Raw genomic sequence first — 72,089 nt, 5'->3', positions numbered from 1 at the left:
AAATACTACGCTTCCTATGTTTAGTGCGGACTGCGTTCACAACATAGACTGTATATATAAATGGACGTAGGGTCCGTGACGTCAACCCATAGGGATTCTACAGAGTTGCCCGTGAAGCCCTTAGTAGGTGGAGTCGGCCACTAACGGCTCGACAGTGACGTCAGAGTTCAACTCCCGCCTTCTCCAGCCTGCTCCAAATAGGGCAAAGAGGCGGAGCCGAGGCGGGACCTGCTGCCACCGAGCTGGAAGGTTCCACAGAGCTAGCTGAAGCTACCAAGCTAAGCTAAACATGCTCCCAATCTGCAAACTGCCGTGGCATTTTACGTTTCTAAGGTAAGCGGACATGAAACTATTCAGCATAAACTATAAATAATAATCTAAGTTATTGAGCTTTAGCATAATACTTCAGAATCTAAAACCCCTTAACGTTTGTATGCAATTGTGCTAAATTCAACACTGGAATCAAGCAAATATTAATATGGTTTGCATGACATTAGTTATTTATATTTTGATATCACTTAACTATACGTTTAATACATTTAAGTCAAGCTAAGGTAACATGTGATGGTAGCTAGTTAGTGCTCTTACCTGTGAGGCCTCCTCCAAACAGCATAATAACCAGACTGTATTCATTAAAACTAAGTACCAGTTCTAGATCCTTGTCTTTTGAATTGTTTGTCTAAAGTCAACATGTAAAGACATGTAATAAAGACCAATCTTTATTTGAATGTGCCTCTTAACCTGATATATTAGTTATACAGTATAGTATTGACAATCTAAAAAAACTGAGTCAACTCAACAGTCAACTTTATATTCTTATTGTCTAAAGCATTATTATTTTCATTTTCCCCCTCTCATATTCAGTGTGGACGGATTGAGACAGCATGGTGTCCAGAGAGCTGCAGAGACTTCAGGGAGAAAACCTCCGTGTGATGGACGTCCTGTCTGTTGGTTTGGAGAGGACTGAGGGTCTTTCCTCAGCGAGGAGGACCAGGGCCTGATGGAGGAGCCCATGCTGGGCACAGCTGATACCACCTGCACAGGCCTAGTCTGTCACTTTATTTGACTAAATGTGTTTACTTATACATTTAATAGGTTTACACCTTCTGTCCATATGTGCTTTTATTTAAAACATTTGATTAACTTTTGGTTCACATTTCAATAAATTGTATTTGTATTTGCACTCCTTTTGTCCATTATTCTTACTGAAAATGTTTAGATTACACATTCACATCTGACTGAAGATTGGCCCCATTTATTTTGTGACGTTGCAAACTCTGCGGTACAAGGCACAAGCGATGTGAAGCTCATAAAGTGAGGCAAATATAAATAATCAGCTGATGGAGTGTAGAATGTGGAAATAGCTGCATTCGATATGCTGACTGTTTTTACAATAAAAGTAGTATCTTAGTGTACTGGTCTTAAAATCTCATAGCATCAGCTTTTAATGTTCCTCTTGGATGTTCTTCTTGACTCTCAGAGAAGGAGAAAAATGTCCTGTCTTTCAGGCATGTCCCTTTCCTACAAAATGACAGGAAACATAAAACATATTATTGCAGAACAAGTGTGTTATTTATGAAAGCGGTGTGTGTGTGTGTTTAGGGGCTGTAGATATAATTATTTTGGTAATTGTAATGTTTTTTTTTATTTCAACAGTGAGCTATAAAGACAATCAGATTATGAATGAACAGTATGAAGTTCATCAACATTGAAATATATTTTATTATCAAAATAATATTGAACTGTTACAAAACGTAGTGCAACTGTAGAAGCTTGCTCTGTTGTCTCACTGAAAGAATAACGTTTTTTACAGACAATATTGAGAGAGATAAATAGTAGCAGTTCTCACTATGTGTTAAATATCTTTGCCTTCAATACATTAAATTAGAAAGCTGACAAAATCATAGTGCTTGTTAACATCTAAATGTAACTTTTTGCATGGAAAAAACCCTCAACTTACTGATGTGTAGGTGATCTAGTATTTAGTATTGTTTAATGGAATGTATATCAGTGTATTCAAGTCAATACTTCATTCATTAACCAATATCTTTCTTGATTCTTTGTACAGTGTGAAAAAAGAGTCTTTGTACCTGTGCTGAAGTTCACTGCTGTGAGGAGTCCAGTTCTGTCTCTCTCACTCTCTGGTCCAGCCTGTCTGCATCACCTGGACACCTTAAACAAACGATAATATATATGTAAAGTACCATATGTGCATACAATATAACTGATTCTCTTGAACATGTTGGATTGTGTATTGTCCCGAGTCAGGGTCCTTTTTATTTGACTGTAACTTTGAAGTTGTGTTACCAAGGCTTACTGTTTTATTTGATACCCATTTGGTAATGCAATTAATAAAAACAACAAGGTTTGGGTTCGTTCTTCAGATGACTGTGACGTTAACGTGTAAGCTCAATAATGAACTCCAGCTCAACCAACCATATTGTAATATCTAAGTAATCATCTTGAAATATGACATTAATATTGTAATATACACATCTTATTGTGAGGTTGATTTCACATACACTACTTCGACATTAGCTTGTCTACATACTTGAGCATGGCCAATTTAAATTAACCTTAGCGATGGCATACAGTTCCTACCTACATAATAAAATATCTCTCTACGTTACAAAGGATGACCTTATTTATTAACCTCAAACAGAAGCCGTTTGTTCAACAGTATTATCCCACTTAACGTCTATTCGTTTTAACCTTTATATATATAGTCTATTATTTTAACTTGGAGGCTACGATTAGCATCGTTAGCAACCGATGTAGCTACCACTCGCTACACACTAACCCAAGCCTTAACATTCATTACGTTGCTGATTAAAATCATTAACACATAAATAAAGCACTCGAATTTCACTTACCGCAAAACCGCATTCATGCACCGTCTGTTTCAACCGCAGAGCAAGGTCACAATAGTCCGATATATAAGCATGAAGAACAAACAACCACGGGCCGGGCTTCAAGTTGTGTTTCCTGGATGAACTGACCAGGCAGAGTCCCTGTAGCTAGCTTCACGGAGCAGCTAGCAGAGAGACAAGAAGCTAGTAGCAGCAGTCACTTGACAGAGCCGTCACTCAATGTGACCACGCCCCTAATTATGCAAAAAACGTTAAGACCTAATATAATAAAAGGGTCGTGTTAGAAAAACAATTCACTCACAGATCCATAATCCTGAAGGTGGAATCTAACTATATAGATAATAAAAATGTATGGAGCCAGGGGGTAGAAACATGTTTTTTCTGCTGTAAAATTGGGCATTTTAACATGGGGGTCAATGGAAATTGCTCCTTTCTGCAGCCATCGCCTATCGGCCAATATATGAACTGCAGTGTGTGGCACTTCAGTATTGGCGTCCCGGCTATTCCCCAGAGTTTGCCCCTTGGTTCACACCAGCAATGAACCGCTCCAGAGTTCGCAAGCAAGCGCTCGGAGACCACCTATTTTAGCGGACCAGAGTCCGGTTGTTTAGTTCACTTAAGAGGTCTCGGATTGTGTTCACACCGACCCAAATGAACCGCACCAAGCGGCTAAACGCACCAGGGTTCAACTTCAACCGGACTATAAAAGGGCCTGGTGTGTGTCAGGATGGATCCCTTGTCTTTTTCTTGCAAAACTACATCTACCTCTCGGGTACAAATAAGAACCTGAACCTGTTTAGTTTTTCCCTTAAAAAATAAACAAATAGTAACAGATACCAAATATATGGTTAAAGTACCGGATCGATAAGCAGTATATCGAGTAAAATCTTCACGATACCCACCCCTACACACAAGTATAGGAATAGGAATGAAATAGTGATGTGATTATTTGCAACCTGCAGTTACAAATAGTAGTTAATGTAGACTAATATATTTCATAAAAAATGTAAATTGAAAAAAGGTACTACAAAGCAGGGCCTACTACTTTCAATCAGGCATATTTCACAGTGCACAAGATCATCTGCAAATACAAGCACTTTAGTTCATGTTCAATCCATAATAACACGTAAAAACATAGTTGGGATCTATATACAATTAATCCTACCAATCCAGTTGGGACCCGGGTTAGGCGGGGCTCGAAAATACTTCCAATTACCCAAGGGGGACCTGACTGAAAAGTTTGGGAGCCTCTGGACTATAGTAAGAGCTGGTGCAGGCTTTCATTGAACAGCCCCTATCACTTAGACTGTCTGGGACTTCCTCCTATTTCCTCTCATGTCCTCTCTATCATGCTACTGCCTTCCATCCTGAGCATGGTCCCCCCAGTGTTGTGTCTCTCCTCTAGCAGGGAGCCAGTTAAAGGTAACTTCTGGATCAGGAGTCGTGGCTGTGCCTGTTGCTGTGGTCCTGCCTGAAGGCTACCTTATTCATTTTGTTGGCACCTGGAAGATTATAACATCCTTCCGGATCCAACTTTTGAATGTCTATTCACATCATAATTTTTATCAGTTGGATTGTCTATGCAAATGTTTTAAAAGCCCCGAGCCTGTTTTTCAGGTCTCAGGCTCGAAAATGACATTCGCCAGAACAAATGACCATATCTTCCCTTCTAAAAGGGTTAAATTAATAATCTTTGTTCTCAAAGCAAGTTTACATCTGTGAGTTGGATGTAGAAGTGTCAGAATCAATATAGATGTTTTTATTTAAAGTAAATTCAGATTGAACATAGCAAAAAAGTAAATTATTGTGTCCGTTCCAAAAAAAAAAAAATTACTTATATTGAAAACCACCCTTGAATGATGGGATGGTAGACTAAAGCTTTAGGAATCCAAACTACAACATATAATAAGTACCCCTGTATCAAGATTGATGCAAAACAAGTGAAATTTGACATTTTTAGAGAGATTTAGCAACAACAAAACACTTCTGGGGTCATTTGGGTGGATTTTCCATATCTCTGGCCCCCCTTGGTCGATTTGATGATTGACATCTCTTCTAACCGTCAGAGCCAATGGAATCGAGGGGAGCTCCCACATACACACACACATTACCAAATAGAGTGACGCATAGCCAAAACCGGAAGCTGCGATAACTCGGCTACCATTAGCAGCTAACTTTTACTCTCCGATTTTTTACATAAAAATTGAATTATTTGAATATAAATAATTTTTTCAAAGCGGCAGACACATTATCAACCTATGGATTAACTGATTCAGCCGCGTTTTTTTCTCGTTTTAATGCCATTGAACACGTCTTTTGATCAGATTGACAGCTACGGTGAGACGATCTCCCGTAAAAGCTCCGTAAAGGTTACGTGTTGTGGTGTCTGTGTTTGCTTTCCCCTGTCAAGAGTTCGGATCGCTCAGTGATGATATATATACCTAAATAATCTGTGGAACCTCAGCTTTAATTGGATATATTGTATGTGCAGCTACGATAAGTAATAATGGTATCTTTTATCTTGAGTTATTTGCCAAAGTGCGTTAGCATTTTTCGCTCAGGGGTCATTTAGATGCTTCTTATGAGACTTGTGTTTTGTTTTGTTAAAAATGGTTTGTATCGTCAGTTAGCTGAGATTCTTCCCGTTTATTCTGGTATAACACATTATTAGGTTCTTAAATATTAAGATCCCCTGAGACACGTTTTCGTTTAAAAAAAAAAAAAAAAGACCCTGCCGAAAGGGTCTTTGGGGCTTAAACAGGTTAAAACGTTACACTCAACATCTATTGCATTTCTGTCCGTCCTGGGAGAGGGACCCCCTCTGCTCTCCCCGAGGTCTCTAACATTTTTCCCCGTTAATTGTGGGCTTTCTTCAGAAGTTTTTCCTTGTACAGTGCAGGGGTGTCTTAGGACATGTCTTAGGACACTTTAATTCCCCTTGAGACAAATGTGTGATATTGGGCTATGTAAATCAAATGTGTTAGATGGATTAAAATCTAAGAAGGGTGTATACTATACACCCTTTGACTGGCTCCCTGCTAGAGGAGAGACAACACTGCAGGGACCATGCTCAGGATGGAAGGCAGTAGCGTGATAGAGAGGACATGAGAGGAAATAGGAGGAAGTCCCCAGACAGTCTAAGTCATAGGGGCTGGTTCAATGAAATAAAGGCATAGGTTTACATTTAGCCTGTGTCCTGCTCTTCTGATGACAATAACATGCATTTCCTGCTCTGCTCTGTTTTTTTCCTGACGTAAGCGCACATAAGTTTGCGTGTGTTACGGAACCTGTTTGTGTGTTCCCAGAGAACATGATGTGCTTACGAAGATGACCAGGGTGTTGAGCAGGTCTTCCTGTCGTGAGGGGGGGCATTAATCAGGTTGTTAAAGTTGGGGCTCCGGTGTATAGGAAAAGCAAAGGACGCAGGAGATGGGAGGGTCCGCTCGCTATAACAGGCAGGAAGAGATGTCAGAAAGGCTTGATAAACATCATGAATTGTAAATGGGTCCCTTTCATACGAGAAATATTTAACTAATAGAACTGAATGAGACAATCATAATCTTTATTGGGTATGTGCCTAACCACTGTGAATGTTTTTTGGGGAAAAAACATGATCATCCTCATATTAAATGTTGATGGGAATATTATTCTTTCATTCATTTGAACCACCAGATTATTAAATGTAAACTCTTGGAAGTTGTTCCAAGAGTTATGTCGTGAGCTGATTATCGAGCCTTCATTGTAACAGTACACTGTGTATTTGCGTGGGGAGTGTTTGCAGTAGAAAATTCCACTGTAGCGCCCGGGACATTAATGGGAAACCCTACATGTTTGAGCACCCTCTATGAAACGTCAAGCTACCCCACAGGCCCCCCCAAAAGAAATCTCTGGCGCCGCCACTGAGCCTGCAACCCCGTTCTGAAGAAATGTGCAGTGCCAAACAGGCTCATTGCAGCCACTCATGCTGTGATAAGAAGACACACTTTTCTGCCAAATATCAGCATTTTCTTTCTTTTCATTTTTTTGCACAGATTGCAAAGAATTATAACTTATTGTTCTAGCAAAGGGATTGCACAATTGTATTATGTATTTATTTTTTTGAGCACACAGACTTATGGAGCATTGTTTTATTATCACTGTTCTAGCAAAGTGATTTAAAAAAAAAAAAAAATGTTTAAAGGAATGCTCACGTTCATATTGATGTATTTTAATAAATTAAATAATAATAAGTTAACTTGGCCCATTACATGACTATTTGTGTTGGGGGGCCCGACTTTTTTTTTTCTCCAAAGGGGCCTGACAGAAAAAGTTTGAGAACCACTGCTGTAAGCAGTGAGCGCAGACTTCATGTCTGTCGGTGCGACATTAACAGTTACACGCTGAAAAGCGCTTTGTGTGAGAGCTCCAGAGGACATACCTACAGATGGAGCGCTCCATTTCAGACGCCTACCCGTGCGAGTCCGTGATCGGCACGGGGTGGGCCCCTGCTGAAAAGGAAAACCCCCCCGCAGGACTTGAAACGCCCCCCCTTGATAAATACATTTAATTATAATGAAACCAGCTGCAATGGATCATGGATCCACCAGGGGGAGCCGTGATTAAAAAGCTGCCACACTGGAACTCATGTGAAATAAACAGCTGATCTACAGGTATCTGATATAGCGGATATTTGTTAAGATCCATATGTCACGGATAGGATCATATTCTGTGCTAAATAAGAGACATGTAATCATTTACTAAACATCCCCATGTTTTTATTTAACAAAATAATGTTTAATTCACGTTGGCGTAAGTACAAAACCATCGCTATGTTTTTAGATCAGGAAATGCATCTAGGCTCAAACAAACGATTTTCAATCATCATCCTCACGATCATTTAATGTAGGCTATCATATGTTCGCGAGTTGAAATGAATGCACTAAATTTAATCCACGTGAGTTTTCAACAACAAAAATAATCGCTTGTTTTTATATCACATCCCGACCGGAGGAAAATGTAGCACGGGTCTCACTACTGATCATCCTAATCCCACGGGCAAACAATAATATGTACAGTGTTAATAGTTTACTGTATTATTAGTGTTCTAATATTACTGGGGATTTCGGAATGGTACTGGATTTTGATTTATGTATCGGCTTCATATCGCAATATATTCCCGAAGTCTGAAATGCAAAAATGTCCCACATTAGGGCAATTCACCCTACATTTAATCATTCATACAAAATCATATTTCGTTTCTTTTTAACGAAATAAATGTGTTTTAATCCACATAATTTACTGTGTTAATTGTTTACTGTAGTATTGTGCACATTACTTTTCGCTGCTTGTTGCACCTGGTTTAGAAGCCTAAACTGCATTTCGTTGTCTCAGTACCTGCAATATGTGCAATAACAATAAAGTTGAATCTAATCTTGAGCAGGAACAAATGTATTTAGGCTACTTAGTACATATCTGACATAAAACGATTTAAACACATTTGTGCATTCTTTAAACGAGTCAAGCCGAGTCCGGAGGTGGCGGGTACACGCTCCTGGGCCTACAGTATAGCCCAACCATGTACACCTTCCTTTTTTCCCGTCCAAAGTTTGAATTGGATAAAGGTAATGGTTATCGATGGTGCTTTTATAGCCTATTGTATAATAACTGTGTGACTTATATTGCTTTTCAAATGCATATGGCCACCCATTACACTGCTCTTCCCGTCAGAATATGAATAGAACTTAGTTAGATCACTTTACATTTCTGCAAATTAATTTTTAATCACACACGTCTCCCCGTCCCGAAAATGATAAATAAAATAAAAAGAGGAAACCATTTTCAAGTTCAGTTTTCAACGTTTTATTTAAAATGACTGACATAACACACACCATACTGTAGGCCTATTCTGCTGCGGAAACGAGGACGAGCTATTTGGGGATCTGTTTTTCGGGGGGTCCTGATTAGGACACATCCTGGGGATTGTGTTTACACACATTGACCAGACCGTTCACCAGCCCCCACTCCCCATGTTGCCTATGCTGTCCTGTGTTGCGAACTCTTTGTTTAAACACGAATTGGCCATCGGAATGTGTGGAGGAATTCTCCCAAGGGTCACATTCCACAGCTCTCCCCCCCCCCCCCACTCCTGTGATCTCCCATCCCCCAGTCTGTAGGTTTGTGTTTGCATATTTCTATCCCGTAATTCATACTGGTCCTCTCACGCACATACATTCTCCTTACAGTATACATACATAGTCTATATGAGTCCGTGTATCTACGGACCATTTGTTTTTCTTTATCAAAAAAGTAACTGAAGAGCGTGTGAGAGGCGTTTTTTGCCCTTTTGCTTGTTACCTTACTAAATGGTCTAATGGTCAGTGGAGCGAGGGGGGAGGGCCCGCGAAACTCGCGGAAGTGATTTCAAACAAAAAGCACTCGTTGCTTGGAACAAAGAAACGACCAAGACACACATTGAGTCCAGAAAATGAATGGTTATTAAGGGCTGTTAAATATAATAAGCCTGTGTCTAAAATTGACAACAGGCTTATTATATTTACAGCCCTTAAGATACACTTTGTGTTTAACAGCTGACCACTACCATGACATACTTTGTTTTAGTAGATTTCGCATGAGAGCAAAATGTATAAATATGAGCATTACATTATATGAATATGAGAACAACATGCATGAATGTGTGAGTGACAATATATGAATGTGTGCATTGAAATATGATAATATGAGAACAACATGCCATGAATGTGTGAGTGACAATATATGAATGTGTGCATTGAAATATGATAATATGAGAACAACATTGCATGAATGTGTGAGTGACATATATGAATGTGTGCATTGAAATATGATAATATGAGAGCAAAATGTATGAATGTGTGAGTAGTGTGTGAGAGTGAAAATGTATGTAATGATAAAAGTAGAGAGGAATATTATTTGTGTGAGAGTGAAGATGATATGTATTGGTAAAAGGAGCATATATGGGTGTGAGAGGGCAAAATGTATGTATGTAAAGGAAGTAATATATTGTGTGTAGAGTGAAAATGTGTGTATGTAAAAGGAGAATGATATGTGTGTGAGAGTGCAGATGTATGTTATGTAAAAGGAGAATATATGAGTGTAGAGTGATGAAACTATGTTGTATGTAAACGGAGAATATATGTGTGTAGATTGAAGATTGTATGTATGTAAAGGAGAATATATGTGTGTAAGAGTTGAAAATATGCTGCATTTTGAATGTCCGATAGTCCACCCATTTCCACCGGAACTATCAAACATTTAATAAAAGTGAAAAACAATGAACCAAGACTTAACCGTATTCATCATAATTAATTATATTTATTTCGTTTGGCTGTAGGATTTTTTTGACTTTGTTTAGAGCAGTGATCTTCTACTATATGAACATTTTGGACCCAAAATCACACAAAAACGTAAAAACAGATTTTGAAAATGATATATTTTTCATATGTAACACAACGAAAACCATTTAAAGCTGGAAATATATTACATGGGATGTCACTATGATAATGTGAAAGTTTGATTGAGGGTAGCATGGGATTTCATTCTGCAAAAGTGTTATTATAAATATAATACAAAAATATATATATACACATTATGTACAAAAATCAGTTTTTTCTGTCTTTATCTGTGCCACGCTTCAAAGCGGTTTTCTGTCAATACGACACAGAGGGCAACATCACAGGTTCCTCCTCCTCCATGTCAAAACACAAGCTTTAAAGCTTGACTCACGTTCAGAGTTCTCTTCATCATAGTTGAATCTTCAAAACTCTAAATCTATCTAACTATATCTAAATTCTCAATGTTTGTCTGTCACTTTTACTTCAATCCAGTCTCCCGCCGTCTCTCTTCGTCTCCCGCCGCCTGTCTTCGTATATCTTCGTCTCTCTCAATTCCCGCCGTCTCTCTCGGTTCCCGCCGTCCCCTCTTCGTCTCTTTTCGTCTCGTTTCGTATCACTCCGTTTACCTGATTACCTCACCCCCTCCCTGGTAAATACATCCTGTTGAGCAGAATCTACAGTTTCCAGTATTTTCCGTTTCGTAAAATTATCAACTACGGCGAAGATATTAAAATATGTGCTTCCATTATTCATACTTCTGAAATATATCTGTATTAACTTTATATCATCGTATGTCCATGTTTACTGGGTCTTTTTGCATGAAACAAAGACTGGGGTTATAGTTTCAAGCCAGTACTTTCGACAGAAACACACGGCAATGTTGTCCGGACTGTTGTTTTTATGCGGCACCGGCTTGAACAGGTCATGTGATCTAATCACGCCGGCGTGACGGTCGACTCCAAAGGTTTAATATTAAATACATATAAGTATTTTTACAACTTGTATTTAGAAATACTCTGTTGTAGGGGTGTAACGGTTCACAGAAGTCACGGTTCGGTTCGTACCTCGGTTTGGAGGTCAGGGTTCGGTACGGTTCGGTTACAACAAGAAAAAGCAAAAAAAGTCCCAAATGCATAATTCCAGGTTTGCTGTTATTTATGTTTGAACAGTAGTGCAAGTTTCAGTTTAAAATAAAGAACTCTGACATTTTGAATAATTAACTGTATTAAACAGTTAAAAACAACCACTACCCAGTACACTCAGATGGCCATATTATCTATAATGGCTGATGTCAAACAAAAGGTTTCATCAAGCTGTAAAGCTAAAAAGAATTGTCTTGAAAATATGACATCATAAATAATAAGAAAGTGTTTCAAAAGCGCAAAGTCGTTGAAAACAAAGCTTCCGTTATTTATTTTGGTCTCACGGCTTTCACGTCTCTTGGCTTCTTAAAAACAGCGGGGATCAGCTGTTGAACTGCTGCTGTCTTTTGCCGGGCTCCGTTGATTGGCAAATCTGGGTGATCCCTTCTGATATGATTTAGCATGTTTGGCGTGTGTTCTATTAGCATACCGCACCACTGTAGAACAACGGCGACACACCGTCCTCGTCCGATCCACCACTCGCACACTTAATCGTTATTGTAGTCCACAGGGAACCCGAAATGTTCCCACACAGCTGATTTAAAAGAAGCAGGTGGGTTCTAGCTCCCGTGTGTTATCTGAAATCGCCATACTAACTTTTCTTCTTCTTGTATTTTGTTCGTTTTGTTGTTGTGTTTCTTCTTGTTCTTCATTTGTTGTTTAAGGGCGGCTGGCAAACAGCTTTTAGGCGCAATACCGCTCCCTGGATTATATATACTGTAGTGCAGGGGTGCCCAACCAGTCGATCGCGATCGACCGGTCGATCGCGGGGAGATTCCCAGTCGATCGCGAGATGTGTCTAAAAATAGAACAACAATATTCTGTTTATCGTTAATGTCCTATAACATAATCTTCCTGTACCAGAATAATGCACTTGAACGCATCAAAGCTTTGTGATTGGCCGGCGTGACCCCATGTGTCGGGGCGTGGCTGGTGAGCAGTGGGCAGTGCACTAGTTCGCTAACGTTGTCCGTGTCAACAGGAGTGACAGTCCGCACACACACAAGACCGCAATTATGGCAGAAGCAAAACATATATAATTTTCACTCCGAGTGGGAGGATGATTATTTTTGTATCTATTCCAATTCAAAGTCCATCTGTCTCATCTGCAATGCGAGCGTGGCTTTATCGAAGAAGGGTCATTTAGGAGTGGCATTTCAAAACAGTGCACAAACGCTACGAGACGGAATTCCCTCCTAATTCTGCCCTACGCTCCAAAAGGGGAGGGGCCTGAAAGCACAGCTAAATGCACAGCAGTCCATTTTCACCAGGCCCAACAACAAGAGCAAGGCTGCTACCATAGCATCTTATCGTGTCAGTCACGTTCTTGCGAAACACATGAAGTCTTTCAAAGACGGCGAAGTTGTGAAAGAAGCATTCCTGGAGGCTGCGACGCGCTTTTTGGGGGACAGTAAAAATAACAGAAGCATTTCAACAGGTTTTTTGATATGATAAAACTCAAGTTAGATACCGTTATTAATCAGCTGTAAGTTTGAGTTTGTTTGAACTTATTCATTATAATTATTGTACAAAATGGTATAAGAATGCAAACTTAAATTGATTATAGTCTATTATCAATTGCAGTGGGAATGACTAGTGTTGCTTGCATCCTATTTTAAAGGCATTTATTTTTATACTCTACTAAAATGCAACAAAAAAGGATTGATTCTATTAATGTTGTCTTTTGTATTGCACTGTTGCAGCAGATTCCTGTGTTGCTTCAGATCTGAGTTGTCTTATTAGTAAGCCTAATTTATACTTTTGTAGCAACACTATTTTTATATAATGGCAAAGAAAGGGTTCAGAGTCTTTTCTTTTTTCCTGTGTCATATGTGGCAGCACTGTTCAATGTTTCTTGAATACATACCCACTTATAACAACACTGTTGTGTAACTTCAGTTAAATACTTGTATGTGTGTAGATTAGAAAGAGGTAAGATAAAGGATCTGCAGTGTTTTATGAAGTATTCATCATACAAAGGTCAGTTTTATACAAGTAGAAGTGTGTATTTACTAGGCTGTCAGTAATGGCTACGCCTCTCTATTTGGACTGGTAGATCTCGGCAGACTAGCAACTTTAAAAGTAGCTCTCGGTTCAAAAAAGGTTGGGCACCCCTGGTGTAGTGGATACTGCCCTGAATGACAGACTTTTTTCCCACTCGTAAAAAAAAGGCGTATTCGTCGTGTGACTGCGTGTGCCGAACCGTGACGTCCGAACCGTGACGGTACGGGACGAATACGGATACCGTTACACCCCTACTCTGTTGTAATTATTGATGCATAAATGTGTTCATCCATTCAATGTGGCATCTGCTATAATGGGGTTAATGTATGATATTACTTAATAATACAATACATTATAATATATGATAATTACATTTTAGTTTTATTCATTTCTTATTTCATAGTTTCTCATTATTATTATTTTTATCATTGCAAACAGACTAAGTTCAACAACACCCAGTTGTCTTTGTGTATTTTGTGAATGAAGCGCCATCTTATGGTTAAATCCTGTAATGAACAAATGGGGAAATTGGGCAACGCCCTCTAGCAATTTGGCAACACCCCCCAGCCACTGGCATCCGCTGGGCTTTTGACTGGGACACACCCATCTGAGTCTGATCTGGAGTGCTTCATCTGTACACACATGTTGCAACATGCCTCTGATTCTCATATCCAAACTCACGTGCTGCTGTGGATCACTATCTGCATAGACTACCTCCACATGAAAACATGTTTTCACTTATGATATAAACGGACATTTTGTACATTTAAGTTATGAAATGCAATGCATGAAATCCTTAACCACCAAACATAATTGTATCATTAAATGGATAGATAAGATTGTAGGTATATTTCACCTACTTCTTAAGGGTTGGATCAACTTGTAGATTCAGAGTTTTAAGTGTAAAAGAATGTAAGCAGCAGTAAACAGGATTCAGTTAAGTCATTCTAAAGTTACTGCATAATTCTTTTTAAATAACTGTAGTAGGCCTTTGTACCTCAACAAGACAGCTACAGCTTTCAATTCTCCTACTGGAACGTTTCAGTCACAAAGTCTCTTTGGGTGGGGAAGTTTCTAGTTTATAATTCATCATATGAAGTGCATGTAGTTTGTATAGTTTAGTCTTATTTTCCTGTTCTGATAAGGCAGTTGGTGACTTTATAATGCCCCACTAAGCGCACTGTTATTTAATTACCTAACTCTTAGCTGGTTGGGGCGATGGAAGGCTTCTTTAAGATAAACCATGAGGAGATTTAAACACAAAAACAAACATTTTGAACAACAGAATGCTAGCTTCCCTTAGCAAGTGGCACATGTAAAGCACTTTGCGGCGTTCTGAAGACTGGATAAAGCACTATATAAGTACAGTCCATTTACCATTACATCATAACACTGGCTTTAAAGATATGAGTTAGGAGCTCTAACAGCCACCTTGCGTAGGCAAATAGTAAAAGAATCAGACAAAAAAAGACATGGCTCAAACGCTCCTAAAACCTTGAAAAGTAATTAGCATACACAGGTCAATATTTTACAGGGTATTTGATCACAGGCCTGTGAGCCTCGACCTGAGTTTAGGTGAAGGCTGTCAGGAGATAAAGCCAAGAGAATGATGGAGGCAGAGCAGCACTAACATGGCATACATCATCAGCCCACAGTCAGTGGGAATGAATAATGAAATATATGTATTATGTGAATCTCCTGCTGGCACTGTCCTTGTTCCTCTCCACTGTTAGAGCTCAGCATATGAAAACACACTGATAACAAGATGCAGCGGGATCACACTGCTGCACTGGACACCAGAGGTGGGGACTCGAGTCACATGACTTGACTCGAGTCAGACTCAAGTCGCATATTTTTTGACTTGAGACTTGCTTGACTAACATTGATAACAGACTTGACTTTGACTTGGTATTCATGACTTGAGACAGATGACTTGAAAGGACTTGACTGTTTAAAATTAAATATTTGCATTTGTTTTTGTAGTGAGATATTACATTTAGTTTTTTCAAAAAACGTGATTATAGCGCCATGCGCGCAAACATGGCAACCCACTAGAAGGCAGGAGTCTCAGTTAACATGGCAGCGGCTAGCTTTACTCCACAAATAGTGAATTTTGGATTCAAGGATTATGTTGTCGATGACGGTAATAAGAAGAGAACAGCGGTATGCAGGGTCTGCAGCATAAAGATCAGTGACACGACCACCACAACATCCAACTTCATTCGTCACTACAACAAACCCACAGAGAAAGGTGCGTGCATGTGTTGTGTTAGCTAGAAAGCTAACGTTAAGTTAAAGCTACGTTAGACTTGGTTTCAAATCGATTAAGCAAAGAGAAGACAAAACGGTAAATGAACACTAGAACCGCCAAGGGATTCATTTTGACTAACCCTGATACTGACGGGCTGTCAGGAGGGGGGGGGGAGAGAGAGAGGAAAAGAGATGCCTCGTTTATTTCCCCTGAGTTGTTATCAGAAGTTACTGTAAACTGTTGAATAATGTAGTTCATCTACTTTTAGTAGTTTGTTTAAATGTTTTAATGATGTTGTTTTTGTTTGTAGAAGTGCATCATTCCTTGATTTATTGTAAAATGAATCTGAACTTTTTGATCTGTTATGATGATAAACTGAAGCCATTTCTAAATGAACCCAATTAAGTGAGTTTTAAATCTACTTAGTTTATAAGGAAATGATGAAGAGGAACACATTAAATGATTTGAAAATGATATCTATGAAGGTGCTGACGCTGTTGGCGGTTCTAGTGTTAACAGACATTTAAATTAAATATGTGTACTGGCAAATGCCATATATGATTTTCTTACCTGGAATTCTGCCTTTTTGAACAGACTTTTTGAGTCCTAGCTTATTGTCTGCAGTTCTAGGGTTAATATTGATCTAATATGATTGTCATCGGTCTAAATTAGATTTCAATGATGAACTGGGTATGTAATGAAGATCATAGTGTGGGTTACATCCATTTTCATAACCACTGTCTTTGAACTGATTTAAATGCGGAAACTGGGCTTATTCATCAGAATTTTGTTTGACTTGACTTGACTTGCTTGACTCTCACCACAGTGACTTGGGACTTGCTTGATACTTGTAGGTCAAGACTTGAGACTTGCTCATGACTTGCACATGTAGGACTTACTCCCACCTCTGCTGGACACCATCTGTATGCTTTATTAACACTTATTTTACTTGTTAAGTGTGGGTGTGCCGTTTCACATTACTGTCAGCATGTTATTAATAAGCTTCAGTTGTTATGGTAGTTGTCAGATTTTGTACAGACATAAACACAGTTGTTTGCTCTCTGTCAATATCTTTATGGTAACAAAGTGATGACCGCTCAGAATCATCAGTTGACTGCAGCTCGGGGTTTTGGTTTAGCACACTCACTGAAGCGTGCTAAATGCTTCTTCTTTAGCAACACATACTCAATAAGGATCTGTGAAGAGAACATCTTTAAGAGATGATGTGAAATGTCTTCATCTAAAGTCATGTATTGTCTACAGTTGGTAAATGTGTGTAAATCTTTGATGTTGCGTTATTCTCAATTCTTAAGGCAGATACCAGTCAGGCTACACTTATGCAGAAATTGAGTAAAGGCGTATGTGGGCCGGGAGCCCACCTATACTGTGCACTTAGAAAGGGGTTGGACGAAGAGCTCCCCCAATCACCAAGCAGCCTGACACAACACCCCATTCCCTCTCCTCACACGCTCACCACAATTCTCATTTAACATTTTCATACGGATCTGTTTTATCGGCTGCAGATAGAAACCATTCCATACATGCATGTGTTTCTCTGTGTTAGGCACACCCATAAATTACTCAAAAAAGTTACTCAACCCAACATTTGTTTTTTTGAGAACATATGCCATGCATAAGGTTTCACTTCCTGTGCTGTGTTACCACAAAACACAAGAAGGACATGAGTTTGGATTCCTGAGCAGAAAAAAGTGCTTTTGGATTTAGGTCATATAATAAAGCATGTTTAATGTTGCCTTGTTTTATTTATTCTATACATTCTTTAAAAACCTGAGTTGGTATTTTGAACATAGTAATTGTATTGGTTCTCGTTGTAAGTCAATAAATAAAAACTTGGGAGGCAAGCGCACACAAATTGGCGAATTTAACTGTTTTTAACCCCCCCCCCAACTCCATCCCCCACCCCCCACCCCCCCACCCCCGGCCTCCAATGGAGCAGCCCAGTATAAACGTCTTCCAGCTGCTGTATCGTAATGCTTCTATATGGTCCAGCCAGATGTGTATCTGCAGTGCCATGAGGCCCTCTTAGGGTTATGACGGGCCTCTTGTGATTGGACAGCAACAGCTGTAAGCTCATATTTTAACAGGATAGCCTGTTGTAATGTAAGGCCACATTAAGTCTACAGAATGTCAAGGGGCTGGAGTTTGAGCTTAGAATAGTAGCAAGAATATCCTCAGGTGCTTCCAGGCTCAAGAGTCAGGCTTCAGCTACAGGCATCTACTCGGGCTGAAATAATGGCAGTCACTCATCCCAAATCTTATCAGACTTGAAAGACGTGGATGTTACTGAAACCATAGACCTGTGTCAATAACTGTTATCCCCCCACTCTAAAACTGTCACTTACTGTACACTTGAATTATTGTTCAAAGAATCACTAAACCAATGTCAATTCTTCAAAGCTTCTTTAAAATATTTCTCTTCAGTCACATTCAAGTCCAGACTATACATTTCCAGCCAACATTCTGTTTTGGTAAGTCATGCAAACTTCAGGGCAGACCAAAGTGATTGTGGAATTGTCTTCTGGACCTGCAGCCCCCCAGGAGGGACATTAGTAATGAGTCCCAGTATGGCCTGGCAGCCATTGATCACACACATAGAGAAGTGCAAGCTGGACTTAAAGTGGACCTATCATACTATATTGGAAAAATATATTGTAGGGCCATACCTATACAAAAACATGTCTGTGAAGTTTTTTGCTTAAAATCCCAAACAGATCACCCATTTTAGCCATGCCTCATACTGCTCATACCCCTCTTTTGCAGCCCTGTTAGAGAAACGCAGATTTTGGGTCCTTAGCTTTGAAAAAAAAAAAAAGAGGAGGCGGAGCTAATGCCTGATCAGAATTATACCGGAGATAAAGTTAAATTCTGCTGTGATAAAACGCCATCCTGTTCTAAACCACAGCAAGGATTATTTCTGAAACAGTATGGAGCTCAAATGCTTTTTCTCTTGCAGGTTTATCACAAGGTGAGTTCTTTTTTTATTTCCTGCTTTTTAAACACATGTGCTCTCCAGTACAGGTTAGCTCTGAGTGTTAGCGAGGCTTGCTAATGTAAAGAAAGAAATCCAAAACACGTCAGGCATTGTTTCTGATAGCAACTTTCTGTGGGTCCGCTTCCGATTTGACGTCAGATCGGCAGCAAATCTGTATCCGCTCGTTGTACACCTGTTTTTAAAAGATTTGGGTACGGAGGAAAAAAGGTTTTATTTTCTGACGCTGCGTGAGTTCCCTGACGCACCGGGGACACATATTTATGTATAAAAGACATCACAAAGTGCATTTTGCATGATAGGTCCCCTTTAACTCTTTAAAGAAGATTGTGTATATATTTGAGTGTTGCTTAATCTGGGCTACTATCAATCAATCAATCAATGTTTATTTATATAGCCCAATATCACAAATGTTACATTTGTCTCAGTGGACTTTACAGTTTGTACAAAATATCAGTATGACAATACGACACCCTCTGTCCTTAGACCCTCACATCGTACAAGGAAAAACTTCCGGAGAAAACCCACAGTTTAAAGGGAAAAATGGGAGAAACCTCAGGGAGAGCAACAGAGGAGGGATCCCTCTCCCAGGACGGACAGACGTGCAATAGATGCCGTGTGTAAATTGAAAAGATAATACATTTGCAACATAGGTAGTCCAAATGTTTGGAAATGCATGTGTGTATAATAGGAAGATGAATCCACGAGGATATCCATCCAGGACCTATGATCCAGGACCACAGCCACGACTCAAGATCCAGGGCTCGCGATCCAGGACAGAGGAGCGCAGGATCATCCATGACTCCGGATCCCGGCGTATATAGACACCAAAAAGAAAGACATTTGGGGAAGCTGGGTTAATCGGAACATGAGAGTACACAGGTATAGACAGAGAGAAGGAAGAAGTAAGATGTCCCCCGACAAACTAAGCCTATATCAGCAAAACTAGGGGCTGAATCTAATCAGCCCTAACTATAAGCTTTATCAAAAAGGAAGGTCTTAAGCGCACTCTTAAAAACGGATAGGGTGTCTTCCGCCCGAACACAAACTGGAAGCTGATTCCACAAATGTGGAGCTTGATAAGAAAAGGCTCTGGCTCCCATTGTACTTTTAGAGACTCTAGGAACAACCAACAACCCTGCATTCTTGGAACGCAATGCCCTAGTAGGACAGTAGGGTATAATGAGTTATTTAAGGTAAGATGGCGCCTGCCCATTAAGGGCTTTGTAGGCGAGAAGAAGAATTTTAAATTCTATCCTGTGTTCTATAGGGAGCCAGTGTAAGGCAGCCAGAACAGGAGTAATGACCATTTCTAAATATATACAAAGCTTACAATATTGCTATATTGTAAGCTTTGTATATATTTTGTCTTTTTGTTTGTCGTTTGCTTTGTATGTTTTTATTTATTACATTTTTGTGTCAATTGTGAGAACGTGTACACTTATCTAATTTACTGTTTTTTTTATTTCATGCTGGGGTCGGGGTGAGGGGTACATTTGATCTGCTTTTTGGCAGTCTGGTTTAAATGTGCACTGTTGCATCTACAGTATGTATTTGACTACTCAATGACATTCTGCATGATTTTTCTTTGTAATGAAAATTTACAAAAAAAAAGTGTTAAAAAAAAAAGTAATGAGTCCCAGCTTTGTGCCCAACATGTTCAGCCTAACGTGGGCCACAGCTTGTAACCCCAATAACCCTGCCGCCCACTCTGCTTTGTTTTTTGTAAGAAGGGGGGTTTACATTTTTCGTTTTATGAGACGAGCAGTTGGAAACAAGGTTGCCGGCCAGTCGGGGAACCCAAGGTTCTCCAATTCCTCTGCTCTTATTCCCTTGTGTGAGACGACAGTTAGTTCCTTTTCATCATTTACATGTGTTCAGATTAGGGCTGCACGATATATCGTGTCGTGACGATAATCGCGTTATGCGCATGCGCGATATTCACATCGTGCGTCAATTTAACAAAATGTTTTAGGACGTGCGATATTAAGTATGCAAATTCACTCTAACACGTCATGTTACAATTATTTTGCTGCTTGCTACAAAAAGAAAAGGTACTTGAGTGAGTGACATGCAGGCTCTGCATGCACAGCAAACCACCAATCACAATCATTCTTGATCAGATCACAGCAGGATAACCGAGCTAGCTCAGCTCGTTGCTCTGATCACTTAAGATCCAGAAGTCCGTAACTAAAATCTTTCATCCGGTCAAATATCGTTAAAAGAATACCAACTGTATAGCATTAAAGTTCAAGAAGGGATGGTTTGCGGACAAAAAAAACGGTCTTTTCTTCGATTCCTGTATGTTTTCATATCGCAATATCGCAGAGGAAAAGAATATCGCAATGTCAGTTTTTTCCAATATCGTGCAGCCCTAGTTCAGATTGTGCCCCGTTGCCCTGAAGTCAGAGCAAAACCGTAGCTTTGGGATTATATATTAAATGTGTCATCTGATTAAGAAAAGGAAGAAGATACATCTCTAGAGGCTAACCGAAGCTGTGCTCCTCTAGCTGCTCTCTTTGTCTCCTATGTTACTCTAATTGTCTGACAGCACTCAAATCATTATGTCTGTCTGACAGATGGTGAGGCAGTTCAAATGTGACAATACAATAGATCAAATATAAATGTTTTGCTAAATTAAGTTGTCAGGTACAATATAAAAAAAAGGATTCTGCCATGGCAACATGTTTAGAATGTCAGATTATAAATAATTAAATAAATAATACAATAAAAAAATAACTATTTAAAAAAGTGCCTATGGTGTAACCTAAAAATGCATTCGTTAGAAGTTTCACTTCCTGGTTAGGGCAAGGTTTTCCTCATGGTAATCTACTGAATCCTCTGTTGTCTGTCTCTTTGCTCAAAACTGCAATCAGTGAGACATAGGTTGCTAGGCAAAGCTTTGGCATTAAGGGATAATAAGCTAAACAAATCTTTTACCAGTATGTACAATGCAAGACATCATTTAAAAAGGCAGTCTCATTATTGTTATAGGAAGGTGATGGCAGAATGTTTGGTGTAAAAGTGGTGGCAAAGGGACATCTGCTCCTTTTTCCGGGCTGTTGGCAGTGAGACTGCTGTGTCTCCTCAAATGTGTTAGTTATGTTCATGTATTATGTCTGTCATTTTCATGTTTTTTCATTTAGGTTCTTCATCTCTAGTCAGTCTCTGTGTTTATTGTCATGTCTCGTTTTCAGGCCCTGTTTCTTCCTCCCCTTGTTTGTTTTTCCCGCCTTCATCAGTGTCTGCCCCGCCCCTGATTGTTTCCACCTGTTCCCACTCACCTCTTGTTTAAATAGTCCTGTCTCTCCCCTGTCCTGTGTCAGTTCCTCTTGTTTGTTTCTCCGATTGGTCGTGCCAAGCCTCAGCTCAGAAAGGGTCGCTTTGACTCATGTCAGGTTTTGTTTCTTTTGTAGGCTTAAGTTTTTCTTAAGTTCTCTTTTTGTTATGCCTAGTTTTTTCCTCCTTGTGAGCGCCTTTTGTTATTTCCAGTACCTACTCTGTTAAGTATGGGATTAGTTTTGTATCATAAAGATAAAGCAACACTTTCTCAGAATAAAGCAAAACTATGAGTTTAAAAGAAAAAAAAACTGAGTCAAGCATCTGAATAATCAAAAGATTTGAGTGGAATCTCTAACATTTTCATGTAGAATAAAGACAAGAGTGATTATACAAATTACATTTATTGAAATTTGAACCAGAAGATGAAGTCTCAAAGAATGTTTTAAATAAAAGGACATAAAACAAAAAGGTGGATAATAATAAAATCTATTAAATGTATATGTAAAGACATTTGGTCAAATGAAATGACACTGAGCCAGTGATAACAGCAACGCCAGCATGGATGAAGATGGTGCAGGTCTTTCTTCATGCTCCCCCCCTAAAGGTAGCAAAAGCTAACTTTCATAGCACAGCTTTACTTCTCACTCAACACAATAAAGAAACAGACCGTATAGTACAGCACAAACAACACAAATGATCAATACTTGCATATATTTCCACTTGTAGTATTATAATAATTGAAATGCTGGTTCTTCTGCGGGTGTTCTATCCACGCTCAGCTACCGCACCGCAGCTGCCTGCACTGTACAATCGCTGGAGGACTGGGCTGTCACTCAAAAACTGAGTAGCAGAGGTGGGAGTAAGTCCTACATGTGCAAGTCATGAGCAAGTCTCAAGTCTTGACCTACAAGTATCAAGCAAGTCCCAAGTCACTGTGGTGAGAGTCAAGCAAGTCAAGTCAAGTCAAACAAAATTCTGATGAATAAGCCCAGTTTCCGCATTTAAATCAGTTAAAAGACAGTGGTTATGAAAATGGATGTAACCCACACTATGATCTTCATTACATACCCAGTTCATCATTGAAATCTAATTTAGACCGATGACAATCATATTAGATTCATATTAACCCTAGAACTGCAGACAATAAGCTAGGACTCAAAAAGTCTGTTCAAAAAGGCAGAATTCCAGGTAAGAAAATCATATATGGCATTTGCCAGTACACATATTTAATTTAAATGTCTGTTAACACTAGAACCGCCAACAGCGTCAGCACCTACATAGATATCATTTTCAAATCATTTAATGTGTTCCTCTTCATCATTTCCTTATAAACTAAGTAGATTTAAAACTCACTTAATTGAGTTCATTTAGAAATGGCTTCAGTTTATCATCATAACAGATCAAAAAGTTCAGATTCATTTTACAATAAATCAAGGAATGATGCACTTCTACAAACAAAAACAACATCATTAAAACATTTAAACAAACTACTAAAAGTAGATGAACTACATTATTCAACAGTTTACAGTAACTTCTGATAACAACTCAGGGGAAATAAACGAGGCATCTCTTTTCCTCTGTCTCTCTCCCCCCCTCCTGGCAGCCCGTCAGTATCAGGGTTAGTCAAAATGAATCCCTTGGCGGTTTTAGTGTTCATTTACCGTTTTGTCTTCTCTTTGCTTAATCGATTGGAAACCAAGTCTAACGTAGCTTTGACTTAACGTTAGCTTTCTAGCTAACACAACACATGCACGCACCTTTCTCTGTGGGTTTGTTGTAGTGACGAATGAAGTTGGATGTTGTGGTGGTCGTGTCACTGATCTTTATGCTGCAGACCCTGCATACCGCTGTTCTCTTCTTATTACCGTCATCGACAAAATAATCCTTGAATCCAAACTTCACTATTTGTGGAGTAACGCTAGCCGCTGCCATGTTAACAGAGACTCCTGGGTTGCGTTCCGATAATCCAAAAATCAGCTCCTAACGTCTATCCCTATCGTCTATTCCTTGACCTCTGAGTGAAACGTCACGGGGTTAAGGGATAGTGGATAGGAGAATTCAAAAGGACTTAGGAGAAGAGACCGCGGTACTTTAGAGAATCCGACTGCACTTACACTATCCGACGTGTTTATGATGCGCCAGCGGACGTCATGAATGTGCGTCTGCTGCTGTGGGGAAACTATGGAAACTACAGTTTTCTATACAGCGGACTACAACATGGATGTTCAATAAGAACGAGGGACTACTGTAAACTCATCTAGAGACTCTGCACCGTGCTCTGATGCTGTTGCTTTATGCTTTATGAACGTGGACAACAGAGAAACATATTCTTCATGACCAAAGTTGGAATTGAAATAAAAAAGGAAAGTGAAACTTATGCTTGTCACCCTCTCCCTCCGGTCCACATTAATACAAATGATCCCAATACGTATGATTGTATGAAAAGATCTTAAAATCAATACAAATGTATTTATTATAAACGTTAGTCCTTAACATCTATCACTGTGTATATCACCATTCAAACATCTTTTAAAAGTTGAACAACCCCACACAGCTCAGTGAAATGTTGACTTTATTTGATCATTTCAGTAAAAACTAACGTTCATATTTCTCTCTTTGATTATAATACTGATGAACGTTCAAAACAAAGCACTTTGGCAACTTACCACATACGTTTTAAAATGCTTAATAAGCACAGTAACTTTCATGATATCATTTCTCGGTCATAATCGGTTGTTTCCCTGAACGGCCGACTGTTGAGTGACGGCAAATGCTGCGGCTGCAATGCATTGTGGGGCAGCATTTTCTCCTCTCCTTTCAGTTAGGGAGGTCCAGTGGTTCCTAAGCTAAAGGAGGTTATAAAGGAAGTTTGAAACCTCCTTTCCTATCATCTAGAGAATTGGAACGACACTTATCATGGCTGCCACTGAGGGACTTCCGGGTCATTTCACTCCATTAGGAAGGTTCCTAAGCTAAATGGACTATTGGAACGCAACCCTGCCTTCTAGTGGGTTGCCAGGTTTGCGCGCATGGCGCTATAATCACGTTTTTCGAAAAAACTAAACGTAATATCGCACTACAAAAACAAACGCAAATATTTAATTTTAAACAGTCAAGTCCTTTCAAGTCATCTGTCTCAAGCTTAAGTCAAGTCTCAAGTCATGAATACCAAGTCAAAGTCAAATCTTTTATCAATGTTAGTCAAGCAAGTCTCAAGTAAAAAAATATGCGACTCGAGTCTGACTCGAGTCAAGTCATGTGACTCGAGTCCCCACCTCTGCTGAGTAGCCAATGGGGACGCACCCCTGAAAGTCCCGCCCACCTGGGATGTTTGTGTCAGAATCTCAAACAAAAAATGAGGGAGCGCAAAAGAGAAGAGCTGCAGCGAGAGCAAAAGTCTGATCTTTGAGAAAGAAGAAACAAGAACTGCAAACAAAAACCTATGTTAAAATGAAGAAAAAAGACTTATAGTTTACATGATTACACAAATGATTTGTTTGCAACTTATAGTTTTATTTTTGAAATTTATTTTATTTTGCTTGACTCGGTTTTTTTCTCTTTTAAACTCATAGTTTTGCTTTATTCTGAGAAAGTGTTGCTTTATCTTTATGATACAAAACTAATCCCATAGTTAAAAAGGATTACCTGATCTGTGAAATAAAAATTACATTTTTTTTAAATTCAAGACTTTGTCTCTGGGTCGTGCATTTGGTTTCATCAGTTTGTGTGGAGATCCTGACAGAGAGCAGTTGATTTATTGACACGCTTCCATCCCTGGTTTGTGTTTGTTCTCGGGTAACAGCCAGAGTTTAAAGTGGTCTCTGATATTAAATGGAGCCTGACTTTATTCTCCCTGTTGGAGCTAGACGTTGGCCTGAGCATCTTTGCTCAACAGGTTGGTGGAATATGCTGCAGGGACAAGCTGTTTGTTTGACCAGGCCTGGAAAATGGTCACAACACTGCAATACGATCCAAGTATGCCTGTCCTGTCCATGAGTTCTTTCCATTCACTTTGGTTAATAGCTAACTTTTCCACCAGCTGCTTCAATGCGCCCCTCTTTTATTGACTCACTGAAGGGAAGTCATCAGGGAACCATGAGGGCTGTTCTGTTCTTCACATACTCATTTGATGTTTTTAGCCAGTGGTTCTAGACTAGTTGGTTAAAATAAATGAATATTTGGCTTGATTTGACAAATGAAACAGTTGATAGTGCTTTTTGGGATAAGAGTCAAACAGCAGGATTTCAGCTGACAGGACTTTTGCTCGCTCCTGGACACCTAAACGAAATGTAACTCCAACTCTCAGAGCGGTCATCTTTATTGCATTTTGTCAGACTTTCTTTGCTTTTATTTTCATGGCTGTCAGTTCAGTCATTGTGGGGTGAGCAGGTTCAGAGCAGAGGTGATTCCAACAAGGAGTCTTTAACAAAGCAGACAGACGACTTAGGGCTTCTCTGCTCGTCTGTCAGAGTCCAGGCCCGGGGCCAGCGCTGGATGTCATTGGGACAGAGAGAATCCTGATATTACATTTTTCAATCTGGAATTCCTTTTCGTCTGAAGCGTAAATGCCTTTAAATCGAGAGAGCCAGCAGATGAAACCACAACAGCAATTTCCTGTTATCCTTGAGGGATTCTTTGCCCTTCTTGTTCACTGACATTTATTACAATATGTAGCTTTACGCTTAAAGCTACATATTTGCTGTTATCCCCACAAAGATGAGGCCAGGCACAGTGGACCCCATTGAATTTGGGGCATTTTTCTGACTGCATTGTCTGGAATAGACAATGCAGTCAGCAGGAAAACTGTGTTTTCTGACACCTTTGTAACAGAACCAGCATTAAATGTTTCAGTAATGTGAGCTCTTCTGTTGGATCGGACCACACGGGCCAGCCTTCACTCCCCACGCCCATCAATGAGCCTTGGTCACCCATGACCCTGTCGCTGGTTCACCGGTTTTCCTTCCTTGGACCACTTTTGGTCGGTACTGACCACTGCAGACCGGGAACCCCCCACAAGAGCTGCAGTTTTGGAGATGATCTGACCCAGTTGACTAGCCATCAAAATGTGGCTCTTGTCAAAGTCCCCTCATCCTCACGCTTGCCCATTTTTCCTGCTTCCAAAACATCAGCTTTGAGGACAAAGTGTTCACTCGCAGCCTAACATATCCCACCCACTGACAGGTGCCATTCTAACAAGGAAATCCCTGTTCTTCTCTTCACCTGTCCGTGGTCATAACGTTATGGCTCATCGGTGTATATCCACCATAAAGAAATGAGACCAGTGGGTATCCAACCACTGAAACGTTATCATCTGTGCATTGTATAAAACTCAGATCAATAAACCTGAGAAGAGAGGATTGGGAAAGCTCCAAATAAACCTGAAATTAACAGTTTTTTACTGGCATTGGTTTTCATATAATACATTAGTTTACATCTACAAACCTACAAACACATTCTGTATAAAATGCCAAATATTCAATTGATTACTGGGAAATGATGTATAGACTTTCAAGTACCCAGATGATGTACGAGCTGGTGACCCACTCACCTTTCCACTAGCAGGCTGACATGTGTATGTCGTATGTATCGACAACTCCTGGTTTGCACTGGAAGTTGGACATTCATGATCTCTTTATGATAATCTCTTACAACTTTGATGATCCATGAATAATGAAATTCCCATCAGCCCCGTTTGTACTTCCTAATGCTAGCAAAAGTGAACACATTGAAATGCTGAAAATGTTCATCAGCATGTTCATATTGCCATGAACATATGAAATGTGTGCCGACACTAAAACAAAGGTATCCAGCTGTAAACAGGGAGAGCTGCTTGCAGTCGGATTGATCCTGTAACGGTAGCAGGGGGTGTTCTCTCGGATCTTCTGCACTGGAAGCTATAATACTCTTCCAGCATGGGGGTTAGGAGGATTCAGGGAGAATAAAGACGGAACACTGTAACTTGATCCAGTGGTCTCCTGTTACTCACCTAAAAACTGATTACAATACACTCTAACTGCTGTGTATTTCCCACAGGTTTCCCCTGACCTTGCTGCAGCATTGAGAATACACATCTTCTGTGTCACATGCACTGAGTTTCAACCTGAGTTGTGATACTATCTAGGATAGGATGTGTGATTTGATTGGAGACTTATGAGTGATCCCACAGTCTGACTGGTCAACAGGCACAAGGGCGTGCAGACATGTGGTGTTCCAAGCATGTCAGCACACACGTGCCGGCCTGTTTGTGTAAGGGACTGAAAAGAACTTGTGATAAGACTTTAGAGGGAAACAGAGTGTGTAGATAACTGAAGGCACAACTGACCTTCAGTTATCTACACACTCTGTTTCCCTCTGCTTTGCTTTGATAGATTTCACAATGATCAAGCCATGCAGTCTATTACTATCTCAGAATCCCTATCTGGATTGCTGTAAATGTGTCCTGAGTATCTGAACATACATCAGAGGTGTGCTGCAGTATTTAACCTTCGCCTCACAGAAGACTGCTGAGTAAGCGTGAAGCACTCAGAGCAGCTCTGCTCTCTTTTTCAGAGGCAATAAAAACAATCTCTTTTGTTCGCTCGAAGAGTCAAGACTCAAAGATTCAAGGCTTGATCACATGCACTTTTACCCAATGTGGTTCCTTAAGGTTTCTAAGACATGTGGATGCAATCCAAACTGATAACCCCTCACTGTGTGTGTCTCCTGCAGCGTGGGTGGGCTCCCTCTCCATGGGGATGATCTTCTTCTGCTCTCCCATCGTCAGCGTCTTCACTGACATCCTCGGCTGCAGAGTAACGGCAGTGGGGGGGGCAGCTGTTGGGCTGGTTGGCCTGCTGGCCAGCTCATTTGTCACGTAAGGAAGAAATTAAGATTTTCAAATGTGTGTCCTCACTTCATAAAATATACATGACCCTCACTCCTTCAAGTTTAATGGGAAGTGAGTAACTTGGGTTGTCAGATTGATGTCATCCTTCTTAGTTCCTATACTGTATATTGACTGATTCTTAAACTTTGGTCCCGTTTTGAGACACTCGTATGTGACATATAATCACCTTTTATTAGCTGCTTATTGCTTCTCCTGTGTGTGTGTGTGTGTGTGTGTGTGTGTGTGTGTGTGTGTGTGTGTGTGTGTGTGTGTGTGTGTGTGTGTGTGTGTGTGTGTGTGTGTGTGTGTGGGTGTGTGTGTGTGTGTGTGTGGTGTGTGTGTGTGTGTGTGTGTGTGTGTGTGTGTGTGTGTGTGTGTGTGTGTGTGTGTGTGTGTGTGTGTGTGTGTGTGTGTGTGTGTGTGTGTGTGTGTGTGTGTGTGTGTGTGTGTGTGTGCGCGCGCTGCTGAGCGTGTCTTCATACTTGTATCAAGTCTCAGTGGGTAAGAGGCTCTGCACCTCACACTTAGTTGTTCATCATTTCCTGGAATCCCTTATGTCTACACGTGGGGGGACACACTCACACTCACATACAGAAATGTGTGATCCCAACAAGGCTGCAAGTGTTCAACCCTTACTTTATCACTCGTAGGTGCAATAAACAAGTAATAAAGCGGTTGAATTACTGCTTATCAATTTGCTGTCAAAAGCGTTCACAACCCCCTCACAGTTCTGCAGCGGGTAAGGTGCAACATTTCTTAGTCATGTGATTTCACTGCTAAGATTTATTTACCCCTAACAGGACTTTCTAACCACTTGAACCCACCACCCTGTATTTATTTGGACCTTCTCCACCAGACCCAAATCACTTATATTGTGCTGTTCGATGTCCTTTGCCATTGTTGAAAAGCCAAGTGGACAAAAGTCACACTCGTGAAATCAATGGGCTTCCTGCTGGCAGAGTTACAGATTCATGTCTTCAGGAAGTCTTCCTCAGATCAAAATCCCCTTTTACTACATCAAAAGACAATTCAGTTATAGAGGGCTAAAAACACATTTACAAAGCTCTAATCTGCAGAATGGTTGATGGCATACAAGATGTTATTGTCAGCATTACATAAACATTGCTGTGCTCATTTGGAACATTTTTTTTCACACTTGTTTCTGTATAGAGTAAAGAGCAGGGGGCCTAATGTTAATATTAATGGGACACCTATATCAACCACCTGGGGACTGGCACTAAATAGCTTCAGAAAGAAGCAGTAGCCTCAGTTTTGTCGGCCTACAATTTATACAGCCTTTGAATGTGCACATAATGAAATAGCAAGGACAAACCATAATAAAACAATTACTGCTGGAGCTTCCCTGGAGCACACACACTGGAGTCTTTGACCTTTACAACATGTATCATTGTTTGTTACAGCTATGACAACTTATTAAAATCAAAATGGCTAAGACAGTGATGTAACTTGTGTGTGTGTCTTCGTCCCCCCACAGGTCCCTGGGCCCCCTGTATTTCACCTATGGCATTGTGTTCGCCTGTGGCTGCTCTTTCGCCTACCAGCCCAGCCTGGTCATCCTGGGCCACTACTTCAAGAAGCGGCTGGGTCTGGTGAACGGCATCGTGACGGCGGGCAGCAGCCTCTTCACCATCACGCTGCCCTTCGTGCTGTCGGGTCTGCTGGAGCGGGTGGGCCTGCAGAACACCATGAGGGTCCTCTGCATCCTGATGTTTGTGCTGATGCTGGCTGGCTTCACCTACAGGCCCCTGCTGCCCGTCAAACCCGGCAACACCCGCACCGGCAGCCGCTTCCCCCCCATGAGCAAGATGTTCAACATTCATATCTGGAAGTCTTTGGGATATCGCATTTGGGCCTTCGGTATCCCAGCAGCCCTCTACGGCTACTTTGTGCCTTATGTTCACCTGGTGAGTTTGTTCTGCTCTCCTCTCTCTGTGCTGCACACACACTGTGTCTTTCTGTGTTGTTGCTGGGTATCATTGCCACACTCTCTGGGCTAAAGGTCACTGATGATGAAAAACAGCACATCAATGCCAATAGAGGAATACCATGGTGTGATTTCTCAGTATCCTTATCCCGTCTTTTGGATGTGTTTATTGGCACAAGGAAGGAATTAGGGTTACCAAACGAGGGAGCTCCAACAACACAGATGTCAAAAAACCACACTAGCAACCTGAGATTTATGAAAGTGAAAGATGAGAGGAGGAGAAGTCTAAGCCCCAGCCTGCAGGCATTCAACCATGGTACGGAGTGTTACCGTGAGACGTGTACCTCAGAATTCAGGAAAAGTCTCTGTCCATTAGGAATAACTTTGTAAGAAAAAGACACTTTGAAATCTTTTATGCAAGAAACAAAGCATGATACCTCTGTTCTTATTTCATGAGCTGATAGTCAGATAAGAAACTTCATTTACATAACATTTTAAGCTAAAGAATACCTCACAATTATGTATGTGATCCTTGATAATGCCATCTCCAAGTCTGGAATCAAAATCCAGAGTTTCATTTACTAAATACAGAAATACTGTTTGTCGGTCGTGTAAAAGCTAGCTATTCTCATTGCTTGTTACCACAAGAGGCGGGGATTTTTTTAATTTGGGTTGAATAACCCATAACAGTTTTCATTTTGAAGTGACCTAATGTCCTCACAGTGTGCAGACGGTCAGCCTGCAGGCCTCTCATGAGTCTCAGTGTTTCTACGTCACAGCAGCAGCAGGTACTGATCTGTGTTCTTCTGATCAAATAACCAAATATGACAGGAAGGCTCAACCTGCAGCCAGGACCCAGCTCTGTAAACAGGTGTCACTTTCCCTAAACCTCCCTTCATTTGGCCCATTGGATGGGAACATATGATATTGGAGAGACATGTTGGGAGGGCTGGGCAGCCGAGCTGGGGGGCTCAGGAGGTGACTGTTTAACTGGACATGATGACTCTGTTATGGTCCCAATGACGTGTTTTCCTGACACTTCTCATGTGTCTGCTACTCAGACTGGGACACCACAGGGCCTCAGCTGCAGCCTCAACACCACCCATGGTTTTATAGCTCCAGCACCCGACACACAGCCCCACCCCTGCAGGCCTGGCCTCTGTCTTGTGACACTGCATGGGAAGGAGAAGAAGGAAATAACATGTGGTGTCAAACAGCATATTGTTCAGCTTTTCAGGAAGTCTGTCCTTTGTTTGGGTGCAATGCTCACGCCTTCTCTGCATTAGAAATGCTGAGTGCAGCCTTTTCGAGACTTCCCCCCCACACAGGTCTTTACAAACCAAGCAGCGCGTATGGGAAGAATGCAAAAGTGTAGTCAAATCTAGGTTGTTCGCACACACAAACACACACACCTGCCCATTATTTTCCGAGTATTGTTGATTTAAGATGTTGCCTTCAGGTACGGCCTTGTTCAGACTGAAGGGCCTTGCCACACCTCTCACATGTTGAAGAACGGCACATGAGCTCGTCATTCCGCCCTTCTTTCAGTGAGTTTGTATCAGTAATCAGAACGGTATTGTTTTAGAAAGCTGCCTCTTCTTTCGAGAGGTTTTGTTTCAGTGTTTAGTGAGGAGCCCCGGCAAGCTGGAGTCGGTGGAGGGTTCAGTGACCATTAAACAGCTAAGCAGAGAGAACAGCACAGTGGGGCTCTGAAAGATAAATTAATCAACCCCAAAACACAGACTATTAAAGCAGCCTATGTGTGTTTCACAGCAACTACATGTTTTCTTTCCTGCTGACAGTTCACAGTAGGAGAATCCCATGTGTATATAATATCACTGTTTACACCTGTGTTGGACTGCGCGGAGAGAGAACTCTTGTCAAATTCTATCATGTAAAAAAGACCCAAACCAACATTGAATAGGTCCTACCAACAAGTACTGTCACTGTAGTTCAGGCGTGTACTTTAGGTCAATGGTTTTATGGGAAATGTATGCAGTGGTTGAGTGTTGCAGAAATGCCCAGCTTAGTACTGAGAAAACCAGTTTGTGGACAGCATGCCTGTGTCTTTCTGTGTGAGAGAGTTCATTTATTCTTTTATTTTGTATGTTTAAGCTCTTCTTTGCCACACGACTAGCTGAGTTGCATCATATGTGAGTGTATTCCTAAAAGCTTGATAAAAGACACACCCTCAAAAAACTAACAGTTAATAAATCCTATTACACAGTAAGTGCCACAGGTGTTGTCATGTTTCAGTGCACAACAATGGGAGGTGATAGTGAGAGTAGTGTATGTAGACACACTGATTGCTGCATGGCTTGATCTAAAGCTGTCACGATCTCTCTCAAGTCCTCTCTCGAGTCCCTACTCAAGTCCCTACTGAAGTGCCGTTGGAGGTTCCGCTGGGGGTCCTGCCAACTCCATGTCCTGTCCCGTTGGGGGTCCCGCCGACTACTCTCCTGCCGGGGGTCCTGCCAACCCTATGTCCTGTCCCGTTGGGGGTCCCGCCGACTACTCTCCTACCGGGGGTCCTGCCAACCCTATGTCCTGTGCCGTTGGAGGTCCCGCCGACTACTCTCCTGCCGGGGGTCCTGCCAACCCTGTGTCATGTCCCGTTGGGGGTCCCGCCAACGACTCTTCTGCCGGGGGTCCTGCCAACCCTATGTCCTGTGCCGTTGGAGGTCCCCCTTGATCTGATGATCATTGCACAGCGCACTGCGCCACACCGTCCATCTTCACGCCTCGAGGTCATCGAGGCGCTTTTACAAGTACACATTGGTATTATACATGTACTGTGGACAATACCCACAGGAGCAAATCCGGGTGAAGTGTCTTGCCCAAGGACACAACGGCCTGACGCAGTGGCGGGTTTCGAACTGGAGTTCCCCAGCACTCCCCCTTGATCTGATGATCGGATGCACAGACCACTGCGCCACCCGTCCCAATGTCTTCCTGTCTCTGCCTCAAACATCCAGAAGTGTTTACACAGCCACTACGACTGAGAGATAACCTGCTCCGGCACTGTGAGGAACTGATCACCGGCGTGTGAGTGTGTGTTTGTTTGTGTTGCTGGGCAATGACATCTGTTATCTTAACTGTAGCTGGCAGATGCAGTTATATTGCCTTTCCATTGCTCGTCTGCATAAAGCTGATCAGTAGGAATGTGTGTGAGCAATAGTAAGCCATTTCTCCCAGTATGAATGTTTCATTTTAAGTCGAATTTAACCGGTGAATAGATTTTATTTTAAAACATAGCGTTACAATTTCCATAACTGGAGTGAGATCATGATACTGGAATATCATTTTAAGTAATTCATGATTTTCTGGTTAAGAAAAGTGATCAAAAACCAATGCCTCCAGCATTGCTTCTTGGAGCAGGACCTTTCTGAACAGAGCATGCTGTTGTGGCATATTGACAAAATGATAAATCATAGAGTGGTCTCTGCAGATGGATGTGGGGGAGGGGGGGTGTCCTGTTGCTGCTTGTGGACCTAGAAGTAGCTCCACAAAGCGGGCCCTTCTTTTCTCACTGGCTCTCAAACTCAGGGCCTCTCAGACTGGGACTCTGGAGACACATACAGCAAGTAACATGTGAAAAGCATCTGGGCTGCCTTCCTAACAGTCTGCAGTGGAATCTAACAGCGGCTGCACACAGAGGAGATAAGGTGGCATGTGTTGGATAACAGTTCTGATAACAGTTCGGACAACACACTGCTGCCGGACAGCAGTGTGTTGTCCGAGTTAGCCCTCACACTTCCAAACACTCAAGAGCTCACAGACATAAACAGCCTGTCTTCTGATAAATGCATGCACAACAGTGAGCATCCCATGCAAGAGAATGGTCTTCAGCATGCACTGTAATGTCAAATGTGGGCCTGTGTACAATCTGAGAAACACCGCTTCCTTCACAAAACAGCATAATTTTAACTAAGAGAGATTCAGTTGGATTTCAGATTCTCCTAAAAAACTAAATCATGTTGAACGCCCTCAAACCACACAAACCACCATTTTTTTAAATATGATATGAATGAATCAGTGCAGAAAAACGAGGTTCAAATTCAAGATTTTAAGGTTTCTTGTCATTACATATAGACAACTACGGTGTAGGTATGTAATGAATGAAAAACTCAGATTGCAGGTTCCTCAACACTGCAATTTACAAGATAAAAACCAGGCCGTGATGCAGCCAGTCAGGATCCTCTCTATGGTGCACCTGTAGAAGGTCAGGATCCTCTCTATTGTGCACCTTTAGAAGGTCAGGATCCTCTCTATTGTGCACCTGTAGAAGGTCAGGATCCTCTCTATTGTGCACCTGTAGAAGGTCAGGATCCTCTCTATGTTGCACCTGTAGAAGGTCAGGATCCTCTCTATGGAGCACCTGTAGAAGGTCAGGATGCTCTCTATGTTGCACCTGTAGAAGGTCAGGATGCTCTCTATGGCGCACCTGTAGAAGGTCAGGATGCTCTCTATGGTGCACCTGTAGAAGGTCAGGATCCTCTCTATGGTACACCTGTAGAAGGTCAGGATCCTCTCTATGGTGCACCTGTAGAAGGTCAGGATCCTCTCTATGGTGCACCTGTAGAAGGTCAGGATACTCTCTATGGAGCACCTGTAGAAGGTCAGGATGCTCTCTATGGAGCACCTATAGAAGGTCAGGATCCTCTCTATGGTGCACCTGTAGAAGGTCAGGATCCTCTCTATGGAGCACCTGTAGAAGGTCAGGATCCTCTCTATGGAGCACCTGTAGAAGGTCAGGATGCTCTCTATGGTGCACCTGTAGAAGGTCAGGATCCTCTCTATGGTGCACCTGAAGAAGGTCAAGATGCTCTCTATGGTGCACCTGTAGAAGGTCAGGATCCTCTCTATGGTGCACCTGTAGAAGGTCAGGATCCTCTCTATGGTGCACCTGTAGAAGGTCAGGATCCTCTCTATGGTGCACCTGTAGAAGGTCAGGATCCTCTCTATGGAGCACCTGTAGAAGGTCAGGATCCTCTCTATGGTGCACCTGTAGAAGGTCAGGATCCTCTCTATGGAGCACCTGTAGAAGGTCAGGATGCTCTCTATGCTCACTTTAACGGCGTGAGAGGACACTGGCGCTGACTGTTCGCCGCTTCTCTGTCCGAAAATCTCGTCTTTCTTTGTGTTAATCTAAGAGTTTCTGACCACTTTCTACTGCTATAGTTTTCTAACTATTCTGTGGCTTTTGTGTTCTGATCTGGACATATTTGTTACACCCGATTGCCATTTTTGACGGACGCTTTGGTTTTCTACCCTGCTACACCTGCCATTGTAGCCCACCTGCTAACGCTGCTCCATCCATCAAATAAGCAGCTTCGTCCTGCCCCTCCCCGTGGGCCCTGACTCTGGTTCTTTAAACCTCCCGCTCCTGCCGGTCCCCCCATCTGCTGTAAAGGACAGCCTGCAACTGACCTCTCATCCTGTCTGACCGCTGCCAACAGCTCCACTTTCAGCGCCGCTGGTCTACAACCATAGCCAGCGCTGTGCTAACACTAGCATCCTACCGCGGCACTACGATGTTACGATACTCTGTCTCCCAACTTTTTAATCTCAATAACTTTTCTGTGCTTCCTCTAAACTTGTCTGTCATCAATTGCCTCGGGCTTCTACGCAGACCGAGGTATGTATTACTCCATATTATACACCCACCACTGGTCCGTTACAATCCCGGCTGTACCGAAAACCTGGAGTGGATTCCACTGCCCTCTTCTCAGAGCTGGTCCAAATTCCTGGAGTGTATCCCACTGCCCTCTGCTCAGAGCTGGCCCAAATACCTGGAGTGGATTCCACCATCCTCTGCTCAGAGCTGGCCCAAATACCTGGAGTGGATTCTACTGCCCTCTGCTCAGAGCTGGCCCAAATACCTGGAGTGGATTCCACCGCCCTCTGCTCAGAGCTGGCCCAAATACCTGGAGTGGATTCTACTGCCCTCTGCTCAGAGCTGGCCCAAATACCTGGAGTGGATTCTACTGCCCTCTGCTCAGAGCTGGTCCAAATTCCTGGAGTGGATCCCACTGCCCTCTGCTCAGAGCTGGCCCAAATACCTGTAGTGGATTACACTGCCCTCTGCTCAGAGCTGGCCCAAATACCTGGAGTGGATTACACTGCCCTCTGCTCAGAGCTGGCCCAAATACCTGGAGTGGATTCCACCGCCCTCAACCACCAACAACTGATAATAACACACTTCCTTCCACCTCCTCTCCGCTCCTCCCCCCCATCTCACATTCCTCACCGCACTGTCAACCTGGACAACCTCTTACCTCTTCAGCCTGTGACCACACCACTTCCCTCCCACTCAACTAACATTGCCCTCCTTAACATCCGATCACTCAACAAGAAAGCCCTCATCCTCCATGAACTAATCTTGGAAAAATCCCTTGATTTCCTTCTGCTTACCGAAACCTGGCGACAGCCCGATGACTTCTTCTCCCTCAACCAAACATCCCCCCCTGGCTTTAAATACATCACTAAACCCCGCCCCTCCCGCCGTGGTGGCGGCCTTGCTGTAATCCACAATCAGAACATCCAGATCACAGAACTAACCCTCCCCTCAGTATCATCCTTTGAATTCATTGCCTTCAAAGCCCCTCCCTCACTGACAGTCATCCTCATCTACCGGCCTCCTAAACCTCATCCCTCCTTCCTCTCCGATTTCACTGAATTCCTCACACTTGCCTCATCCCTCTCTCAACGTCTGTTACTACTTGGTGACCTCAACATTCACATTGACTCACCCACCTGCAAGCTGGCATCCGAATTCACAACCCTACTGGACAATTTCTCTATCACCCAACATGTCACCTTCCCCACCCATTACACAGGACACATTCTTGATCTCGTCTGCTCTACCAACCTCCCAGTGATTGACCTCCACCCTTGCCCATTTACCCTCTCCGACCACAAACTCATACAATTCACCATTGCCCCCCCCCTCCCGAAACCCCTGCCCACCCAGAAACATCACCTTCAGTAATCTACACTCCATTGACCATAACCATCTCTCCGAACTGCTATCGTCTAATCTCCCCCTGGACGCAACCCTCAGCTCACCTGATGATCTGCTCAACCACCTCAACTCCACCCTACTCACCTCCCTCAACACTTTAGCCCCCCTCAAAAATAAAACTGTTACTTTCAAGACCTCCTCACCCTGGTTCACACCCGCACTGCGTAAAATGAAGCAGCAAGGCCGCCAACTTGAACGTCTTTCAAAGAAATCATCCCTCACAGTCCATTACATAAGCTACAAACTCCATCTCAATGCATACAAAGATGCTCGTATTGCCGCTAAATCTGCCTACCTCTCCAACATCTTCATTGACCCCTCCCGTAACCCCAGGACCCTCTTCTCCACAGTTAACAAGCTCTTCAAAGCCCGTGCTGATAACCTCCCTACTTCTACTTCCGCTACTTGCAACTCATTCCTCCAGTTTTTCGCAGACAAAATGAACGCCATTAACCACTCCTTCTCAGCTCCATCTGATATACAAGCATCTCCCCCAACCTCCACCGCTACCATTTCTCCGCCCATCTCCCTTGACCTCCTGACTCCTCCTCCCCAGCGCCGCCTCTCCCAGTTCAACCTGGTTACCCCACTTGAAATAATCCATCTGATCGGTTCCTCAAATCCCACAACCTGCTCCCTTGACCCTCTACCCACTCCTCTCCTGAAGTCCTACCTCCCCGTCCTCTGCCCCTATCTTGCTAACCTTTTCAACTCCTCGCTGTCCCATGGAACCGTCCCCTCTGCTTTCAAAACTGCTGCCGTTACTCCAATCCTCAAAAAACCTGGTCTTGATCCCTCCTCCCTCACTAATTACCGCCCCATCTCCAACCTACCATTCCTCTCAAAAACTCTTGAACGCATTGTAGCCAAACAAATTCACTGCCATCTCCAAACCAACCAGCTTTATGAACCCCTTCAGTCAGGATTTCGTCCTCACCACAGTACAGAAATTGCACTCGTCAAAGTCCTCAATGACCTCCTCACCTCTGCTGACACTGGTTCCCTCAATATTCTCATCCTCCTCGACCTGAGTGCAGCCTTCGATACCGTGAGCCACAACATCCTGCTCACCCGACTCAGGGACATTGGTATTGAAGGTATTGCACTCAGATGGCTCCAGTCCTACCTCACTGAACGATCCCACTTCATCTCCCTCCCAAACCACTCCTCTGCCATAGCTTCAGTCACCCAAGGCGTTTCTCAAGGATCAGTACTTGGCCCCCTCCTCTTCATCATTTACATCCTCCCCCTCGGTCAGATACTCCGCCACTTCAACCTCGACTTCCACTGCTATGCTGATGACACTCAGATCTACCTCAGCACCAAATCCCTCCATAACCCACCTCTTACCCACATTGATTCCTGTCTGACAGCTATTAAAACTTGGATGCAACATAACCTCCTCAAACTGAACAGCAACAAAACAGAACTCCTCCTAATCGGCTCCAAATCCACCCTCAGCAAGGTCACTAACATAACTCTCACCATTGATGGCACCATTGTTTCCCCCTCCAATCAGGCACGCAACCTTGGCGTAATCTTTGACCCCACCCTCTCCCTCGAACCTCACATCCGCCAAACAGTCAAAACCTAATTTTTCCACCTCCGCAATATTGCAAAAATCCTACCCTCTCTCACCCGCCCCGCAGCCGAACGACTAATCCATGCCTTCATTTCCTCCCGCCTTGACTACTGCAACTCACTTCTTTACGGGATCAGCACTACATCCCTCAACAGACTCCAACGGGTTCAAAATGCAGCTGCACGTCTCCTCACGCATACCAAATCATGGCATCACATCACCCCAGTCCTCAAAGACCTCCACTGGCTTTCTGTCTCCCATCGCATCAACTACAAAATTCTGGTCCTCACCTACAAAGCACTCCACCATCTGGCCCCCCCTTATCTCACAAACCTTCTCACTCCTTATCAACCCCCACGGTCCCTCAGATCCACCGCAGCCGGATTCCTATCCATTCCCACATCCACACTCTGCAGCTTTGGGGACAGAGCCTTCTCAGTGGCAGCTCCTAGGCTCTGGAATTCCCTCCGTGACTCTGAGTCCCTCAGTCTTTCAGTCCCGCCTCAAAACACATCTTTTCAACTCTGTCTACCCATAAGCCCCCCCCCCTCTCAATCAACTTCCTCTTGACTGCCTTTTTATTTTTTACATACTTGTTTGCCTGTCCTTGTTTGTCTACCCTCCCTCATACTGTAAAGCGTCTTTGAGTTGTGAAAAGCGCTATATAAATAAAATGCATCATCATCTATGGAGCACCTGTAGAAGGTCAGGATCCTCTCTATGGTGCACCTGAAGAAGGTCAGGATGCTCTCTATGGTGCACCTGTAGAAGGTCAGGATGCTCTCTATGGTGCACCTGTAGAAGGTCAGGATCCTCTCTATGGTGCACCTGTAGAAGGTCAGGATGCTCTCTATGGTGCACCTGTAGAAGGTCAGGATGCTCTCTATGGTGCACCTGTAGAAGGTCAGGATCCTCTCTATGGTGCACCTGTAGAAGGTCAGGATGCTCTCTATGGTGCACCTGTAGAAGGTCAGGATGCTCTCTATGGTGCACCTGTAGAAGGTCAGGATCCTCTCTATGGTGCACCTGTAGAAGGTCAGGATGCTCTCTATGGTGCACCTGTAGAAGGTCAGGATCCTCTCTATGGTGCACTTGTAGAAGGTCAGGATCCTCTCTATGGAGCACCTGTAGAAGGTCAGGATCCTCTCTATGGTGCACCTGTAGAAGGTCAGGATGCTCTCTATGGTGCACCTGAAGAAGGTCAGGATCCTCTCTATGGAGCACCTGTAGAAGGTCAGGATGCTCTCTATGGCGCACCTGTAGAAGGTCAGGATCCTCTCTATGGTGCACCTGTAGAAGGTCAGGATCCTCTCTATGGAACACCTGTAGAGTATCCTGGAGTCCATGTTGAACCTCTTCAGCTTGCGGAGGAAGAAGAGCCGATGTCGAGTTGTTCTGGTGAACGTTCTTCTTCATGGACATGCTCATGCTGCTGCCACTCCAAAAGGCTCATCTTACCGTTGTTTTCACCTCTAATGCTTTACTATCCAGAGATATTTAACATCATTAGACATATACAAACATATGAAGCTGAATGTTCGTTTTCAGCCCTGTGGTGTTTCTTTGTGCACTTCTGACATTGTTTTAAGTGTCACATTGGATTAGAGCCATTCCACAGCTGTGCTCATCCTTGTCCTAACTGTCCCCAGATGAAGCATGTGGAGGAGCGTTTTGGAAAGGAGGCCAGTAAAGAAGTTCTGCTTATGTGCATCGGCATCACATCCGGTGTGGGCCGTCTCATCTTCGGCAGGGCGGCAGACTACGTTAACGGAGTCAACAAAGTGTACCTACAGGTGAGGGAAACACACCGAGCTGAGCTGGTCACCTCTGTACTCACCAACTGATAAGGCTATTTGAAGATTACATATTACATTACACTATCAACTAAAACTAAACTTGTGAACGTCATGTGATACTAAAACTCACTGAAATCCAAACTAACTTGAAATGAAACTGCAACCTTTCAAGGACACTTAATAAATGTCAATGTTCTACATAAAGAGAAATAAACCATTGAATAATGGAATAAGAATCTGTCCTTCCAGGTGGCCTCGTTCTTTGTCATCGGCCTCATGTCGATGATGATTCCTCTGTGCAACATCTTCGGGGGGCTGATCGCCGTGTGCCTGCTGATGGGACTGTTTGACGGCTGCTTCATCTGCATCATGGCCCCCATCGCCTTTGAGCTGGTCGGAGACAAAGATGTCTCCCAGGCCATCGGCTTCCTGCTGGGCCTGATGTCCGTGCCCATGACTGTGGGGCCCCCCATCGCAGGTAACAGGAATACTCTAAAACTGTGTTAATGCTCTATAAGCCCCTGCATATGATATACAGTAAATACTCACAGCACACTGACTATCCACTATGTGTAATTCAAGTGTGGGGGTTTAGTGCATTTATGGCGCATTTCCACTACAGCGCGGAGCTCGCTTTAAGCGTGCCGAGCCGTGCGGGGCCCGTTTTTGGTTGCGTTTCCACTTGGCCTAGTACCGGCTAGCGGGTACTATTTCACAGTTTTCTGGCCCCATAAAATCAAGGTTCTTTCCGGGCCAACAACCAGGCTGAGTCGGGCTGAGTATGCTAAACTAGAGAGAGAATCGCTGGCAAGGGAGCTACAACTACAACACGATGAACATATTTGACCGTGATTTAATTGTAATACACGTTTCAAAATGATGCCGAAGTAACAACGGTTAGTAAAAACCATGAATTAATGCTTTGACAAGTCTGCAGACAGACGGCAGGCGAAACACCTTTTAAAATGCGTGTTGTCGGGTTCTGGTGACATCGTCGCCCTGAATGGCAGCCTAAGATAGCAGCTCCTCCAAAGTAATAGTTAATTAACCCCGTAAAGTCGTCAAATAAAACAAACTCTGAGAATAAGCGACTTGACAGTGGGGCAATAATGGGAAGAAGTGATGGAACCAATAAAAAAGCCGATGGACAACCTGGAAATGAAGAAAAAACGGATAACGGCTCACCTACGCAGGTACAAGATGGCGAAGCTAGCGCTAGCCCATTGGGCTTAGCCAAAGTTTTGGAGGAGATACAGGACTTTCGAAAGGACATGAAACAACAACTAAGCGATATTAAGGCTGAGCTTACCAACGTTAATACAAAAATAGCCAAGGCAGAGACACAAATTGAAAAGATGGAAGACCGTGTTCAAAACGTGGAGCAGGTGCTAGCTAAGATGATGAAAATGCTGACTCAGCAAGAAAGCAAACTACTCGACCAAGAAGGGAGATCTAGATGGGAGAATATAAGGATATATAATGTCCCCGAAGGTGAGGAGGGGAACGTCTATGGTGGACTTTGTGGAAAAATTACTACGGGACACCCTTGCCCCCCCCCCCCCCCCCACCGCTACAGAGCTCCACATCGAGAGGGCGCACGGGTCGCTCGTTCCAAAGCCCCCCGGGGGACCAGGAGACAAACCACGGTCAATCATAATCAGATTTAACCGCAACAAAGTGAAAGAAGAGATTTTGCGGAGGGCCTGGGGAAAGAAACAGGTGTTTTTAAACGGAAGAATTATATACTTTGATCAAGACTATTCCCCTGCAGTCCTGCAGAAACTAAAGGAATACTCCGAAGCGAAACGGGTGTTAAAGCAGAACAAGATCCGCTTCCAGACTCCGTTCCCCGCCAAGCTGCGAGTATACTATGAGGATGGGACGCGGCTGTACCAGACGGTGAACGAGGCTACAACGGACATGAATAAAAGAGGTCTGCCTGTCAGAGTGACCAAGTCCAAGGAGAGCCTGGCTGAGGAACTGGCCCGCTATGCCTGGAAGGTGGTCGGAGGATCTGAACCACAGGGGGCAGAGGATGCGCGAGAGCAGGGCATCAGAGAGAAACTACGGATCTTCAGGAGGGAGCCCTCGCCCCCCTCAGAGGAGATGTGACGTCTGGATAACGTCGGTGAGCGGATCTAGATTTAAAATGAAGAGGTACTTTATATTTTGTTTGCTATTTTCATCACCTTCCCCCCTCCAAATGGGAATACACACGGGAGTAATACACGGTGTAATGGATGGAGACTGTTATCTTCATGGAGACTGCAACGGGGGCCCTCAACCCACAGGCGAGAGAGGCTTTCCCCCATGGCTAGATGTTCTCTCTAGCACAGGCAAGGGTCATCCACGGGAGACCCCTACCTTGGAATCACACCTTTGTTATGTTACATGTTTTGTTGTTCTTTATTGTTCAGGGAGTAGATCTGTTATTCTTTTCTTCGTTAGATTTGAAACACAGAAAGTAAGAGTCAAATGGCTAACGACAAAGTAAAGTAAAATTCATCTCCTTTAATGTGAATGGGCTGTTGAATCCGATTAAACGCAGTAACATTTTAACTAAAATGAAAAAAGAACAACCCCATATAGTGTACCTACAAGAAACCCATCTAAACGATAAAGAACATGAAAAACTTAAAAGAATGGGTTTTACTAATGTACAAATCAGGACACAGAAGAGGAGTTGCTATTCTCATATCAAGCAAGCTGAACTTTGAGAAAGTCTTTGAAATGAAAGATAAGGAGGGCAGGTTTGTTTTAATAAGAGGTAACATGGATGGAAATCCAATTACTCTGTTGAATGTTTACGCACCTCCTGAAAGTGATTTGAATTTCTTCCAGAAAATTGTTGATGTCATTATAATGGAAACTGCGGGGGGGACTTAAATGTGCACTTACAACCTGAATTAAACTGTTCTAGGAAGAAAACTAATGGTACAAAATCTCTACATAAGAAAGTTAACAAACTGTTTGAAGATGTTGGTCTGATTGATATATGGCGGGACCTATTTCCTAACAGAAGAGACTATACTCATTATTCCGCCCCTCACTCTTCATACACGAGAATAGATTATTTCATAACATTTGGTAAAGGTAAAGATAAAATAAACACGTGTGGAATTGGATCAATAGATTTAAGTGACCATGCACCCATATATCTGACAGTTGATCTGGACCTAAGACCAAAGAGTAATCTATGGAAACTAAATTCAAGTTTACTCAATGATCCCTATGTTAAAGAACAAATTAAGAAGGAGATCGGCCTTTACTTGGAGTTCAATGATAATGGAGAGGTTTCTCCTCCCATTTTGTGGGATGCTTTAAAGGCTGTTCTTAGAGGGGAAATTATAACACTGTCCTCATACAAGAAAAAAAGAGGAATAAAGAACAAGAGGATCTACAAAATAAATTGAAGGAACTAGAAAGAAAACACAAAATTAGACAGACTCAGGATGCATTGGATGAGATTACGAAAATAAGGAACGAAATTAACAATTTGGCTACACAAGAAATTGAGAAAAAACGAATGTTTCTTAAACAGATGAGAGCGGGACTAAATCTATGAAAGTACTGGCATGGAAATTGAAAAAAAAGATAGCAGAGAATACAATCCACAAAATCAGGGATCCAATAACCAAAATAATAAAACCAAATTAAGTGATATCCAGGATGCTTTTGAAACATTCTACAAAAAATTGTACTCTGGAGTTCCAGGGTGCAGCCTTACTCAAATTGACACTTTCTTAAGCTCTATAGATCTGCCGACCCTAAATGAAGAACAAAATAAAATGATGACTGTCGACATAACTGAGGTTTAGGTGAATTAAAAATTGCAATAAGTAAACTCAAAACTAAGCAAGTCACCAGGATCAGATGGCTATACGGCAGAATGGTATAAGGAATGTAAGGGCGAGTTAACACCGATTATACTCTCAACACTCAATTGGGTCTTAAAAAAGGCTCAAACACCACCCAGCTGGAACAAAGCGATAATATCTGCAATACCAAAAGAAGGAAAGGATCAAATGGAGTGTGGATCATTCAGACCAATATCTGTTCTTAATGTGGATTACTTTTTACTTCCATCATGGCCAGACGTTTAGAACAATTCCTGCCTAAATTGATCCACAATGACCAGACAGGTTTTATTCGATAACGTCAAACACAAGACAACATACGAAGGACACTACATGTCATGGACTACATTCAAAGAAGTAAAATTGAGGCAATGGTGATAAGCGTGGATGCTGAAAAGGCTTTTGACTCGGTAAATTGGGATTTTCTCTATCGAGTTCTACATAGATTTGGTATACATGACACAATTATTAAAACTGTACAGGCATTATACAACAAGCCAACTGCTAGAATTAAAGTTAATGGATATTTGTCAAATAGCATTACCCTCGAAAGAGGCTCGAGACAAGGTTGTGCATGGTCACCGCTACTCTTCGCACTATACTTGGAACCATTGACTCAATACGACAAAATGAAGAGATTAGGGGAATTACTAATCACGGGCGGCAACACAAGCTGGCTTGCTACGCGGACGACATTTTGTTTTTTTTGGCTCAACCAACAAACTCTCTCCCTAAATTGATGCAATCACTTGAACAATATGGTCGACTGTCAGGATACAAGGTCAATATTGCTAAGACACAATTGCTTACAACAGACCACCAGGTGAAATTAGAAATAGATACCCTTTGGCATGGCACACAGAGCATTTCAAATATGTAGGCGTTATAATACCAAAGGATCTTTCAGAACTATCAGAATACAATTACTCACCTTTAAACAAAAATATTAAGGAGGACATAGCTAGATGGAACCTAATCCCTTTCTTTAGTCTCAGCTCAATAATTGAGTCCATGAAAATGAACATACTGCCAAGACTACTTTATTTGTTCCAGACCTTACCAATAGAGATTAACCAAAAACAATTTAACGAGTGGGACAGAATAATATCAAGGTATATATGGCAGGCTAAAAGACATAGAATTTGTTTTAAAACTTTACAATTATCAAAAGAAAAGGGGGGGTGGGCCCTACCTTCCCTTAAAGAGTATTACCGGGCAGCACAGCTGAGGCCTATGGTATGCTGGTGCAATCCATCGTATGATGCTAATGTAAAACCATGGAAGAGAAAATATTATCCATTCCCATACAAGCATTCATAGCTGACAGCGACCTACAGGGCTACATAAATAACATTGAAAATCCATGGGTAAAACTGACTCTTAAAGTATGGAAAACAGTCATAACTGAGTATAAATTAGAGGAACATATTACAATTCTGAAATGGTGTGCATATGACACCGACTTTACTCCTAATAAGGAATAACTGCTCTTTGCAACATTAAAGAGGGAACGCTGTTTAGTTTTGAAATGCTTAAAGAGAAATTCCTATTAGAAAAACAAGACTTCTATCGATATTTACAGATGCGGCATTATGTTAACAAAAAGGTTAAAACTATAACAGAGTCAAGTACAGGTGTGATAGAACTATGTAAAAAAGCATACGATTCAAAAACAGATAGCAAAGTCATTTCATGTATGTATAAAGGGCTGTTGAATCTTAAAATACACTCAACCATATATGTGAAATCCAAGTGGGAGAAGGAAGGAGGGGTTATCATATCTGAGGAGGAATGGACAACAATATGGAAATATCAGTGGAAATGTACCAGTTCACATAACTGGAGGCAGTTTGGTTGGAAAAGCCTGATAAGATATGTTATAACACCCTCTCAGAAGTCTCACTATGGTGGGAACTCAGACTGTTGGAGAAAATGTGGAAATTAAAATGCAAATCATTATCACGTTTTCTGGGACTGCCCTGTTATTGACGTCTTTTGGAGAGAGATACATAAAGCCTTACAAGATATGTCATGTGCCCATGGAGAGTAAAATGTCATGTGCCCACGGAGAGTAAGACTTTGTTCTTTGGACTCATACCTCAAGAATGGACTAAAAAAGACAAATATTTATTAAATCTGTTGCTAGTGCCTCTTACAAGGAAGTGGTTATCACCTGATAGCCCAACTTTAAACACATGGATGGATATTACAATGGACATTTACAAAATGGAGAGGATAACATCATCTGTCAATCACAAACTGGAACTATTTGTGTCACGATGGAGAAAGTGGACTGATTTCGTAAAACCTCATAGGCCAGATTTAATTTTTAAAAACGTATGATTTTACTGTGAAGACCTGATCACTCCCTATTGTTTATACTTTTTACTGTCTTTATTTTATCTTTGTGTAAAAAAAAGAAAAAGGCATTTCGGACAGACAAACTGAAAATGTACAATTATTATGTCTTGAAAAAACACTGTGTAATTGTTTGCTGCCAAATGTCAATAAAAAATATATTTAAAAAAGAAAAAGAAAATGCGTGTTGTCTAAATGGAGATCGGCTAAGCTAACGCAGTATATGCTCCGACCGTCCACACTCACAACAACGGCCTACAGACATAAATAAACCAGCGACTGTATTCGCCATGACACAGGCAGTCTGTGGTTTGTACTTGTTTAACTTTTGTCTAGTTTCTAAACAGATATGAAGAGCTGTGAGCTCTGAGTGCTAAGAGCTAACGGCTGTGTTGTTTTTCTGGGGTTCTCATTGAAGATGACGTCACGGCATCAATCAATTATTTAAAAATGCGTGTCATGAGGATTGCCTCCCTTTAAACATGAAGAGGAACCACAGGCATGATGACATCATTAACATGCTCTGCAGTAATGAAGTTCACCGTGTCACTGTGTTTCATTCAGTCTGAAGTCTTCTCATTAGTCTCTCTCACATGTATGAAGATAACACTGACAGACTGGGCTTCTCATTAAGACGATGTTTGAAATAATGGTCAGCTTCCTGTACTTCCTACAGGTTGCCTTAGTGCATATACATTTCTGCATAGGAGGTCATCAGAGAGCCTGCTGTCAGCTCCCTCAGGTTCACTCGCATGTGTTCAATGGTTCTCCTAATTAGCATGATTTAACTCCAGGATGCTGAATATAAATTAAACGGAGGCACACGTATCCCTGCAGACAACCCATGTACAGGCTTCACTCAGTGAAGAGGCAGTGTGTTGCTGCAGCTCTTTCTATGGTGTTTAAGTAGTCATAACTTAAGAACATCTCTGTCTCTGCTTTAGGGTTCCTGAGGGACAGACTGGGCAGCTACGACGTGGCCTTCTACCTGGCAGGTATCCCCCCCATCGTTGGAGGGGCCATGCTGTGTCTGATACCCTGGGTGGAGGCCAGGCGCAAGAGGAGGGAGAAGGAGGAGGCCCTGAACAAAGAGCAGGACGTCACTCAGAGGATGATGGAGCCTGAGAAGGCGGAGCCTGAGAAGGTGGAGCAAGAGGCACGACGAAAAACTGGCGAGTCTGTCCTCTAAGTGTCCCACTGGCAGACTGACAGAGACACAGGAACAGCTGGATCAGCACCAAAACATGCCAAAGTGTTGAACCATATCAGAAAGAATCCAAGGTGATTTCCAGTTCCACATGAATGTGATCCTGAAGAACTATGCATTAGATCGTTTGACTGAGCTAGTCTAACAACAGAACATTTGAGAAAACTGCTCATTTCATATTTTCATAAGGGAAAGAAGGCATGCTGTGCTTATTACGAATGTAATGTCAAAGTTTAAAGCCACTGTATCTACCAAAAACAGATGTGGCAGTCTTAAGGGAAAGGCAGACTCAGGCCATTCTTTACAATCAGTTTTCAACACTACCACTTACACTTAGAAGAAAAAACACTTGATTTGTCCTGAAGCCGCCATCTTTATTGTCTCCTGTTAACTACGTCTTAGAGCCAACATTTAACACTGGGGGTGATGTGGTTATAGAATTCAAAGATGACAGGCAGAGTGTGTGGGGTGGAGGCTGACTGGATCCAGGAGCTCTGTGTGGCCCCACTCAGACCCTCAGGGGCCCCAGACCCTCAAGGTTCAGCGTTCACCATGTCACAGTTAGCTTGTTGTAATTCATTCCACATTAGTTTGGTAATTGTGTACGCCATAAACTGAAATGATAGGGGCCTTAAAGAATCTTATGATGTCCCCCAGTGTGTGTGACTTCATCATTTCAGTTTATATCAAGCTTATATGGTGTTTATTCCTATATCAAATTGTGATATATGGAATAAGCATAACCTAATGATTAACTATTACAAACCCAATATACAGAAAGTGGGGAGCCCACAGAGGTTTTAGGGGGCCTGACTGTGCCAGAGAAAGCTCAACAGAAACACGTCCACAACAGTACCACTCTGTTATATGTTATTATATAAAGCCAGAAGGTTAGCTTAGCTTAGCAACCAGCCTGGGAACAGCTGGAGGAACATCTCTAAGGCTCAGTGTGTCTGATCTCAAAATGAATGTAAAGATGTTAGTGCTGGTGTTCCTGAGGTTCATGTGCCGGACTATTACTCGGCGAGGAGCTAAGGTAAGCTCATTTCCCCATACGTTAAACCATTCCTTTAACAATAAAGACTCTTGTCCAGCGCACACACCCAAGCGTTCAGATATGAACGTGAATATTGACTCATTGGAAACATATTGGCATTTTCTTTGTGTAGACTGTATGGGTGTTTCTCAATCTCGAGTAAAGCTGCTCCAGAGCCACTATTTCAAGCATACTACGTCATCGAGTGCCGCCGAAGTACTGTTCCAATGTCCAGCATACTTGGAATTCTACCGAGCCCGGCGTACTTCGTTTGGAGAAATTTCGAGGCTGCACATGTGTAGACTCCGGTCTTAAAATCCCCACAATGCTTTGCGCACGGACCAATTTCCCCAAATCTGTGGCGGAAAATGTAAGGTTGGGCCTCTCATATGACGCACACCTGCACACTTGCTCGCCTGATCCACTCTTCGTTTGTCCGCTCACCCTATGTCTATTCATTGGCTGTAGTATTGACATTAAGCAGTATTTCTTTGTTAACCACCAGTGTTGAGGTTTGTTTTGAATGTTTTTTCTCTGTAATTTAGTAACATTTTAGTTTACACTCTCATCGTGTGACATGGATTCACAATGTCGTGCCTTTGTTGTAAAGTCTCATATGTTTCATGGTATACAGTCCCCTCCAAAACGATAGGAACAGCAAGGCCAATAGCTTTATTGGGGAGAAACCTCTCAAACAACTGAAAGAGTGAAAGCCTGGAAAAGCATCACAAAAGAAGAATGCAAACGTTTGGTGATGTCAGTTGGTCGCAGGCTTGATGCAGTTATTGCAAGCAAAGGATGTGCAACTAAATACTAAGTATTATTCACTTTTCACACTATTTGAAGTCTCTGTCCCTATACTTTTTCTCACTTGGAAAATGGGTGTGTTTAAACAAAAGGTGCTTCCTTCTCAGTTGTTTAACAGATCTAGATGTAAATAACTGGAGTTAAAAGCTGAAGTACTGACCTTTTGGCTCATCTTCATCTTCTGATGTCAAACCTAATGGTTTTCAGTGTACAGCAAAAATAAAGCAATTGGCCTCGCTGTTCCAGTAGCTTTGGAGGGGACTGTATAAATAACATGAAGTTTGCTCTGTAGATGACGTTGTCAAGGTCATAACAAGTCATCACCTGCTCGCGTCCTCTTTAAGGACCAAAAAGACACACCACCTCACACATTTACAGTATGGTATCATTTGAAGCATAAGTGGAAGTGAGGACATGAGTGTGACTAATCATTGACTGTGACCATCAGTCAGTGAAGGCAGTTAATCATTATCTCTGTGCCCGGTTCTAGCCGTTAATAGAAAGGGATTTGTTTTATGTTTTCACATTGTATTTATTTTTTGGTTTTTGTGGAGAATGTCATGCTGTAATTGACGGGCATTTGCCTAAAGCCTTGATTTATTCTAGTGAAGACCAAAATGTAGTGGAATGAAAGAGTGTTAATGCTGTTGGCGTAGTGTCTGTGTTGACTGGCAGATGATTGTGGAGAACTTTGTGAGTCCATGGTGTTTCCTCTACCTCAGATGTTGTAAATGTGTAGAGCTCTGTTCCTCCACACAGCAGCGTGACTCGACTAACCCAAATGAGGTTACAAGTCTTAGATACCTCTCTCCAAAGCTTGGCTCTTTAATGAGCTGGTTGCTGTTCAGAACCAAAATTGCCTTTTTTGATATGAGGAACTTCGACAGCGTTTACATATTTTCTCCCCCCTAAATATATATTTTTATTACAATTAAATCACATCTGTTGCCTTCATTCGAATGTATCTTTTTTTAATGACATTAAAATGGCATGACTGTTTATAGCAGACTTTAGGTTCTTTTTAGACTGCTTTTCGCTTCTTTTTTCTCCACAATGTTTATAGCATTTCATTCTGAACTTGCTGTTATTATTTAAACTCAAAATTAATTAAACCACAGGTTTTATTCTGAATATCTCTTCTGCATATGTGTATGAAATTGATATTTTTTTCATCCTATTTCTGCATAATTTTTGCCTAATATTTGTTCATTTATTGCTACATGTTTGTTTCATGCATATCTCGAAATGTTTTCTACAAAAGTATTACTTTCTTATCTTTCCTGCAGGACGTGTGGTGAACTACAGTATATCAAATGTAATATTATGTAAACAATCGCATTTCAGAATTTTCAAGACAGTAAAAAAGAACGTTTACAATTTCTGAGACTTTCTTATAATTTATCTCCATGTCTTTGTCTGGTATTGCTGTTGTTAGGTAAGGCCCATTTCGGCTCAAATGAACATGATTCAAGGTTCATAAACCTCGTCATTTTTACAGTTACACAACAAAACACAAGTTGTATGTATTGTATCATTGTAAGACTTTTATCAATTTTTTCAAATTAATTCTTCATATATGATTCATGAGCGGGAATATTTAGATTCATGGTATTCCATGAATACCATGAACCTTGATGGCCAATGGTGTGACAGTTTCTCATCTCGCCCGTTTTTGTGCGTACGTAGCGGTCAAAGTGTCCTTGGAGGACCGCACATTTTCCCAGGAAATGCCGGCAGAACAGCTAAACAAACATTTGACATGCTGTCAGATGTTGGTTCTTGTTGGGGAGGTGGAGACAGGTGAATCAGATTGTTTGGTGGATGCAGTTTGAACATTACAAAGAGTTGTAGCATGTGGAGCACTCTGTAAACGCTCCTGCCTCGGAAGGTTGGATCGTCACCAAAATAAATATATAAATAAGTTGTCTGAAATTTTTTACAACACACAGGATAACTCAGAAGTAACTTCCCTTTTAACCTGTTAAGCCCCAAGGTCCCCGCCGGTGTTTTTTTTTTTTCATGACACTGTGTCTCAGGCAGGGCCGCCTTAATGCACGGGCTAACCTGGGCTGAAGCCCAGGGGCCTATGGAGATCGGGGGCCTATCATGAGCCAATAAAAAAGAAAATTAAAATTAAAATAAAAAGTTTTTTATTTCAGATGTTTTAAAAAAAAATTAAATACACAAAGTCTTGGCTTTCAGAATATGAAACTTTTATTTCCAAAATCACACGATAAATACATTTTTGAAGCTTGTAAAGGGAAGAAGACAGTTCTCCCTCGCCACTCTGCTGTTCTGCTGTTCCCCTCCCTCCGCTGAAATTATGAATGTAATCGTATAGTAATCATAGATAACACGGCAGGGTCCGTTACAGTTTGTTTTCATCTGGTTTCAAATAAACAAAGTCTTGGCTTTCAGAATATTAAACTTGTTTCGGCAAATTCAGATGATAAATACAACTTTGAAGCTTGTAACGGCATAATTACAAGCGGAGAACGGAGTAACTTGACGTCACGACAGGCATAACAACAACCGGTGTTTCTCGTGAGTGTTTTCCCCGGGAAACAAACACAATACACACAAACGCAAAAATACACAAACACACACACGTATACACACACACACACACTCACACACACACACACTCGTGAGCTTTCCCCAGACCTCCAAACGAAAATATATTCCCTCCGTATTATTTCGATCATTTGCTCCGCTAATCAATCAGATCGCTGGATTCCAGAGATTTTTCTCAAGAAAAGTCAGTGGGCACCACTTAACAGCCAATCAGAATGAGAATATGTTTCACATGTGACTTATTCAAATTGCGAGTGATTGAGTGACAGATGAAGGTTGTTTAGGAGAAAAAGTTTGAGAAGAAAAAGTTTGAGAGTGGTGCTCGGAAAAGGAAATTGTTGAGGGAAAAGGAGTTTCGAGACAAGCAGCTATTACAAAAAATGCCGAAGCTTACAGGTTATTTTAAACCTGTAGGCCAGGATGAGGAGGTGCCGCAGGGCCTCGGAGCCAAGTAGGCCGTCTGGTTCTGATAGCAATGGAGTAGCAGGAGAGGAAAAACAGACGGGAGGGTTGTTGGAGGAGATGGAGAAGACGACGAGGACTTGCTACGTGGAGGGGAGCCAACGGCAACCGGACAAATACATGAGGGAGGCCCGATACGTCACTCATCTGGAGGAGAGGACCAGGCGTGCGTAGAGCAGAGTGGAGAAGTGCGATCACAGAGCCTGCCGAGGCTATAAATGACTTTGATTTGTTGTTTAAATAGGGGGCCCCAGGGCCTGATGGCAGGTTAAGGCGGGCTTGGTCTCAGGGCATCTTAATATTTAAAAACCTATTAATGTGTTATACCAGATTAACGAGAAGAATCTCAGCTAACTGACGATACGAACCATTTTTACCGAAACAAAACACAAGTCTCACAAGAAGCGTTAGCATTAGCCCTTAGCTAAAACGGGCAGATGCTACTTCCGGTGCTAACTAGCAAAAACGATCTTTAAAACTTAATATTTTCTGCACAAACTACATATCATCTGAAAGCTGATACTCCACAGATTATTTTGTTATAAGTATCATCACTGCACGACAAGAACGAACTGAGCTAGCAGCCAGAACAGAGAAGAAAAAAAACAACAGTTTTCAAAACCATAACAATAATTATGTTTTACCGTTGCTGTTTTGTGATCAAAGCTTGTGTTCAAGGGAATAAAAACGCTGCTTAAGGTTAATCCAATGTCTCTTAGTCACTTTAGAATTGTTCCTGATAATCTATCATTACATTCATGGCAGCAGAGTAGGTATACAGTTTCGCAGTCCCGAGCTAATGCTGTCTCACGCAGTGGCGACTGGTCATTAGGGGCAGGCACAGCCCCACCTAGTATCAGCAGAAAGTATTAAAAATAATGATTACAAAAAAATGCAAAAAAATAAATTAAAAAATATATGAAATATATTTTAAGATCATGTTTAATCATCTGATTCGTCTGTACATTGCTGTTTTAGTCTGTGTTCTTCTAATTAGTGTCTACAGTGTGTGCCTATTGAGCTGTTTAGAGCCCGATCCTGCCCCTCCCTCTCTCACTGTAAGTGAACGGTGACTGTAAAAACTACACTGCGCATGCTCAGAGTATTTTCCTATTTAATGTGTGTGGCAAAAAAATAATGACCATAGGGGCATAGTGCTGCCATCCCCACCATACGTCATCTCACATCATTCAGAGCTGATTGGCTGTAAATATGTGTGCCGCGAAAAGTGTGGTGTGTGAAGAGGAGACGAGAGAGCTGCAGTGAGGCGTCCTAAAACCAGGAAGTAAGCTGCGCATGGCTTGCCTCGACAAAAAAGCAATGAGATTTCTCCTTAGGATTTTAGAAAATAGCTCCAAATAAGATCGGTGGGAAACGTAGCTGTTAGATAAATGCACGTTTTGTTCAGCCGGATAATATCCACATGTCTACCCTACTTTTATAATTTTCGAATCATAAATCTATTGATGAGATTAGATGTATGATAGACTTTTGAAACTACAAGAACATAAGGAGGACTTTTACAAAAAAGTAATAGAGATTTTTGTCCAGAAGGATAGGCAAATGGACTTCATCTTCAAGTCAAGGTAAGACTGCAATTTTATTGAAAATGGGATCTTACTAAGAGAGAACAATTCAATATGTAAATGATAAAATTACATTGTGTGGGTATCCTTCTGTTGAACTGTATGTTTAAAATTAATTGAAGCATCAGACAAAAAAAGCTTTTGAAAATAATATTATATTTTGATTTAGGTCAAAATATAATATTTGTAAACCTGAAGAGTCAGTGCCAGTGCCTCACCAGCCATGAACCTCACTGCAGAAGCTTATAGACATCTACGTTTTTTGTGCCCCACCACTTTTGTACATATAAAAACGCCACTGGTCTCACATGCTTTTTACGCAAACCTCTCTCTACTTGACGTAAGTGTTTAGCGGGACTTACTTACTCACTCGATTCTATTGGCTCTAACGGTTCAGAAAAGGTGTCAATCACCCAACTCGACCAATGGGTTCCAAATATATGATCCTGCGTAGTATAAACTACGCCCGCTCCATTACGCATTACGCAGCAGGACAGCACGCAGCACCACAGCACGCAGCGACGATAGCAGGTAACAGGTAACAGAGCACATTTCAAGGACGTTGATTTCTTTGCTTTTAGATATTTTTCTTGTGTATCCTCTTTCCATTTTTAATGGCAGCCAGAAGGGAGAGCTTCACCACCGAGCAGGTGCTAGAGATGCTAGCTGACGATAGCGGGGCTATGATCATACCAGATGACTCTTCGTCGGATGATGAAGATCTCCTCCAGCCAGACCTGGATCCGGACAGTAGTGACTCGGATGTTGAACTTCCACCACGGGAAAGGTATGTAATCTCTCTTTTTTTATATATTACTTATGTGTTTGGTGGAACTGCGTCACAGTGCTAGCTTAGCCAAGAAGCTACAGGAATGTGTGAGGAAGCGCACACACTCCCTCACTAACATGTTGGTCTTAACTATTTGTTTGTTAAGAAAGGTAGTACATGTTTTTTCTGAGTTGTCTTTATTTTCAGTTAAAGTTATAAAAACAGTTTACATAGACAAACTAATAAAATGCGTCTACATTCGTTTGTCAGTCTGTAAAACACACAAGCACCAAGTAATCACCATTTCCTTTGTTCAGACCTGGAGGCCATCTTGTCCCAGTGCTCAAAGGGGGAGCCCGCCTCCAAAGTACTCCTTATATGTGCCGTATGAGTAGGCGGAGTCTTGGACGCGATTGGTCAGGAAATGTGTGATTTGATGAGTGTCAATTAGGTTAAAAACTATCTGTTTTAAGCAGACCTTGTTGTTCTTGAAGGTATAATATTTATGGCGATGCAATAATGAATTTACTTAAAGGTGGGGTAGGTAAGTTTCAGAAACCGGCTCGAGATACACTTTTTGTTATATTCCATGGAATGCTCTTAACATCCCGATAGCAATGAATATCTTACGTGCTTTGACAACAAATCCATACAAAAATGTCATCTGTGGAAGCCGTAATACTGTAAAAAGTACAACCAATCCGTTTAGCCGCTAACCGGATTGGATTGCCGCCCTGTCTGTCAGCCTTCCATCTCGTGCACGCACAAATGTATCTCGTGCCGTCATTGGGCATGCCGTCATTGGGCGTGCATTGCGCGTTCATGTGTGTTGGAGGAGGTGCTCTGTAAGGAAGTCTGAAGGAAGGGGCGGATTATTTTCGGCTGTGTACTTTCAAATTTTAGTGCACTCGAGCCGGTTTCTGAAACTTACCTACCCCACCTTTAAGCCTTTAGGGTTTTATTAAAGGTAGACAACAGTGTTTAATTTTGTGTTTAACCCTTCACTCCGCTTTCAGAACCATGACCTGATTGGCCAGGTTGGAGTGGGAAGGCGGGCAGTCTCCTATAAATGTGGTTGGGAAGAGAGGGGAAGGGCATTCGTTTTTGTGTTTGTTCCTTGCTGGGGAATGCAGCTCCAGGCATGCAGTTTGTGTTTCTGTGGAATAATGTGGAAGGCTCAGAATAAAACGCCTGTTTATTTTTTGCAAGAAAACCCTCTCTCCACGTATCGTTCTTTCACCTGCACCTCACATCGTAACAATTGGTGGCAGCGGTGGGATATTTAAACGCCTGTGAGGAGTCTTAGAGGACAGAGTGACTAAATGAGAGGTGGACGTGGAAGAGGTCATCAGGCAAGGGCCACAGCCTTGCCAGACATGGAGGAAGAAAAAAGACGAGGGAGAATGGAAGAAGAATCTCCACTTGAGGGAGCCGTGGCAGCTGAAAGTGAAGAAGATGAGGAAGAGCTGGTGGTTCGCCCCAAAGTGTTTACAGCCCATACTGGGGGTGAGGAACTCTCTACAGTAAGCTTCATGGAAGAAATTAGAGAGTTTGTGCACAGGTCTAATCAGACTGAGGCAATACTTTTTGAACAGATGAAACAATTAAGAAGTGACATGGTTTCAAAGTCAAGGCAGGACTCAGAAGTATACTATGACCCTGTTCAACAGCATCCCTATGCAATGCGTGCTGATAATCCAAGGCTACAAGCTGAAACCTCGACACACCTGCTAAAAGCTGAGCCACATGGAAAATTCAATCCACTTCAAACTAGCAGGCCTGCCTCCTTATCAGATTGGCCTGTCCAGCCTCTGCAGAATATTGATCCACCAATCCGGACAGCAAGGCCCTATGTAAGTGAGCCAAGGATACCTGACTCCAAAGAAGGTGAAGACCCAGAAAGTTTTTTTGTTCGGTTTGAACGGATGGCCAGAACATGGGGGTGGCAGCCATTTGAGTGGGCCGCTAGAGTAGTAACCTTGTTGACAGGAAGAGCTCTTGAGGCCTATGCTGGAATGGATGAGGAACAGTCAGAGTCATATGAAGCAGTTAAAGCAGCAGTGTTAATGAAGTTTAATGTGACTGAAGAGACTTACAGACAGCGGTTCCGGAGCACCATTTTGCCAGTGGGAGAGACTGTAAGAGAAACCTACAACCGTATTAAGGGGCTTTACAAAAGATGGATGAGACCGAACAGCCGTACTAAGGAGGAGATTGGAGAGACTATCGTTTTGGAGCAGTACCTCTGTGTGCTTCAACCAGACGTCCGCACCTGGGTCAAGGAGCACAATCCCCAGACTGGGGAAGAAGCGGCAGATCTGGCAGAACGGTATGCAGCGGCCCACAGGGAACCTTCAAAGAAAAGAGTGACTGTTGGGAAGCCAAGGTATGGGGAGAGCAAACCTCACACTTGGCCAACTGTTGAGAGCATGGACACTGGGGTTGGTAAGAAACCTGCATATCCAAACTTAAAAACGAACTTTATATGTTACTACTGTCAGCAACCTGGTCACAAGGCTTCATTGTGTCCATTAAGAAAGTCTAAGTCGGTTGAGATGTGTTCGGTACCTCGTGCAGAAAGTGTTGACCATGCTAATGTTACTGATAGTGGAATTGTTCCACATAGACATGTAGTAGATGTCACTGTAAATGGTCAAGCAGCGAAAGCCCTAGCTGACACTGGTAGTTCACAAACGTTGGTGAAGTCCAGCTTACTTAGCAATGTAATAGCTGATTTTGATGGCAGGGTAAATATCACATGTAAAAAAGATTACCCAACTGCAGATGTTATCATTGAGGTTGAAGGGCAATCCTTTATGCTAACTGTTGGTGTGCTAGATCACCTAGCTTATGATGTGATCCTTGGAGATGATTTGCCAATCTTAGACCACTTGGTACAGCAAAACTCACTAGCGTACTCCTATGTAGCTCCTATGACTAAGGGGTTAGAACCTATACCAGATGCAGATGATAGTTAGTGTGAAGGGGGTGATAAGCTTAAGAAAACAAGGCGACAGCGCCGTCAAGAGAAAAACAGAAATCACGATAAGGCTAAATGCCCTGAGCTTACTCTCCCTGTAACTCCCCTCATAGAGCCTCAATGGCAATTCCCAGATAACTTCCGAGAGAGTCAGGAGAATGACCCATCTCTAAAACCTCTATTTTCAAAAGCATGCAAAGTAGATGGGGAGGAAGATGCAAACACAGGGGGGCTGAAAAATCTAATTGGGGATCCCTTCATCATAAAAGACAACCTTTTGTATTTGGCAGACATAGAGAAACCTAGGCTAGTCATTCCTAAAGAGTTTCGCCAAGTAATCCTGCATGTGGGTCATACTGTGCCATGGGCTGGGCATCTGGGGCAGGCAAAAACGTATGACCGCATTGCTCAGCGTTTCTATTGGCCAGGATTATACAGAGAGGTAATTGATTACTGTAAAACGTGCCATGAGTGTCAGGTTGTGGCTCCTACCAAACTTTCAAACAGAGCCCCTCTACAACCATTACCAATAATGAGTGTACCTTATGAAAGAATAGCCATGGATATAATTGGTCCTCTGCCAAAAAGTAGCAAGGGTCACAGGTTTGCCCTGGTTATTTGTGACTACGCCACCAGATATCCAGATGTCTATCCATTGCGTTCCATTCAGGTCAAACATATAGTGTGGTGTTTAGTAGAGCTATTCTCTAGAGTGGGCATCCCTAAAGAGATCTTAGCCCTTCCTGTTTATCTTTCTTACAGTGCAGACGCTTTTCTGCTTGCTCTTGCCTCTGCTTTCCTTTTATGCTGATTTTCCTATTCTTATTCTCTGAAAACTTTGAGCAGCGGCTCCTGGACATTAACTTATCACTGGGACAGTTAATCTTCGTAAATAGACGGAGGGTTTCAGCCATATTTCAACATTTTTACGACGACCTCAGTCTTACAGTAGCGTGGCCTAGCAACAGCTAAAGCCTGGTAGGCTACTGCATGCTATTTAGCTTAAGCTAGTTGGTAGCAAAATGCCTCCGTTCTCTACAGATGACTTCCACAAACTTATAGAGAAGATGGCTGTGTTGGAAATGAAAATGCAACGGTTGGAAGTTAACGTGGAAGTGAATGGACTATGTCGTGGGAATGACACGACTTTACCAGTGTTGCAAAATAATGGAAAAGGGTATGCTAACTCACAGCTAGTTAGCAGCTACAAGGATTCCAAGGAACAGGAGGGCTGTGTACCGGGTAATAAATCTACAAGTGGTAGTCCTCCCTGGAACTCTCTGGGTGCAAAGCCTAAGAGTAAATCATTTCCATGGGATTTGGGAGGACGGATAACAGGCAGAGCCCAGCATTCTGAAATCTGTGATGCGACCGGCTGGCCTGCATTGTTATCACCCAGGAAGAGCGCCTCTTCAACCCCTATTCATACTAGGAAACAGCAGTGGACAGCTGCTAAAGGGAGAATTACAAACAATCCTCCTAAACCACCAAGTGTGCCATTCCAGAACAGATACGCTCCGCTGACCGAGAGCCGGAGATCTCTTTCTGATGACCCGGATAACCTGTCCTCTTCACACAGCAGGGTAAGGACCAATAGCTACTCCAAAAGTAAAAGGCTAGAGGGAAAGCTAACGACTGGGCCTGAAACTCTGATTGTGGGTGACTCTACTTTAAGAGATGTAAAAGGTCTGTGTAGTAAGAACAACACCAAAGTACTCTGTTTTCCCAAGGATGTGGTCTCTGACTTGGCTGAGAAGATCCTGCATATTGGGGCTGAACATCCGACTGTGAAGAATGTGGTACTGCACATTGGAACAAATGATGTTGTGAAACAACAGTCAGAAGTGCTGAAAGAAGACTTTAAATGTTTGTTGGAAACTGTCAGCTCTCTAAATGCAGAGGTGTTCATCAGTGGCCCTCTACCGCCAGTCAGAAGAGGAGTGGAGAGATTCAGCAGATTGTTTGCACTGAACACCTGGCTTTCAACTGTCTGTACTGACCATTCTATTGACAATGTTAACTTTTTCTGGGACCGCAGACATCTTTTTAAGGCAAATGGAGTTTGTCTGAACAAGTCAGGAGTGAAATAGTTTATCTCTAACATATTCAACTGCCTGTGTCATCAATCTGTTCCCTCTGCCAAGGACAAGCGGCAAGAGGAATCAAAACAGGAGAAAGACACAACACATCGCGCAGAAAACCCTGAAGAAGTATCACTGCACCCGCCTGAGGAATGTTCTGATTATGGGAGACCTATGACACAAATGGAGGAGTCTCCACTGCCCGTCACCCTCCCTGTCAACGCCTTTGAGGATACTCTTCATTCATCCCCCAGCTCTCTCTACTCTCCGCTCACCCTCTCACCCTCGCCCACCCCCCTGGAGTTCAATGACCGCATGACGGCGACACGCAGGGTTGGCAGCATGTCCTTTACCCCCGCCCCTCAACGACGCCCACCAAAATCACCGAAGCAGAGATGCGCACCATCTCCCCCGTCTTCATCACCGCGCCTACGTCAACCACCTCCCCCCCCTGGTCAACCACCTCCCCTCCCTTCAAGAAAGCATCTGCAGTCTCCGAAGCCTGATAAGGATGTGTGTGTACAAAACACAACAAATTCTTACTGATATGTGCTGGGTCCAGGCTCAAGGGCGTATGGCACTCTCAACTCTTTCCAGGACATGTCGGGGCCCTGCCTGCCAGTAGCTTTGCCGACATCTGTGTTGATAGGTAATAGATTAAGAGCGGTGAATCATAGAAACAGGAAGCGCTCAAACGTTTGTGTGAGTTTATCTAATTTAGCATTGATTCCATGTCAGCCACAGCTTGTTACAAAAAACATGACTGATAGTGTGTTTAACAAACTTAAACTAGCTTTATTAAATGTCAGGTCTTTGGCAGGAAAAACATTTTTAATCAATGATTTTATCACTGAGCACAATCTCGATTTTATGTTTTTAACAGAAACTTGGATTGAACAAAATCACAGTGCAGCTGTTCTTATCGAATCAACCCCTCCCAACTTTAGTTTTATGAGTCAGGAAAGAATGCATAAGAAAGGGGGTGGAGTTGCTATTCTGTTCAATGATTCCATTCAATGCAGGAAGACATCTTATGGAAACGTTGATTCTTTTGAATATGTGGCCCTTCAGCTGAAATGCTCCTCTCGAGCTCTGTTCCTAAATATCTATAGACCACCCAAATACTGTGCAAGCTTTTTTGATGACTTTACTGAACTGCTGTCTATAGTGTGTATTGACTTTGACCGTCTCGTCATTGTTGGTGATTTTAACATCCATGTTGACAACCCCCAGGACAGAGGGGCTAAAGAACTGTTTTGTGTTCTTGATAGCTATGGACTGACTCAGCATGTGACGGAGCCCACGCACAATAAGGGGCACACTCTGGACTTAATTATCTCAAAGGGTCTGAATATCTCTAAGGTTGTGGTGACTGATGTTGCACTCTCTGACCATTCCTGTGTTTTCTTTGAGAGCTCTATTTCTGTTCACAAAAATGTTCAAAAAGAGATAACCATTACATTACATTACATTGCATTTAGCTGACGCTTTTATCCAAAGCGACTTACAATAAGTACATTCGACCAGGAAGACACAACCTTGAAGAAAACAGAATCATATAAGTACATCAGGTTTCATAGAGCCAAACATTTCAAGTGCTACTCAACAGGCTTTAGATAAGCCAGTCCTTTATTAGTATATAAGTGCTTTGTTAATAGTTCTATCGCTTGAAGTGGAGTCGAAAGAGATGAGTTTTCAGTCTGCGCCGGAAGATGTGCAAGCTATCTGCTGTCCTGATGTCAATGGGGAGCTCATTCCACCATCTTGGAGCCAGGATAGCAAACCCACGTGTTTTTGCTGATGGGAACTTGGGTCCCCCTCGCAGCGAGGGCGCAGCGAGTCGTTTGGCTGATGCAGAGCGTAGTGCACGCGCTGGGGTGTACGGTTTGACCATGTCCTGGATGTACGAAGGGCCAGATCCATTCGCAGCATAGTAAGCAAGTACCAGTGTCTTGAAGTGGATTCTAGCAGTTACCACAAAGCGATATTTAACTAAAAATACTAGGGAAATGTTTACTCAGAATTTTTCTTCCACACTTGCCCCTGCTAACATCTCAGTAAATGAGCTAGTAGATCATTTTAATTAAAACATTTAAAATGTTATAGATGCCATTGCTCCAACTAAGGTAAAGGAAGTGTCTGGCAAGAAAATATCTCCATGGAGAAAGGCCATGACCGTGAGAGCAGAAAAAAGAGAGTGGCGAAAAACAAATCTCCAGGTTCACTTTGAAATCTATAAAGAGAGACTTGGCCTTTATAATTTGGAATTGAAAAACGCACGACAATCGTTCTTCTCTGACATCATTACCAAAAACAAAAACAACGCACGTGCCTTGTTTTCTACCGTCGACAGACTAACTAACAGTGTCAGTAGCCTCTGAATTTATATCCACCAGGGCGTGCAATGATTTTGCCTCCTTCACTGACAACATTCAGAAAATCAGACAAGCAGTTAGTGCCTCTGCATCAGGAACAGCAAATGTGTTGTCTCTGTGTCCACTTAACATCAATTCAGACATCATGACACAATTCCATCAGATTAATGATAAAAACCTAGAGGACAATATACAACTTCTGAAATCCTCCTCCTGCTGCCTTGATATTATTCCAACAGGATTTTTCAAAGATGTTTTGCCTTGCATGGCCTCAGATCTACTTCATATAGTAAACAAATCTCTTCACTCAGGTGTTTTTGCACAGGCCCTGAAAACTGCAGTCATTAAACCGCTCTTAAAAAAGAATAATCTAGATGCTTCAGTAATGAACAATTACAGGCCCATATCAAACCTCCCATTTCTAGGTAAAATCATTGAAAACGTTGTTTTTCAACAGTTGAGTAATTTCTTGCATTTAAATAACTGTTTCGATGTGTTCCAGTCAGGCTTTCGTCCAAACCACAGCACTGAGACTGCTCTTGTAAAGGTCTTTAATGACATCCACTTAAACACAGACAGTGGCAGAACTTCAGTGTTAGTATTATTAGATCTCAGTGCTGCGTTTGACACTGTTGACCACAACATATTACTAGACCGACTGGAAAACTGGGTGGGACTTTCGGAAACAGTTCTAAATTGGTTTGAATCCTACTTAAAGGACAGAAACAACTTTGTTTCTATCGGTAAATACACATCTGAGTTGAAAAATATGACATGTGGGGTACCTCAAGGCTCCATCTTGGGGCCTCTTCTCTTTAACATCTACATGCTACCACTGGCTCAGATAATGAAAAACAACAAAATAAGTTACCATAGCTATGCAGATGACACACAAATGTACGTAACAATTTCACCAGGAGACTATGCTCCAATTCAAACACTGAGTAAGTGCATTGAACGAATCAATGACTGGATGTGTCAGAACTTTCTCCAATTAAACAAAGATAAAACTGAGGTAATGGTTTTTGGAGCGAAGGCAGAACGTATAAAAGTTAGCGCTGAGCTTCAGTCTGCAATATTCAAAACAACAGATAAAGCCAGCAATCTAGGTGTAGTCATGGACTCTGACCTGAGTTTCAACAGTCACATTAAAACAGTTACTAAATCAGCCTACTATCACCTAAAGAATATATCTAGGATTAAAAGACTAATGTCACAGCAGGATTTAGAAAAACTTGTCCATGCTTTTATCTTCAGTAGACTGGACTACTGCAATGGTGTCTTCACAGGTCTCACTAAAAAATCTATTAGAAAGCTGCAGCTGATTCAGAACGCCGCTGCTCGAGTCCTCACTAACACTAAGAAAGTGGATCACATCACTCCTGTTCTGAAGTCTTTACACTGGCTTCCTGTGTGTCAAAGAATAGATTTCAAAATACTGCTGCTGGTTTATAAAGCAATGAATGGTTTAGGCCCAAAATACATTTCTGACCTCCTGCTAAATTATGAACCATCCAGATCTCTCAGGTCTTCAGGGACTGGTCAGCTTTCTGTCCCCAGAGTCAGAACTAAACATGGTAAAGCAGCGTTCAGTTATTATGCTCCAAATATCTGGAACAAACTCCCAGAAACCTGCAGGTCCGCTGCAACTCTGACTACTTTTAAATCCAGGCTGAAGACTTTTCTTTTTGTCGCTGCTTTTAATTGAACTATTCATATCTTAGACTGCACTGTAACTTTTATCCATGTACTTTTTCTTTTAATGTTTAGTTGAACTATTCATATCTTAGACTGCACTGTAACTTTTATCCATGTACTTTTTCTTTTAATGTTTAGTTGAACTATTCATATCTTAGACTGCACTGAAACTTTTATCCATGTATTTTTTCTTTTAATGTTTATTAGTGCGAATGCTGTTTACAGCATTCCACTATAGTACTTCAAAACTTTATTCTTCCCCTTATTATTATTATTTCAGCCAATACTTTGGCACTCCATAACTTCAGCTTATTTTCAGCTACAGAAACCATTCAAATATTAAACTATTCAGCCTGTTCAGGACTCGATGGGAAACCTTCAACTTTTTCAAAATATTTCATACTTTTTGAAATATTCAGCTTTTTAAACTCTTTTTTTAACATTGAAGTCAATGGGAGATGCCTTCAAATCCTGTTTTCCTACACTTTGCGCCAAATGCATCTCCTTCCACATAATTTCAGCCAGACACTTCATTCCAACTTTCAAATGATCACAATACCTTCAGCTATAAAACTTGTATAAAATAATTTTGATATCTTTTCAACTTTTTGAGATATTGAATTTAGTTTGGAGCTGGGTAGAGAGGCATTTTTAAGATTTTTACATTAGAGTGGATGGAGCAGCTCATTAACTCTAGAGTGCTTTGATCTCAAAACAGAGTGCAGGACAGCTCAAAATTCTCCCCCAAAAATGTTTTAAACTTGCCATACTTCCCAAACCCTACACTCCTCAGACATATTTTTTCATGGAAAACGTAGGAAAACCTCTCCTAGCTTGTAAAATAAAGAAAAAATAAGAAAAAATATTAAAGAAAATGCCTCTTGAGGGCATTAAGTGACAAAAACGTTCAACATTCCTCCATTGAAGCCCATTGTAATTTCAGGCAGATATTTCCTCACGGTAGCAGCCGCACACCTTTAGTTAAACTGCCAAAAAGGCCACATTATTAACCCAAAACTACACACAAATTACACTTCAGATACTCAACTTCCTTGACATGCTTCACGTTTTGAAATTTCACAGATATCTGTTACGGTTCTTCCACAAAACGTTCACATGTAAGAGGTTCATCTCTCATTCAGAACAATGGAAACCTGTGATCTCTACAGAGCTCGTTAGTTCAAATATAAACACCTGTGTAATGGAACACGATGATGTCATCACTCCAACTGACATGCAGCAGACTTCAACAGTCCAGCTGTGAAGACGATTCGGGACAGTCTTGAGATTTCTCCAAATGCCGTTGCCATGGCAACACAATGCTCGCCTTGAAACACGGTTTTCTCATAGCTTCAGTGAAAATACTCCAAACAGCCCAGAACTTCACAGGTTTGATAACGATGCAGCCATCAATGCATCTAAGCGTACTATGGGGTGTCATCAAATGTCGTCGCCATGGCGACAGACCACTCGCCATGAAACACGATGAGGCTGTAAGTCCAATCGACACTGTCCAATCGTCCCCCAATCTTCACTTGTATATCACCGGTCCATGCCTCAAGAGCTCTACGCCAAATCTGAGATCTCACCATATGCCGTTTCCATGGAAACGCATCCCTCGCCATAAAACATGATGTCGCTATAAGTCCAATGGACACGGTCCAATCGTCCCCCAATCTTCACTTGTATATCACCGGTCCATGCCTCAACAGCTCTACGCCAAATCTGAGATCTCACCATATGCCGTTTCCATGGAAACGCGTATCCCTCGCCATAAAATATGATGTCACTATAACTCCTATGCAAATGTTCAAAGAGTGCTCAAACTTCACATGTGTGCTAACAATCCAGCCGTGAAGACATCTACGTGACAGTTTTGAGATTTCTTCAAATGCCGTTGCCATGGCAACACAATGCTCACCATGAAACACGGTTTTCTCATAACTTCAGTGAAAATACTCGAAATGGCCCAAAATTTCACTGGTTTGGTAACAATGCAGCACATCTAAGAGTATTATGGGATGTCATCAAATGCCGTTGCCATGGCGACAGATCATTCACCATCAAGTTAGTTCAAAAGTTTCCCAAGCCTTTTTACTTTCTTTTCTCATCTTAATACAAATTCATTCACTACTACTTACATCTGATATTTAACTCCTTCAGCCTATTTTCAGCTGCATAACCCATTCAACTATTATATTATTCAGCTATTTCAGGACATCAAGGCTATACATGTTGTTGTTTATACCTTTTTTAAAACTTTTCTTTTAAATATTCAGCTTTTTCTGCATTTTTTTAGCTAAAAGCAGCTACCATTCAGCTAATAACATATTCAGCTTTTTCTGCATTTTCAGCTAAATTCAGCCATAAATGTTCACAGTTTACAGCATTCGCACGCATTTTCTGCAAGAAATGCATTTTCTAGTTTTATTAGCTTTTCTTTTTAATGACTGATTTTAAATGCCATTTTCTTAATGTCTTTCATTTTTTGTAAAGCACTTTGAATAGCCTTGTGTTGAAAAGTGCTATATAAATAAACTTGCCTTGCCTTGCCTTGCCTTAACAGATCAAGGTACAAACTTTATGTCCCATCTGATGAAGTCACTGTACTCGCAACTTGGGGTTAAAGGGATCAGAACAACTCCATACCACCCTGAAACTGATGGTCTGGTAGAACGTTGTAATGGTACACTGAAACAAATGTTGAGAAAATGTATTGATGATACTGGCAAAGATTGGGATAAATGGTTGCCGTTCCTTTTGTTTGCATACAGAGAAGTGCCACAGGCTTCAACTGGTTTCTCCCCTTTTTAGTTGTTATATGGCAGACAGGTCAGAGGCCCTTTGGACGTGCTGAAGGAGAACTGGGTGGCTGGTGAGGCAGTGGCAACAACAACCAACAGCATCATCTATAACATTCTGCAGATGAGAGACAAACTGGAGAGTTACAGAGAAACGGTCAAAGAACACATGCATGAAGCTCAACATAAGCAGAAGGTGTGGTACAACAAACGTGCTTGAGAAAGAGAGCTGAAAGCTGGCCAGAAAGTCTTGATACTGCTCCCTACAGGGCCAAGTAAGTTACTAGCCAAGTGGTAAGGCCCTTATACAGTAACCCGAAAGGCAGGCCCTGTGACCTATGAAATTCTCTGTCCTGATAAAAGAAAGTGCAAACAGTTGTTGCATGTAAACCTTTTAAAAGAATATCATGACAAGAAAAACCAGAAGGCAGGTAGAGAACATGTTCTGATCATCCAAGATGTCCAGCTGGAAGAAGAGGATGCGTTGGAAACAGAGGAGGCTGACATGGTGCCGCACAGAGAGAAGTGTAAACCCCAGGCCCCTCCGGAGCATCTGAGTTTGGATCAGGGGCATCAACTGGGTGAGCTTAAACAATCTTTCCCAGCATTGTTCTCATAAAAACCTGGACGCACTGATGTGATAAAGGCAAGGCAAGGCAAGGCAAGTTTATTTATATAGCACTTTCCAACACAAGGCAATTCAAAGTGCTTTACAAAAAATGAAAGAGATTAAGAAAATGGCATTTAAAATCAGTCATTAAAAAGAAAAGCTAATAAAATAAACATTAAAAGAAAAAATACATGGATAAAAGTTACAGTGCAATTAAACATTAAAAGAAAAAGTACATGGATAAAAGTTACAGTGCAGTCTAAGATATGAATAGTTCAATTAAAAGCAGCGACAAAAAGAAAAGTCTTCAGCCTGGATTTAAAAGTAGTCAGAGTTGCAGCGGACCTGCAGGTTTCTGGGAGTTTGTTCCAGATATTTGGAGCATAATAACTGAACGCTGCTTTACCATGTTTAGTTCTGACTCTGGGGACAGAAAGCTGACCAGTCCCTGAAGACCTGAGAGATCTGGATGGTTCATAATTTAGCAGGAGGTCAGAAATGTATTTTGGGCCTAAACCATTCAGTGCTTTATAAACCAGTAGCAATATTTAGAAATCTATTCTTTGACACACAGCATAACATTATACTGAAGGACACTAAACCTGTTCGCCTGAGGCCTTACAGGATTCCTGAAAGAATGATGGAACCACTGAGGAAGGAGGTGGAGTTGATGTTGGACATGGGAGTCATTGAACCATCTAGAAGTGAGTGGTCAAATCCTATAGTGCTTGTTCCTAAGAAAAACACCACTGAACCTCGATTCTGCTCGGACATGAGGAAGCTGAATAGCATTTCCTGTTTTGATTCATACCCTATGCCGCGTATTGACGAGCTACTGGAGAAGTTGGGGAAAGCTAAGTACATCACAGCTTTAGACCTCTGTAAAGGTTACTGGCAGGTGCCTCTTCAGCCAGCCTGCAACGAGTATACAGCTTTTCAGATTCCAGGAATGGGTTTGTTTCATTACACTGTACTACCCTTTGGTCTTCATGGAGCGCCTGTAACCTTTCAAAGATTAATGGACATTGTTCTTAATGATTGTACCAGGTTTGCAGCAGCCTACCTAGATGATGTGGTAATCTACAGTGAATCCTGGGAAGAACATCTGCAGCATCTTAAAGCTGTGTTGGGCAAGATACAGGAAGCCGGGCTGACCCTGAATGCCAACAAGTGTTCCTGGGTTCAAGAGGAGGTGAAATACCTTGGATACCTGGTTGGACGTGGGCAAGTACGACCACAAGTGGAGAAGGTAAAGGCCATACAGGTAATACCCAGACCCCAGACAAAGAAGCAAGTGAGGTCCTTTTTAGGCCTGGTGGGGTGGTACAGAAGGTTTGTTCCCCACTTTGCTACATTAGCTGCCCCACTTACTGATCTAACAAAAAAATCTCTCACTAAAGTGGTGTGGAATGATGAGTGTGAAAATGTCTTCCAAGCATTAAAGAGGCAGTTCTGTCAAGCTCCTGTGTTGCAGAGCCCGGACTTCACAAAACAATTTATTGTGCAAGTTGATGCCTCTGGTGTTGGACTAGGAGCAGTGCTAGCCCAAGGAGAGCCTGGCGAAGAGAAGCCTATATTGTTCCTGAGTAAGAAACTGTTTGACCGGGAAAAAAAGTACTCTACGGTGGAAAAAGAGGGACTGGCTATAAAGTGGGCTATAGATTCATTGAAGTATTACCTTCTTGGAAGAGAGTTTGTGTTGCAGACAGACCACAGACCTTTGAAGTGGATGCAATCTAAGCAGCATCAGAATGCAAGGATTCTACGTTGGTGCCTAGCCCTCCAGCCATACCAGTTCACCATACAGTATTGTCCCGGTAAGAACAATCTTATAGCTGACTATCTTTCTCGTTTGCCTGACCTGTGCAAGCCAGAGGGGGAGGAGGTGTGAAATGTGAGGAAGCGCACACACTCCCTCACTAACATGTTGGTCTTAACTATTTGTTTGTTAAGAAAGGTAGTACATGTTTTTTCTGAGTTGTCTTTATTTTCAGTTAAAGTTATAAAAACAGTTTACATAGACAAACTAATAAAATGCGTCTACATTCGTTTGTCAGTCTGTAAAACACACAATCACCATTTCCTTTGCTCAGACCTGGAGGCCATCTTGTCCCAGTGCTCAAAGGGGGAGCACGCCTCCAAAGTACTCCTTATATGTGCCGTATGAGTAGGCGGAGTCTTGGACGCGATTGGTCAGGAAATGTGTGATTTTATGAGTGTCAATTAAGTTAAAAACTATCCGTTTTAAGCAGACCTTGTTGTTTTTGAAGGTATAATATTTATGGCGATGCAATAATGAATTTACTTAAGCCTTTAGGGTTTTATTAAAGGTAGACAACAGTGTTTAATTTTGTGTTTAACCCTTCACTCCGCTTTCAGAACCATGACCTGATTGGCCAGGTTGGAGTGGGAAGGCGGGCAGTCTCCTATAAATGTGGTTGGGAAGAGAGGGGAAGGGCATTCGTTTTTGTGTTTGTTCCTTGCTGGTGAATGCAGCTCCAGGCATGCAGTTTGTGTTTCTGTGGAATAATGTGGAAGGCTCAGAATAAAACGCCTGTTTCTTTTTTGCAAGAAAACCCTCTCTCCACGTATCATTCTTTCACCTGCACCTCACATCGTAACAGAATGATAAGGCAAAATGCTAAATAGTGTTACTTGTCTTTTTGGAGTTACATTTTCTAAATGAATGGCCAGTGAATGAATATACATGTGTTTAATTATTTATTTGGTGTAATATTATTCATTTATAGTCCAATATTATCCTATAAGTATAAGCCAGTGAATTAATCTAATCTCTTTGTTTTTCGACATTTGTTCTCAGTGATGCAGTTGAGTTTGAAATGGCTTCTGGACCCCCATCTGCCACTCAGCCTGTCTCAACAACGCCACGACCATCCACCCAGCCATCCCCACCCTCACATCCATCAACGTCTGCTTCCACTCAGCCTGCCTCAACAAAGCCACGACCATTCACCCAGCCATCCCCACCCTCACATCCACAGCCGTCTACTTCCACTCAGCCTGCCTCAACAAAGCCACGACCATCCACCCAGCCATCCCCACCCTCGCATCCATCAACGTCTGCTTCCACTCAGCCTGCCTCAACAAAGCCACGACCATTCACCCAGCCATCCCCACCCTCACATCCACAGCCGTCTACTTCCACTCAGCCTGCCTCAACAAAGCCACGACCATCCACCCAGCCATCCCCACCCTCGCATCCATCAACGTCTTCTTCCACTCGGCTAGGCCGTTCCACTCAAAGGGTTTCTGCTCCCCCTCCTCAGCCATCATCTTCTGATTCTGAGACACCCAAAGAGCTGCCATACAAAAGGAAAGGAAAAACATCTCTAAAACCCAGGAAGCGTGGCCGAGGTGGGTCTTCCTCTTCCAGAACAACAGAGGAAGAACTCAGGTGGCACAACAGAGAGGAGAAAGACCGAAGACCAGAGCCATTGAGGTTCATACCAGCCAGGATCCTAGGCCCAACCGTTGACAGCACTGCAGCATGGTCTCCCCTCTCCATTTTCAGGCTTTTTTTTAGCACTGCCGTGGTTAATATAATCATTGCGAACACGAACGCCCATGCCCTGAGGAGATTACAGGCAGGAAAGAAATATCTTTGGAAAGTGCTGACTGCGAGGGATTTTTACACTTTCCTGGCCATTATCATTTTCACAGGCCTCGTCCACGTTCACCAACGATCGGACTACTGGAGGAAGAAATGGCCGTACTACTTCTCATTCCCATCTGATAGGATGTCCCGGC

At 42.2% G+C, this 72,089-nt stretch overlaps 1 protein-coding gene across 1 annotated transcript; it reads left to right on the top strand.

Moving 5' to 3' along the window:
* The first annotated feature begins 28,394 nt into the window (after nt 1–28,394).
* Nucleotides 28,395–52,308, top strand: slc16a10 (solute carrier family 16 member 10). The gene is made up of 5 exons (XM_034201529.1): nt 28,395–28,761; nt 30,269–30,698; nt 40,974–41,117; nt 41,370–41,598; nt 48,280–52,308. The coding sequence occupies exons 1-5, from the start codon at nt 28,637–28,639 to the stop codon at nt 48,522–48,524; spliced, it is 1,173 nt and encodes a 390-aa protein (XP_034057420.1). The 5' UTR covers nt 28,395–28,636; the 3' UTR covers nt 48,525–52,308.
* The last annotated feature ends 19,781 nt before the right edge of the window (nt 52,309–72,089 follow it).

This window comes from Gymnodraco acuticeps, unplaced genomic scaffold, assembly GCF_902827175.1.
Source record: "Gymnodraco acuticeps unplaced genomic scaffold, fGymAcu1.1, whole genome shotgun sequence".
Lineage (NCBI taxonomy): Eukaryota > Metazoa > Chordata > Actinopteri > Perciformes > Bathydraconidae > Gymnodraco > Gymnodraco acuticeps.
Note: the sequence above shows the minus strand (reverse complement) of the source record. Positions and strands in the feature narration are given on the sequence as shown.

Coding starts and splice junctions, on each gene's coding strand:
- slc16a10 (XM_034201529.1), top strand. CDS start 28,637: ATGGGGATGATCTTCTTCTGCTCTCCCATCGTCAGCGTCTTCACTGAC. Junction 41,118..41,369: donor TCAACAAAGTGTACCTACAG/GTGAGGGAAACA, acceptor CTGTCCTTCCAG/GTGGCCTCGTTCTTTGTCAT. Junction 41,599..48,279: donor TGTGGGGCCCCCCATCGCAG/GTAACAGGAATA, acceptor TCTCTGCTTTAG/GGTTCCTGAGGGACAGACTG.